Genomic DNA, 71,445 nt, shown 5'->3' on the forward strand with positions numbered 1-71,445 from the left:
AGTTCCCACCTTGACTTCTCTCAGGGATGGGCGGTGACCTGGAGGATGAAATAAAACCTTTCTACCTCCAAGTAGCTTTTGGTCAGAGTGTGGGGGTTTTTTTTGTTTTTTTGTTTTTGTTGTTGTTGTTTTTTTTATCACAGTAACAGATCATAGAACACAAAGCCTCCTGCCCTCACCTCCCTACTCCCAAGCCAAGGTACCCTCAAGCCTCGAGACTCTAGGCCCTCACTAGCTGGTTGTTCTCACGTTTGCTGAGGTTGGCAGATACATAAGCCAGGCTCGCCTGAAGTACTTTTTGGAGTCTAAAAGCCCAACCCTCTTTCCTTGCCATGATAGAAGATTCTGGTACAACAGGGATGCTGAGTGGGGTCTTGGGAGAGCACAGGTCGGGCCTGGGCCCAAGTTCTGAGATGGGAATAGGTAATGTTAGCCAGGGAGAAGGAAAGGGCCGGTTTGATGGCAGACACTGGCCAGGCCAAGTTTCCTGTGGAGAAGGCCCAAAGGCAGATAAGGACCTGGAACAGGACCTAGTCTGAGTGAAATTCAGGATCTCATGGGCTCTAGATGAGGGAGGCTGGAGCCGTGGGTGTTGTGGTGGGATAGGGTGAGGAAGTCAACTGTTAGTAGGCAGTAGATCCAGCTTTCCAAACAGTTTAACCTGCTGGGCATGGTGGTGCACACCTTTAAACCCATCACCAGGGGGCAGAGGCAGCTGGATCTCTGTGGCCAGCCTGGTTTACAGTGATTTCTAGGGTAGCCAGGGGCATATAGATGAGACTCTGTCTCAAACAAAATAAAAAAATTAACAAAAAGTAGCTTAACTGAAGTTACATAATTATGTACCAAACCTGCTCTTACTAAGGAATGCAATTTGGCCAATTGTAGTGAGTTTTGTCTTTCCCGGAAATGACATTCCATTCAGGATGCACCATCCTGGCAGCTACAGATCTTTCCGTAACAGTAGGTTGCTTAGCATTTCCTAGAACTTGATGTGAATGGGAACATTCAGTGAGTTCCCTTTGTGGTCTGACTTCACTCCTCACACTTGAGGCCCCTCTGAGTCTTTGTGGTGTCTAGCCATGGTTGCTTCCCTCGGAGCTGTGTAGCAGTCCATTGTCTCCTTCCAGGGCTCAGCTAGATTCCGGAGGAGGAAGGATGTGAGCTGCAACTCCAAGACAGCTTCAGTTTGGGAGAACGGTTATCATTTGAACTGTTGGTGATTCTCTGGAAACCCTCTTTGCAAGGCTCCTTTTACTTGACTCAACTTGAAGGTCACCTAGTATTCCCCAAGGGACCTTTGTTAAAAAATATTTTGAAGTGGCCCGATTTCATAGCTGACAAGAGCAGACACTAGGCTAACCAAGAAGCTTAAAAGGGAAGGCTGGGGAGATGTTTTGGTGAGTGAAAACACATGTACAAGCCCGAGGATCAGAGTTCAGACACCCAGCATCCATGTAAAGGCTGGGCGGGTATAGGGACCACTGTAACCCTGGAGCTCAGGGGGAAGACACAGGGGATCCCTGGAGCATGTTGGCTAGCTAATACTACACCCAAACAGCACACTCTAGATACAAGGTGGCGAGCAACTGATACAGACATATGTTATCAACTTCTGGCCGCTACATAGACAAGACACAGGTGCACATATACCACCCTCACATGTGTCCTTCCATACATGTAAACACCCCCCCCAACACACACACCATATTCACATGTAAAAAACAGAAGCTGCAAAGGGAAAAGTGGACAATGAATGGGGAATGAATAGGGCATAAGTGCTTTGCAAAGTTCGACCATGGTCTGGGAACCTGGAAAGTCACACAATGTCACAAAGGTCAGGAAAGGCACAGGCTCAGGAAAGGACCCTGGGAGGCCCTTGGATCCCACCTCCAGCTGACCTCCAGGCCCCGAGCACGGAGAAAACCAAGGCTAAGCAGAGCTGGCCACGACTTGCCTGTGTGAGATGGAGCTCTGCTTCCCACAGAGCCCTGCAGCAAAGACCGGGGGACTTTGGTGTCTAACTGAAGTTCACCACCAAGGGAGGGAGCCGGGTCTGGTACACGGAATGTGGGCTGCACAGACGCAGGTTGAGAAGCCACTTGGTGATGAGATGTGGCGGGGATAGAATAGACGACAGGCAGGGGTCTCATTTCAGAGGCATCACACCATGTTACTATCTAAAGGCTCAGCATTAAAAAAAGACAAAATATGGAAAGACATGAGAAAGCATGGCCTACACCTGTAGCAAGCAGCATGGAGCCACACCTGATAATCAGCTCCTAATATTGGCTGGGGCCTGATAACGCAATGATTATCAGCTGCTTGCATATGTGTGAACCTATAGGCAGTGCCCACCTGGCAATCCGGGATTGGCAGCCCATGCCTACTTACGGGCTGGGAGAGGTTTGCCCGGAGAGAGAGGGGAAGAGAGAGGGAAAGAGAGAAAGTAAGAGAGAAAGTGAATAAAGTCCTGGAATAAACTGCAGTGAGAAGAGCTCCGGTGTGTCGCGTGTCATCCTGCGGGACGAGGGTGGCCATGACACACACCCAGGTTGGAAACAGGGACTGATGGGGGCCATCCCAAGCAGAGCTAATTAGACAATGCTCTAAGTAACTAAACGAATCCAGAGAGGGCCGGTGAGGAGGCACAGTGAGCTGAAAGCGCTCACTATACAAACTTGACGACCTGAGTTCGATTTCGTATCCCACAGTAGGAGAGGATTGACTCCTGCAAGCTGTCCTCTGACCTCTATGCGTGCACTGCGGCACACGGACACCCATATTCACGCATGCACATACATAAAGACACAACAAAGTTCTTTTTTTTTTTTTGATTTTTCGAGACAGGGTTTCTCCGTAGCTTTTGGTTCCTGTCCTGGAACTAGCTCTTGTAGACCAGGCTGGCCTCGAACTCACAGAGATCCGCCTGCCTCTGCCTCCCGAGTGCTGGGATTAAAGGCGTGCGCCACCACCGCCCGGCTCACAACAAAGTTCTTTAAGACTGAAAATGTCCAGGTCCAAAGAAATAAGTCAACAGCAGTGTGTGTGTGTGTGCGTGTATATGTGTGAGCACAGATCCAGAGCCAGACATCAGGTATCTTTCCCCATTGCCCCCCACCTTCCTTTTAGAGACAGGGTTTCGCTGAACCAGGAGATCGACTGTGCAGCTAGACTGGCTGGCCAGCAAACCCCAGGGTCCTCGAGTCTCTCCCTTCCCAGTGCTGGGATGATAGGCACAGGTGGCAGAACTCCTGAGCATCCAATCTCGGGCCCCTGTGTTTATAAGGTAAACATGTACTTTACCAACTTAGCCGCCTCCCTGGCCTCTCTAGCAGCCTGTCCAGATGCCCGAGCTCCTCGACACTTTTCTCCTAACTGTTCACCCTTTGAAAGCTGCTTGAACATGGCTGCCAGGTTGAGAGGCAGGCTGGGGAGGCTCCACCAGACTCCTTAACAACTAGCCCAGGCTCGAGGGAGCTAGGGCAGCAGCAACGGAAAAGCGATGGGACCCAGAGGGATGCTGGGGAGTATTTATCAGGCTGGGCATCTGCTGCTGGGAGGGTGGGCTCCCAGAGAATAAAAATGGATAAGGAGCCATTTACTGGGAGAGGACAGACATTGAGAAGGGCGCTGTGTCTTCACATCCTTGGGGATGGCGAAGAGATGACAGCTACGTCTGTGGCTGTGTGACAAGTCCAAGCCCTGGGGACAACAGATTGCCTCTCAGTGAAACGGAGATGACCTTGTCCAACCACGCTCGGTTTCTAGACTCTAAGGCAGAGTTGATAATGGGCACAGGCTTCTCTCTCTCCCCGGGGACTTCCTGGATAGAGGCTGCTGGCCCCTGGAGCACTGCCATGCTCTGGAGTCAGGATCCAGCCTGCGGATGTTAGCTTAGCCTTATCACGGGCAGCCGTGCAAACAGAATGTAGTGCTCTACGCAGGCCCCTGGTAACAGCGCCAGAGGAGGCTGCTGGGCACACCATGTGCTCACCTGCACCTGCAGAGCGAAAAGTCTGCTTTCTCGTGATGCCTCCGTATCACACCGACATGGTGGGTCAGGCCAGGGAAAGAACCCAGCCTGTTGTGAGCGGGAGTGAACTACAGCCGCGAGGGGACCTGAGGCTCCAGGAGGCAGGAGGAGGGCTGTGGCAATCGGGGCTTCCACCTGGGCCACCTCCCTGCTCTGCTGAGTCAAGCCCCTGGTAGGATGAGCACACACAGCATTTAATTAGGGCATATAGCACCACCTATTGGCACTGTCTAGGCTAGGAAGTAGGAAGGTGGGCTGTTCGTCTGGAAATGAGATCTTTGTGACTTCCAGCGCTCCAGAGAAACAAAATGAGTTAGATAATAGATCAACTGATAGGCAGACTATTTATCTGTACACATGTATAGGCAATCTTTTGTCGCGAAAAAGTCCCTCTACAGGGGGGATAGAAACAACGTCTACCCTTTCTTCTAAGGTCCCAATCATAAAGCAAGGTGTGAGTCTGCTGAAGTTCACTCTGTGAGTTTATTGGGCTTCCTCACAGAGCATTGGGGAGGGGCTACGCATAGGAGTGAGGGTGCCTCTCTGACTTGAGGCCACAGCAGAAAGTCTCCACCCAGCAGAGATGCAGCATAGGTGGAGCCCCCTCCCACTGTATCCTCTAGCTGTGCCCTGAGACCATGTGATAAGAAGCAGCTGGGTACTCGGGTGAGGGTCCGTGATCTCCCTACCTCTCTGTGAGGGGAAATAAACAGGCGATTATCTCACCTGGGTGGTTGTTTGAGAGTGGGCACAGCTGAACTCAGGATGACGGCCCAGGTACGCATGCGCGCGCACACACACACACACACACAGGAAATAAGGCGCTAGGACCACAGAATTATCCAGTCAGAGAAGTTCTACCAACACTCATTTGCTTTCTGGAGACCTGAGACTGTGTATGGGGGCTGGGACGGAGGGGGGGTTGATGGGGTGAGGAGGAGGAGGAAAAGGCCGCGTAGTGGAGCAGGTGTGTCTGAGGGCAGGAAGAAAGCCTAAGAAGAGAGAATGGATCACCCCTTCCTTCACCTCGTTCTAATTAGGATCCCAAAGTGCTGAATGGCGCAGGCCCAGGTTAGTGAGTGGTATCGTCTTTACCGGTCCACTGATTTAAAGGCTACAGTAAGAGTATTTCCTGTTGTAATCAATGAAGGTCTCCCATAGCCCAGGCTGGCCTGACCAAAAAACAAGCAAAAAAAAAAAAAAAAAAAAAAAAAAAAAAAAAAAAAAAAAAAGAAGAGGAAGAAGATCCAGCTGTAGGGTATTTTCTTAATTAGTGATTGATGGGCCAGGTCCATTGTGGGTGGTGCCATCCCTAAACTGGTGGTTCTGAGTTCTATGAGTGTAAGTACCTGCAGAAGCCAGATGAGAACATGGGATTCTATGGAACTCAAATTACAAGTGGTTGTAAGATGCCAGTGGGTGTTGGGAACCGAACTTGTGTCCTCAGGAAGAGCAGTGCACATTCGAATGGCTGAGCAGCTTAGCTCCTTTCTCTCTCTCTCTCTCTCTCTCTCTCTCTCTCTCTCTCTCATTTAGTTTTTCAAGACAGGGCTTCTTTGTAGCTTTGGAGCCTGTCCTGGGACTAGCTTTTGTAGATTAAGCTGGCCTCAAACTCACAGAGATCCGCCTGCCCCTGCCTCCCAAGTGCTGGGATTAAAGGCGTGCGCCACCACCGCCCAGCTCCTTGTTCTCTTTTTTTTTTTTTTTTTTTTTTTTTTTTTTTTTTTTTTTTTTTTTTGGTTTTTCGAGGCAGGGTTTCTCTGTGGCTTTGGAGCCTGTCCTGGAATAGCTCTATAGACCAGGCTGGTCTCGAACTCACAGAGATCCACCTGCCTCTGCCTCCCGAGTGCTGGGATTAAAGGCGTGCGCCACCATCGCCCGGCTCCTTGTTCTCTTTTTTGAGATAGGGTCTTGTAACATAGGCTTGACTATCTATGTAGCTGAGGCTGATGGACTCCTGACCCTCCCACTCCCCAAGTGTTGCGATTACAGGCATGTGCCACCACCACAGGACAGAAAGCAGTTTTTCTGGTGGTGGTGGTGTGTGTGTGGGGGGGGGAGTGTCAGAATGGTGCCAATTGCCACTTCACCTTCTTGTTGACTGAGTTTTCTGTCCTGCCTGATTCCCACAGTCATTATGTCCAAAGAAATCACACAGAGGTCTACACTAGTTGTAAACTGATTGGCCCATTAGCTCAGGCTTCTTATTAACTCTTATAACTTATATTAGCCCATTATTCTAGTATATGTTAGCTACATGGCTCAGTACCTTTTTCAGCGAGGCAGTCACATCTTGCTTCTTCTGTGGCAGGGTCACAACTGCAGAGGAATGGGCTTCCTCCTTCCCAGAATTCTGTTTTCATTGACCGGCTTATACTTCCTGCCTGGTTACTGGCCAATCAGTGTTTATTTAAAATATAATTGACAGAATACAGACCATTCTCCCACACCACCTCTGGCTCCTGGATGGGAGGGGTCAGGCTGTAGCTGAACCCTGAGCACCTGTTCCACGCTGATGACCCTCAAGTGTAGCTTTCTGGGGACTCTTGCCTTAGCCCCATAAGGACCAGGTGGCCTTGTAACTGAGTCACCAAAGGGACAGCTGATACATGGTTCTATTAAGATAGCCCTTGGAACAGCGAGGAACATGGCAAGACCTGAGACATTTACGAGCGTGCACTCACTGGAAGACTTCCTTGGCCATGAACTGTGTGGAGCATCACGGTCGTGGATAGGGTACTGTGCAAGTGTGCAGGTGGGAGTTTTAGCGGGATCATTAATCAAGCAAGAAAGGCAAAGCAAACTCAATGTTTATTCCAGGACGAGCCAAGCACTGTCCCTTCTATGATTGAAGATGTGCTGTAGCATGGTTTAGTGCTGGCCTCTGCTCATGGTTGGCTGGGCACTCAACAGTAGCCACAGCCACATCAGCCTTGGAGTGGGGAAGGCTGCTGCTGAGCCACTGTATAACCTCCATTCCAGCCATGGAGTACTTTTTTTAAGGCAGATAGATACCATTGTGGGTGAGAAGGCCATGGTCACTGGGATTGGGGGCCATGGCCACTGGGGATGGAGAAACCATGCCCACTGTGGGTGGGGAGGCCATGGCCACTGGGGATGGAGAAACCATGGCCACTGTGGATGGGGAGGCCATGGCCACTGGGGATGGAGAAGCCATGGCCACTGGGATGGAGAAGCCACGACTACTGTGGGTGGAGAAGCCATGGCCACTGGGGATGGAGAAGCCACGGCCACTGGGGATGGAGAAGCCACGGCCACTGGGGATGCGGAAGCCACAGCCACTGGGGATGGAGAAGCCATGGCCACTGTGGGTGGGGAAGCCATGGCCACTGAGGGTGGAGAAGCCATGGCCTCTGGGGATGGAGAAGCCATGGCCACTGGGGATGGGGAAGCCATGGCCACTGGGGATGGGGAGGCCATGGCCACTGGGGATGGGGAAGCCATGGCCACTGGGGATGGGGAGGCCATGGCCACTGGGGATGGGGAGGCCATGACCACTAGGGATGGAAAGTCACTTTTCTCTAGCTTAGTCAATCTTCACACATGTCCTCATTCCAAAGTCCAGAGTCCCGTGTCCCCAAGGCAATCGCCTTACATTAATATAGACCCCCTGCAGGGCTGTAACCAAATCACAGGATGAGGTTTTCCATCTGATGTCCAGCCAGTGGCTCTGCTGCTGGAGGAGGCATGGCTCCTTCCAGCCCAGACCTAGGAGCTCTGGGTTCACATGGCACCTGAACTAGATCTCTGAATCCCAGAACACATCTTTTCCTTCCATCATCTTGTCCCTTAAAGCCAAACAAACACCATCCTATTTTTTTTTTTTTTTTTTTTTGGCTTTGCAGATCGTCTAGAAGGTCCGTAGTCAGAGCTGCAGCTCTCTGATTAGTTGCATTTAACTAGAAGTGCGCAGAGGTGAGATTTCACACATCCCTATTGACAGTCCATGCCTCCACCAGTGTTCATTACTACACGGATGGTGGAGTCAGAAGTATCTTGTCTCCATTAGACAACCCATTCCAGAAACTTTCCTGCCTTGGAGGAGGACTGGGGGCAGGGTAGTGGTGGGGGAGAGGCATTAAACCTCCAGTCACCTTCTCATAGAGCTTTGATGTTCATTCTGGTAGCTGATGGGATTGTCTTTTCTTTCTTTCTTTCTTTTCTTTCTTTTTTTTTTTTTGTATTTTGGTTCAGAGATTTGAAGGGGTAGTTGCTATAGGAGTTCAGGACCGGGGGTCATGGGCTTAGAGTTTGGATCAGGAGTCATGTGCTTAAGACAGAGGAGACCTGAGCACAATCTGGGATCCCCAGGAGGCAGAGGCTAGGGATCAAAGCCTGGCTGCACTGTTGGTGACCTCAGGTGGGATGCCAATGTCACCAACAGGATGACAATCACACACTCCTTTCCTGGAGCACATGGAGTCACAGAAATGAACAAGGCGCATCCTTCCCCAGCCCCTCTCTCAGGCACCTCTGAGCAAGCCCTGTTCACTAGACTAATCAGAGCTGAGTGAGGAGGGAGCCAACAGCAGCCCTAGGGGCTGGGAGGAAGGGCTCTCACAGGGCAGTTGCCATCAACTCGGCTTTCCACACTGGCCCATTGAGTCATCAGTAAACCCTGCTGTGGGCACAGGCTGGACTTGGGCCTAAGGATGAAGGTGGGAAAATGTGCACAATGGGAAATCTTCCAGGGGAGTTGGAGTCATTGATTGCATCATGTTCATTGAAGGTGTATTTTACACATGGTGGTGCGTGCATGCGATCCCGGGGCTGGGAGGCTAATGGTGGTGCATGCATACGATCCTGGGACTGGGAGGCTGTGGGAGTGCATGCATGCGATCCTGGGGCTGGGAGGGTATGGTAGTGCATGCATGCGATCCCGGGGCTGGGAGGCTGTGGTGGTGCAAGCATGCAGTCCCAGGGCTGGGAGGCTGCTGTGGTGGTGCAGGTATGTGATCCCGGGGCTGGGAGGTTATGGTAGTGCATGCATGCGATCCCGGGGCTGGGAGGCTGTGGTGGTGCATGCATGCGATCCCGGGGCTGGGAGGCTGTGGGGGTGCATGCATACGATCCTGGGGCTGGGAGGCTGTGGGGGTGCATGCATGCGATCCTGGGGCTGGGAGGTTATGGTAGTGCATGCATGCGATCCCGGGGCTGGGAGGCTGTGGTGGTGCATGCATGCGATCCCGGGGCTGGGAGGCTGTGGGGGTGCATGCATACGATCCTGGGGCTGGGAGGCTGTGGGGGTGCATGCATGCAATCCTGGGGCTGGGAGGTTATGGTAGTGCATGCATACGATCCTGGGGCTGGGAGGTTATGGTAGTGCATGCATGCGATCCCGGGGCTGGGAGGCTGTGGTGGTGCATGCATGCAATCCCGGGGCTGGGAGGCTGTGGTGGTGCATGCATGCAATCCCGGGGCTGGGAGGCTGTGGGGGTGCATGCATGCGATCCCGGGGCTGGGAGGCTGTGGGGGTGCATGCATACGATCCTGGGGCTGGGAGGCTGTGGGGGTGCATGCATGCGATCCTGGGGCTGGGAGGTTATGGTAGTGCATGCATGCGATCCCGGGGCTGGGAGGCTGTGGTGGTGCATGCATGCGATCCCGGGGCTGGGAGGCTGTGGGGGTGCATGCATACGATCCTGGGGCTGGGAGGCTGTGGGGGTGCATGCATGCAATCCTGGGGCTGGGAGGTTATGGTAGTGCATGCATACGATCCTGGGGCTGGGAGGTTATGGTAGTGCATGCATGCGATCCTGGGGCTGGGAGGCTGTGGTGGTGCATGCATGCAATCCCGGGGCTGGGAGGCTGTGGGGGTGCATGCATACAATCCCGGGGCTGGGAGGCTGTGGGGGTGCATGCATACGATCCTGGGGCTGGGAGGCTGTGGGGGTGCATGCATGCGATCCTGGGGCTGGGAGGTTATGGTAGTGCATGCATACGATCCTGGGGCTGGGAGGTTATGGTAGTGCATGCATGCGATCCCGGGGCTTGGAGGCTGTGGGGGTGCATGCATACGATCCTGGGGCTGGAAGGCTATGGTGGTGCATGCATGCAGTCCTGGGGCTGGAAGGCTATGGTGGTGCATGCCTATAATCCCTGCACCTGGGAAGCAGAACTCTGAGTCTTGAGCTATGGGCTACATAGCAAGTTCCAGGTTAGTCAGGCAATGGAAAAGGATGGAGTGAAGGAGTCGCATGGAGTAACAGGAGCTGACATCTTGTGAATCAGACATATAAAATTCAATCCCTTTAGTTTAAAACACATTCAATGATACAATTAAAACAAGTAAAATTGATTTCATAAAACAAAATATAAAATAGTGTTATATGACCCGTATCCCGTAGCTTAGAAAACCAGCTATTTTGTTCACATACTTCATTAGAATATTTTTACCTAAGTATACAGCTAACATTCCTACTCATACAAATGACCTATTCTAGTTCCCTGAACCTAAAGAGACCTGCAATTGTATTTCTGTTACAGGATTTGTTATAAAATTACATTGCAAAGTTTCTTCTTAAATATTTAAGTGTGTACAAAACATTCCCCTGCCACAGTAATGTAATTCCATTAGAGCTTTCTAGTTAGTGCACGGTAGCCTCGGTTTGAAGTTCTGAAACACGGTGCTCGCAGAAGTAGGCCCGTTTTGGGGTGCATCGCTGGCTCACGATGACAGCTGTGATCCGCATGAGCACAGCTTTGCTGACACTGCACATGCACCCCATACGGTAGCTGCAGCTGAGTCTTCCATTAGCTCCACTCAGGGTGTAGAAACCCACATGGCGACGGCACTCTCAAGAGCAGGTGGCTCCGCCACTTGAGATGGCTTTTTGCTATGCTAGGGAACACTTGCTTGTGTTTGGGAAAACGCATTCCACCTGCTTGGTCCACGTTATCAAAAATAGCTTACCCTCTTCTCTGGGGAGGGTTTGCAAAGTAGATGTTCCTGCTCGCCTCCACTATCTGTACACAGAACTGTATTTATATATTATATATTTATATCAGACATGTATGTACACATTTACAGGCAGACCTTCAAAAAGATATTGCACTTATATACAACGCAGCTTTAACTGAACTAACTTCACGCTGCCACCACGTAAGTTCTTCATAAGAAAGGTAGTCGGTATGTCCAAGGAAGTCGCAAGGAGGGTTCCAGGAATGCACCCTACTAAGTAAACATCAGAAGAGGAGAGGTGGAGGGAGAGGGCTCAGTCCTTTACTGCTCAGGGCTGGGCCCACTCCCCAAGGCAGCTGGAGTTAGACTGAGGTCAGGCAAGAACACAAGATCCTCAAAGACAAGCTATTGCCTTCCTGACCCTCGGCCACCAGCAGCCCACCGCTATCACAGACAGAGGCAGATCTCCAGAGATTTGGTAAGTAATGTAGCAGACCCCAAGGTTCCCACAGTCTGTTAGAGCTGGTACAAAGTTCTCATGTTTTGCTTTCTAAGCATATGAGAAATTTAAACACAACAATGCATGGATTTCTATCACATGGGAAACATCAACACAGCATGGTATACATAGCATCATCTCCTACGTGAAAAGTTCCTTCCCTGATAGTCAAGATGTTGGTGGGTGCCCGAGCTCCTCAGCTGGCTGAACTGTAAGTTCTGGAACACTCTCACTGAACTCCCACACCTGGGGCTGAGCCCCACACCTTAAATCTCTGTGAGGGTGAGCTTGTACGACCCGCCAGCTTCTTCAATCTGCAGCTGGAAGGTGTCTTCATTGGAGTAGTGTTTCACGATGTTGTCATCCATGTTCACCAGGATCCTGGACAAAGACAGGGCGTCAGTTCCCACTGTCCTATTTGGCCCTGGTGCAAGGCTTGGATTTTCCTGTTAGTTGGGCATCGACTGTGACTTGTGGGGACACTGTCATACCCTCCCATGAGGTGGCTGCCTCCTTCAGGAGACAGAGTGCCCCACAGTGCCTATGGTGGGGGCCAGTGAGGACCATGCAGGGAGGGAACCGAGTTAAGGCTCCCAGTGGTAGAAACACTGGTGGTGTGATGGACAGGAAACGCTGGAGTATTCATGCCCTAAATGGTACCCGATGTGGGTGGCTCTATGTTAGAATCAGTACAACTCAAATCCTGATGGATTACCCTTCCTGGCAAGCCACCCCCAAAGTTTAAACAAAGTAGTTAAGTTTAATCCTTCCTGTTAGAGTCATCCAAAAAATTCCTTAGCATTTGGTTTAGAAATAAGACAAAAAGGTCTTATACTATGTACTCTGCTTATTCATGCTAAAGAGAACTAAAAATCACAGCTTCTGGGGCCAGCAAGATGGCTCAGCAGGTGACAAGGCTGGCAGCCAAGCCTGACGACCTGTGTTCCATCCTCGGTATCCAGGGGTAGGAGAGAACTGACTCCATGAACACACACACACACACACACACAGACACACACAATATACTAAAAATTAATTTCTTGACAAGAAGCATTTTTCTATAGCTGGAAAATACAACCAAGGGTGGGGTGTTCAAGAAGGAAGGGAAAAGGCTTTGGGGTCAGTGAAAACTGGTTTGGGTCACAGCTCCACATTGCCAAACCACACAGGAGAGTGGTGTGAGGTGTGTCCAGTCTCACACCTGGCGGGTGATGGGAAAGGAGGGTCCCGACACCCTTGTCAGCTTCAGCACACACCCCGAGTGTGGAGCCGCTTCAGGGCTGCCAGGCACCGGAAGTGCAAATACAGATTTCTTTAGCCCTTGAAAAGACCAATCTTCAAATTTAATAAGGAAGAGAAAGTGAGGCATAGTTTTCCACACCTACACTCCCTGCACTGGGGAGCCTGGGTCAGGAGGACTGTCATGAGTTCAGGGGTAGCCTGGGCTACAGAGAGTGACTCTGATTCACTCTTCCACTTTCTCCCCCACAAACAAATAAGAGCAGAAAGCCCAGATTTATTTAACACTTGCATTTTCTGGCTGCTTCTGGGCTGTGTGCCGCTGACAGTGTGTTACGTCAGTGCTGAGGACAGCTGTCTTCAGGGGCACACAGAATGCGGCCATTACTCACCCTTTCTTGCATTTCTTAAATATCTTCCCAATCTTGTCATGGGGGACATCATACTTGTCTGAGATCTAAAAGAACAGAGAATAAGAATATTGTCAAAGTTTTTTTTTAAACCACACAATTATACTGTTTTCTGTTTTATCATTTTTTTTTTAAGATTTTACTTATATGTGTACACATTTACCAATTTTGAATTTTTGTATATGAGTGTTTTGTCTGCATGGGTGTCTGTTGTACCACACTATGCCTGGTACCTCTGGATCCTCTAGGATTACAGACAGCTGTGTGCCATCATATGGGTGCTGGGAACTGAACCCACATCCTCTGAAGAGTAGCCAGTGCTCTTTTAATCACTGACCCATCTTTCCATCTGTGTGTGTGTGTGTGTGTGTGTGTGTGTGTGTGTGTGTGTGTGTGTTTTGAGACAAGGTCTTACCATAGCCAAAGCTGTCCTCAAATTTGTAATTCCTCCTGTCCTGCACTACCTCCCCTCCCCCAATACTGGGTTTCTCTGTAGCCCTGGCTGTCCTGGAACTCTGCTGTAGACCAGGCTGGCCTCGAACTCAGAGATCCGCCTGCCTCTGCCTCTGCCTCCTTATTACTGGGATTAAAGGCAGCGTGTGCCACCACAGCCTGGTTGTCAGCCTCCTGTTTTTAAAAGTTGCTTAAACAAAGGGACTATGTCCTGGGGAGAGGAAGCTGGTGATTCCCCTAATTAATTCAGATGTCAACAAGTCAACTGACTGAAAGAACCATTCACAGCTAGTGACCAGGGTTGTCATCCAGAGGCCCTGTGTCAGAGTGGCTTTAGCTCCCTGTGACAGCTCCTTGACTTGTTCTGCCACCTCTGCTCCATCTAGGAGCCAATCAGCTTTACCCACTGAAGCCCGGTGCATGCCGGGCCTACCCTGTGCAGTTCATGCTGCTGGTCTGGCAAATGGCACATATTCATCTTTGAGAGTTGCGGACAAGTCACACAGGTTTAATCAAAAGCCAAAAAAAAAAAAAAAAAAAAAAAAAGCCAACATGGTGGGTATGCCTGTGATCCCAGCACTCAGGAGGCTAATGCAGGAAGGGTCGCACTGAGGGATGCGGGGACTACCGTCACCTCGTTTGATTTATGCACCTTCATTACACTTTCCCTGTGGATCTCTGGCTTATCTCATTGTCCTCTGTCTTCCTGTCTGGGCAGACCACTCTATTTGGCTTATGTCATTTAGTCTGGTGGCTGCAGGGCCTACAGTGCACCTGGATAAAGCTGTGAGTGGTAGCCCATGCCTGAAATCCCAACAATGGGGAGTCGGAGGCCAGACTGGGCTATATAAGTGAGTTCCAGACCAGCCTGGACTCCACAGCAGGACCAAGGTTTTGTGTTTGTTTTAAAAAGACTTTTCAAGTGGGTTCAGCACGCTGCAGCTGTTAAGGGAGCTAAGGGGCATTTCAAATATGCATCACTTTGAGATCAAAATTTCTGTGATTTGCACGGGCTTAGGGTTGGAAAGTGTCAGGAGCCATCACTGGTGCTAGGATACTGGCCAAGACAAACCAGAAAGGGGAGTCAGCATGCAGCCCTCCTCCCATGCTTCTCCTGACATCCCACGGGGACATGAGCTCAGCTCCGGGGGTTGGTAGTCATCACAGGTCACACCTCTACATCCTCCCGGATGTACTCTGGATAAGGTCTACCATGGTTAGCAAAGACAAGGAAGGCACAGAGGGAGGCGAGAGTACCAGGGAAGAGCAGAGAAAGACAGGGTCCTCAATGAGGAGCAGAGAAAGACTGGGGCCCCGATGAGGAGCAGAGAAAGACTGGGGCCCCGATGAGGAGCAGAGAAAGACTGGGGCCCCGATGAGGAGCAGAGAAAGACTGGGGCCCCGATGAGGAGCAGAGAAAGACTGGGGCCCCGATGAGGAGCAGAGAAAGACTGGGGCCCCGATGAGGAGCAGAGAAAGACTGGGGTCCCGATGAGGAGCAGAGAAAGACCGGGTACCCAGTGAGGAGCAGAGATAGACCAGGAGCTGGAGTTTTTGTTTGGGGACATGTTTGTCTCAAATTCTCAATGTTTCTGCCTTAGCTTCTAGAGTTTTAGAAATTACAGATGCTGTATCAAGTCTGACTGAACCACTAGTTTATGGATGATGGTTTGTTTTAAGACTTCACTATTGTCAACTTCTAAGCAGTTTGCTATGTGAATTTTCTCTTCGATCAAGAGTATAAAAGTTAAACTGTCCCCTAGGCCATCACAAATGGAATTCAATACACCTATCAATTCCTGGCTGGTCACAAGGGACAGACAGAGCTGCAGTCAAGCGAGGATGCCCAGGGCGGGTCAGAGGCATGCAGTGCTATACACAAAGGATGGCTGGGAAAAGAGGTCACGGCTCCAGTGCAACAGAGGAATCAGGTTGTCTAACAGAACATTTGACTGGGACTGTGAGGCTCCCTCCATTTCTACAGAGGGACTGAGCTGTGCGTCCTACTTACCGCCTCCATCAAGCCCTTCAGAGACGGGGTCTTGAGCATCAGGGCGTCGAAGACTTCTTCAGCCTCCTTTCGGACATAGAGCAGCACTGGGTAGGACAGGGGAGAAAAGCAGTTAATTCACATGAGTGAAACTCATGACAACGGATCACAGGTGCTAGTTAGGATAGCCAGACACAGCCCCAGGAGGGAGAGCAACACATGCCACCTCAGTGTGAGCCCCAGGACCCAACGGCAGTTTCCCCTGAACTCTCGGGGGAGGTGGCGGTCTGAAGGGTGGACATGCAGGGGGTGAGACCATGAGCTGACTGCTAAGAATCCTCATCACCACGAGGACCCAACACACCTCTCTTCGGTTCTTCTGTCCGGGTCAGCTTAGCTGGTGGAGGAACTAGAAAGTCATCTTCGGTTCCAAATGGCCCCCTTTTCAAGACAGACCTGTGGGGGAGCCAAAGCACTTTTAGGTCACCTGCTTCAACTCCGCTGGTCTGCGTGAGCAGGAGGGAGGTTCTTTACAGCTGCTGTACTTTACACTCAAACTCTTTCCATTCATTATGGGGTCCAAGCCAGACGACAACCTGGGCAGGGCTCGTCAGGCCTAGGCCATCCAAGTGACATACTAGGAGGGCTCCACGGCTGGGCATCCCTTCCACTAACTCAGCACTGAGCGCGGGAAGGCAGAGCCATGCTCGCTGTGACACAATACACACTAGACAGGCCATGGCTGCCTTCGTTCAGCTGTAAGGAATTGTGGGTTTTATGTCTCGGGTCAGGGGGACTCTGAAAGTTGTGTCAGGTGGACAGTTGTGGCCAAAAGGTGTGTGGTCTATGCTGCAGGAAATTCCAGGCCCACAGGTAGGATAGTCTAGCAGAAGGCTTGTGACCACAGTGTAGCTTCTAAAGGCTTCCATGGAAATATCAGGGGAGAGTGGACAAGGAGCCTGAGAGGGAAGTGCAGGGGTCTGAGCCACTGCTGGCAAAGGCATGTGTTCTGGGAAGGGTCTGTGGGGTGAATGAAGAGACAGATGACCAGAAATAAGGACAGCACAGGCCTGAAAGGATCAGTCCATCTCAGCTCCTTAGTTGCAACATGTACTTGGTGAAGGTGCCCGCAGGAGGCCATGTCTGAGACACCATGAGTGGAACCATGGCACGGGCTTAGAGGCGACAAATGCAGGCTGGGAGAGGGTCAGAGTGGAGGGAAAGCAAAAACAGGACCCAGAAAATCAGGTACAGGGGCTTGGACCTGAGATCACAACACTCAGAAACATGAGGTGGGAACTGCTTCTGAGCCGGATGCCAGGCTGGGCCACACAGTGAGTCCTAGGCCAGCCTGGGTCAGGGTACAGCCCCGTCTCAAAAAACAAACCCAAAACCGAGATGCAGGGAGAGAGGGCTAAGGAAGCCACCAAGAGCTGGGTGTTCATCTCTATGCACTCCTGTGTGAGTAGGAAAGGGAATGCCCAAAGCAGACTTCACTATGTCTTCAAAGTTCAGTCCCAAAGCCATCTTAAGGACAAGCCAGGCTGGGGTCTGTGTAGGCTGTGGCTATTCTAATAGCAGGGGACTTCTGGGCACGGAGCCCACAGAGATGAGCAGGCTACCTACAGAGAGGAGCATCAAGACTTCAGAGGGACATCTGGGGCCCCAGTCCTGGATTCTACACACTGCCTCCTTTATGGGAAATCTGCATTTCTTGGACAAGAGACTGGTTCTGTAGGCTAGACAAGGAAGACACCAGCACTGAATACAAGTCAAAAGGACCAGGGGCGGCACCAAGGGATAGGAGCCTCATGTCAACAGCGGCAGTGGTGAATTCCTGTGAGTGGACGGGATGGTTTACAGCTTAAAGTGAGAAACAGAGCCCTGTACCGACAAAGATCAGTGAGCAGGCTGAAGTTTGGAGGTGAAAGAGGGATATATGGGGTACAGCGTACTGTCTCCGTAGCACATGAGAAAAGGAAAGACATCTAAGAAGAGGCTTAGTCATACAGGCACTGTGGGCACAGGGATGAGATAAAGTGAGGGAGGACCCAGGGGAGGAGGACACATCTGGGGTGCACGGAGAGGCCTCACTGCAGATGTCCCCCAAGTTAAAGACACACCACACGAAGGCTCTGAACTGGATCTAGCCTTGCATGACCGTGTTACTGCACAATCAGTGTGACCTGAATGAGCCTGCGACAGAGCCAGCAGTGTTCCCATCCACACCGTGAATACAAGCGAGGTCCTCGTTAGCAGGAGACACACCTGATACTCAGGAACAGTGGGGCTCTGGGTCAGCTCTCTATTCTTTGACGCCCTGGCCTGGGACTCACTGTACAGCCCAGGATGGCCGCAAATCACATCTTCCTGCCTCAGTCTTGGCAGTGCTAGGATGGCAGGTGGGTGTCACCACGCCTGGCTGAGAAACTATGCTTAAGTAGCTCAGAGGAAAAGCAAGTTCTTTGTATTGTGTCTCTACATTTTCGGTGAGTTTGAATGAGTTTGAGTGAAACAAAATGTAAACCTTACCCTTCACCTTCCAGCTCTTCCGGGGGCATGGAAAGAACCTAAGGCCAAAGACACAGACTCAGATCACTTTCCAAACTTGTGCAGATGCTTCAAACCACACGTAAATCAGTCCCAAATGGAAATGATTTTGAATGCGACCAGCCAAACACCAAACCCTTCTAAAAGACACAATCCTGGAGCCGTATTTTTCAACACCCAGAGTTTTTAGAGCTCTCTCTGACTTTGCTGACCCAGGGGGCTGGTCTTTGTGACAGAGGCTGGCTGATGTAAACATTTAGATGCCGCTACTCGGTCAGTCACTCACTGTGTGTGGCTCCTTCTGCAACAGAATGCAGAGTGGGAACAGCCGATGGGGGACGACACAGACTGAAAAAGTCGGAAATATTCACTGGCACCAGCCCCTTCACAGAAAAACCTGGCAGCCTCCAGTTCGCTCTGAGCAATCTCACTAGAACTGGAGGATTGGCCAACACCTCTGACCACTCATTAGTCCCTTAGAAATCTGTCTACTAAGTGCACGGCAGGGTCTCCTTTGTGAATTTACCCGACCTCAGTATAAAAAGGAAAGGTACACTCTCCCGAAATGCCTGTCCCACGAGGCAGGGTGTGGCTGGATTTTAAATTTAGCATGGGTAGCTAAGATATGGCTGTAGAGCACGTGGCACATGTCAATGACACCCAGTAACGGGAACTATAAGAAGGGGCCTCCAGACACAGGTGTCACCCAAGCCAAACTTACAAGGCCACAGACTCAAACCCCAAATGTGAGGCCACTCTTGACACCTTTAAATGAGCTACAACAGGAAAGAATACGCATGGACCTGGGGTGAAAGGTCAGCACTGCATCTCTGGGTCAGCATCATTCACCATTCGGTTGTAACTGGTACCATGTCACCTGACTGAAAGTTCCAGAGAGCTCACTAACTGGTCAAGGGGCCATTGCGATCTGACTGTGAAAACCGCCAGGGGGCGCAGCCTCTCTAGGCAGACTGGTACCTACGTGGCTGCCGCGCTGCAGGTTAGTGAAGTGTACATCCGGGATGAAGAGGACAGGCTGGGTATCCAGATCCAGGAAGGGCTTGAACACCGTGATGTCCGTCCGTTTGTGTGAGGGAAGCAGCTGTACTTTAACGTCAGAAACTGGGGAGCAAAACCCACAAGTCACCAAGAGATGATGGTTATGGCTGCCTTTGTGCTGGCGCACGTCTGTAATCCCAGCACTCGGGAGGCAGAGGCTGCTCCCTCTCTATGACTTGGAGGCCAGCCTGATCTATGATCTACAGCATCCGAAAAGGCCTGAGCCCACCCAAGACATGGCCTGCAGTTCTGTAAGCCCCTGCCCTCCTCCACAGCTGCTGGGGAAGGCCTTGGTGCTGGTGCTCGCCATGCCAGTCTCTCCCCATCCAGCCCGCACTCTTCAGGGTCTGGGCTGTGGCTGGCAGGACACAGCTGCAGCCAGGCATTCTCTGGGAACTCCAGGCAGCGCACTTACCTTTTCTCTTGCTTTGCTTTCGTTCTTCATCCCTGATTTTCCGTTCAGCTCCCTGTAGACAGAGGAGACAAGAGTGCAGATCAGGGCCTCTGGGAACTACTAGGATCTCTGGAAGTGAGTGCCAGCATCGGGTTTGCCACGCCTGCTTCCTCTTACAAGCCCACTCCTCTCACTGATGTACATAATAGGCACGTATGCAAATGTCATACGGAAACCCCTTTCTACAATTAACATATGGGGACACTTTTACAGCTTCTTCATATCATTTCTAGCTACATGAAATTACCCATGGGGAACATTTTAGACACAAATAAAGCAGAATTCTTCTTGATAACAGATGTAACGAGGTAAAGGCGAACCTGAGAGAACCTGCTATCACATCACACTGCCTGCTGGGGTGTGGGTACCTTTCCCCCATTTCATAGGAAAGGACCATGAAAGAAAAAGGATAAAACTTGGCCCTGTGAATATTCTGTGTGGCTAATGTCATCACAGAGAGCAGTGGCTCTGACCAAAGACATGGTACCCATGAGCAGCAGACACAATCAGGTATCAATCACAAGAAACAAAGCCGTCACTAGTGGTCTTTGTGCTGTGCCCTGTATTTGTGCCATGCATATCCACTGCAGCATCATGCAACTGAACCCACACAAATATTCACAAGAACTTTACTAGTAAAAAGCATGACCATTCGACACATTACAATGAAACATGCACTCGTTCTTCTTTGTCTAGTGCTAATGTCTCTGGATTGTGCAGATGGATGGCCTTACAGTTGCCCAGCGAGGTAGGAACTGTTGGTTTATGTTTCTGTTAAATATCCTCCCTGACAGGAAGCAGGAAGTGAAGGGCCTCTCGCTGATCTTTGGCATCATTACACGATAAGGATCAGGTTTGAAAGCGGAGCACAAAACCTTCTGCTTGCTCTAAAAGGTGCCAACACCTTGTACATGGATGGCGTACACGGTAGATGTGCAGCCTACGTGGAAGAACGGCTATATGTGGGGCCAGGGAGACGTCTCGGCAGGTAAAATGCTTGCAGTACAACGGTAAGGACTAGAATTCAATCCCCAACACCCATGCAGACTGCGGGTGGGCACCGCAGCCCTGCCTGCTATCCCAGAGAGCAAGAGACAGAGATCTTACAACCCTGGAGTATGCTGGCTAGCAGGAGCTGCCAAACTGGCGATTTGGGTTCAAATGAGAGATCCTGCCTCAATACAGACCACGGAAAGTGTTCAAGGGAGACCCAATACATCAAGTTCTGGCCTCCTCAGGCACAGACTCCCTGATAGAGAAGCAGGCCCTAGTCAATCCTGGATAGTGCTGCATGTCTCCCAGTGCCTCCTAAGAGCCCTACAGTAACCTCGTCAGACGAGAAGCTCCACATCCACCCCAAAGGTGGTCTCACAGACAGGCTGCTGCCAAGAGAAAGACTCACACTCTATTCTGAAATGACAGAACTCATCAGCTTCCAGGTACACGGGTTCAAAGAGGTTACTCCAAACATAGCCCAGACAGAGAAACATCCCCCGACATGCACACAGGGTAAACTACTGTCTGTTCCCACCAAGTGGACTGGAAAGAACTTCCCCCTCACAGGGCCCTGAGTAATACCCAAGAAAACCCTGCTCAGTAGAGCAGAATAATGAGCCTGACACCTATCAGATCATAAGATGACATCTGAACAAATCTGTTTCCAAGAGACTTAATGAGGTCTCAGGCAAACTTGAAGAAGAGTCCTAGGAATAAAACTACCCAGCCCCAGCAAGGCCAAATGCACAAGGCCAGAAACCCAGCAAGACAGCCAGGTTTGCACCCAAACAGAAAGGAAATCAAATCATGGAAGTGGACCCAGACATGGATACCAGGCACAGACATTAAGTCGGTAATGTCATTTTATCCTATATGTTCAAAAGCTATCAATAAACTAAGCCTGGACTGAGGGGTGGCTCAGTGGGACAGTGACTGCCTAGTGTGCACAAGACCCCATGTTTGCTGCCCAGGACCACAACAGAAACTGCCCAAAACAACCACCACCAACAACAACATCACTACCAACAACAAAACCAAGCCCACCGCTTGTTAAGTAGAGTCATGACCTAAAATGGGTTCAACTTAAACTTTCTGAGATGAAAATATCACCGATGGAGCTCAGTCATCGGTTCAGCCCTGGCAAAGGATCAGCGAACCTAGCACACAATGATGGGAACTCTCTGGAAAGAAGTAAGAAAAACCAAACGACAACAGGCCATTAGTGAAACTCAAAGTACTTCACGGATGTAACTGGAGAACCTGAGTGGAAGGAGCAGGCGTGTCTGAAGATACAACGGCCTGACATGTTCTAAACCCAACGAAAGTGTAAACACACAGATGCTTAGCAGACTCAAGGACATGGAGCCTCATCAGACTCAGGTGCCCACCAGTGGTGGAAAAGAAGAATCTCCCTAAGGTCACAGACAGGAAGATTTTTTTTTTTTTGGTTTTTCAAGACAGGGTTTCTCTGTGGTTTTGGAGCCTGTCCTGGAACTAGCTCTGTAGACCAGGCTGGTCTCGAACTCACAGAGATCCGCCTGCCTCTGCCTCCCGAGTGCTGGGATTAAAGGCATGCACCACCACCGCCCGGCCAGACAGGAAGATCTTACACACAAAATGCAATGTGTAATGGGATGGCTGCAGCTACATCAGCAGTGCTGGCTGCAAGTCTGTACAGCACCTGTGAAGTGACAGACGGACCTTACAGACAGACAGACCAGAGACCCAGCACAAGAGCTGAGCACGAAATAAGCACTTCTCACACAGAAGCGCTGAAGGGCTCACTCCAGTTCAGATGCAGAAAGATGTCAAAGGAAGTCCTGGGACGGTATGGGGACCACCTGACCGCCAGCTCTTAGGACTCTCCTCATAACCCTCCGGGAATGTGCTCGGACACAGCAGGGCTTGTCCCAAAACGTTAGCTTCAAGAACCTGCTGCCTGTTTGGGCGAAGATGACTACAGCTGCCGAGGAGACTGACTTCTGCAGGAGTGTCAGGGAGATGGTGGCACCGGCTAATTAAACAGTGTGTCAGAAACCAAAATGACGGGCCAATGGGATGAGAGAAAAAGCAGCGACCCAAGTTCCGTTGGTTAGAAATCCAAACTTTGCCCACATTTCCTCTGAAAACGTGTTGAATGGCGGTTACTCCCAAAAGATGAGAAACTCATTTATCAAACCAGCTAAGCAACTCTAACAAGAGACGACACAACTTCCTTAGGAAGGAAATACACTGCTGATACACCGAAGGACACCCAAAGCGCCTTAGTTCTAGTTTTTCACTAGACAGAGACCAGATTCATAAGTGAGAGCTTGAGAGCCAGCAGAAGGCAATCACAAGCCAGCAAACAAGTGGGGCAGGGTCACAGCGGACGGAGTAAGGGCTGCAGGGGGCAGTAGAGAGTCAGGCAGCTCTGCTAAGCAGAGGCCTTATGAAGAAACCAGTACCTTCATGGTACTCAAAAATGAACCCATGAATTCCCAAGAATGCCCAGGGAAATTATTAGTCAGGAAAGACTGAACATAAATATCAGATGTGAAAAGAAAAAGGTTTGAATAAAACTGCAATTTCTCTAGTTTTATAAAAATAACACAAATACCCTGATAGCCCCTCCTAAGGGTTTTTGCTTTGTCTTTGTTTGAGACTGTGTGTGTGTATGTGTGTATGTGTGTACATGCTCCATGTACCCCAGGCTGGACCTCTGTCTCCCAATTCTCTTGGCCTCTCAGGTGCTGGTGCCACACATCTGGATCGTGCTGTTTTCTCCGGGCTATGGAGGAATGTGGTCAGGTGGGAAGAGCCTGACCTAGGTTACAAGTCCTCGTGCCCACCAGCTGTGACTCACTGCTTCCAGTGCATCCCACGGAAGCACCTGTGTCCATTATCTCCACACCTGATGCCGGGGCTGGGCAGGAGATTACACGGCAAAGGAGAGGGGAGGCTGGAAGATGAGAAATGATCCTAGGTCAGCTGTGGAAGCCCGAAGTGCTCACGAGGGATCAGAGAGCAGAACAATCAGAGAGAGGCATAATGAAGATACAGAGGGGGTCTGAGCGATCCCGTGTGAGCCACTGCAGGCTTGAGACAGACATGGTCGCAAGTAGGTGGAAAAGGCGTGGAGACAGACTGGAGCTAGTCTAGAAAGGAATGCAGACCTGCTCACACCTTGAGTCAGCTCAAGAGGGAGCTACCAACAGATAATAACAATGTTGCTTTAAGCCGCTGAATTTGTCATCATTTGTTACAGGTAAAGACCCTGCTTTGCAGATGTGCCCAATCTGGCAGGCTCTGGGAGACAGCTCTGAAGGTGAAGGTCCCAGGCGCCCTCCAGTGGTCAGATGCCTGCCAGAGTCTGACTTGACACAGGTGTTTCCCTAAGTAGCTGCAGGAAGTGGCTGCAGAAATCTTGGGCATGGCCTGCCTAACGGCCTCCAGGGAAGCGAGTCAGTAAAGGAGTTAGGCCAGGACCGGGGCACAACGACAAAGCTTCACATGATATCATCTTCCCCTTCCTTCTACACTTTAGCTTCTTTGCCTGGTTAAGGCTAGCGGCTCTGCGGAAGGAAGCCTGGGAAGGATGGGTGCATCCGCTCTTCCCCAAGCCCGCCGCTCGCTCACCTTGTCACAGAAGACCTTTATCTGGCAGTAGGCCCGGTGTACTGGCTTGTTGCTGCGGTTGTTATAGCTGTAGGTGTCAATTTGGATATTAAGGGGCAAGCCCTTCACGCCTTTCTGGGAAGAGAAATCGGTGCTTAAGCAGTTCACGGAGATGAACACCTGTGAAGGAAGAGAAGCCTCCGTGAGTGGCAGCTCCGGCAGCCAGTCCAGCCCGGCCTATGCAAATGATGGACACTCAAGACGCTTGTGATTCTTTTTTTTTCCTTTCCCCGCATTACAGTTTATCATCATGAGTGGAAGTCAGCACAGCAACTCCCGGCAGAAACTGAGGCAGAGACCAAGGAAAAACAGTGCTTACTACCTTGCTTTCTATGGCTTGCTCAAACTGCGCTCTCTGACTACCCAGGGTCACCTATCTAGGGGTGGCACTACTTGCCAGTGAGCTGGCGCTCTCAGGAACCTTAGAGGCGGCGGAGGATGCATCTCCAGAGCAGTCTGAGCACAGGTGTGAGAGGAAGGGGGGTGCATAGAAGCTGTTTATTCCCAGGATGGCTCTAGGATAGGCAGACAGTGTGGCCCTCATGGCTAAGGCCATCTGCCAGGGACACTGCACTGTGTATTTTGGCTGCTGGGGGACAGTTGTGCATCCTCTTTGGAACCACCTGTACCTTTGCTGTCACCTCAGGATGATCCGCAGCAGGCTATGCCCTAGAGTATCAGGACTGAACAAAAGCTGGCTTTTCCCAATCTGTAGTTTGATTTTAAAATTTACTTGCAGCTGGGCGGCGGTGGTGCAGACCTTTAATCCCAGCACTTGGGAGGCAGAGGCAGGCAGTTCTCTGAGAGTTTGAGGCCAGCCTGGTCTTCAGAGTCAGTTCCAGGACAGGCTCCAAAGCTACACAGAGAAACCCTGTCTCGAAAAACAAGCAAACAACACTCACTTGCGTCCCAGCCCACGCGCATATTCGTTTCTTTTTCTTGTGGGTGTTTGGTAACAGAACCACATTGGGTCAAGTCCTCAGAGAATAGTTCAAAATCCCAATGATGTCCAACAGTCTTTTTAGGCAGCCTTCCATAATTTAAATATAATTTGGATTCACCACGGGCCTGGGTAGATACTACCATTGGCAAGGTTTTCCATGGGTTTTAATTCTTATGCTGCCTCCTGAGCAGACACAAACACTGCTATGTTCTTCACTGAAGAAGGCCCCACAGAATGTGGTTAAGACATACAGAAACTCTGAAGACATTATTATGGGCTGGGGGAGCCTTTGGACATGGGAGAAAATAACTCTGTAGGCCACTGGAGGACATGTCCCCTCCAGGCCGTCACAAGGCACTGGGGAGAGGGGCAGATGGCACCAAGGTCACACCTGCCCCTTCGTTACCTTTCACCAGCTTCTGAAATGCCACTGACCCACATGGACAGTTTTTACAGGCTGTGTCACTAAGCCCAATAGGGTCAGCTCCACGGAAGAGCTGGCATGTCCTTGAGTCACACATCAATTGGCAGAGAAGCTTCCCAGCCCATATGCCCTCTTTCAAGGAGGAAGTCAGAGAGTGGCACACCTAGGCTCGCCTCCCTTTTGGTCACCCCATGTTCATTTTCTCAAAGTTAAAGCAAATGGAGACACTCAGTGCAGTACAGGAAACTTACTCGACAAAGCTGGTGGAGCTCTGCACAGTTAGTGAGCATGCTCTGTTCCCCCTTTCATGGCTCTACATAGCTAGTGAGTATGCTCTGTTCCCTTTTCATGGTTCTACATAGCTAGTGAGCATGTTCCGTTCCCCTTCTATGGTTCTACATAGCTAGTGAGCATGCTCCGTTCCCCTTCTATGGTTCTACACAGCTAGTGAGCATGCTCCGTTCCCCTTCTATGGTTCTACATAGCTAGTGAGCATGCTCTGTTCCCCTTCTATGGTTCTACACAGCTAGTGAGCATGCTCCGTTCCCCTTCTATGGTTCTACACAGCTAGTGAGCATGCTCTGTTCCCCTTCTATGGTTCTACACAGCTAGTGAGCATGCTCCGTTCCCCTTCTATGGTTCTACATAGCTAGTGAGCATGCTCTGTTCCCCTTCTATGGTTCTACACAGCTAGTGAGCATGCTCCGTTCCCCTTCTATGGTTCTACACAGCTAGTGAGCATGCTCTGTTCCCCTTCTATGGTTCTACATAGCTAGTGAGCATGCTCTGTTCCCCTTCTATGGTTCTACATAGCTAGTGAGCATGCTCTGTTCCCCTTCTATGGTTCTACACAGCTAGTGAGCATGCTCCGTTCCCCTTCTATGGTTCTACATAGCTAGTGAGCATGCTCTGTTCCCCCTTTCATGGATCTGGGTTTGAATCTGTCTGAGGTCAAATGCTTTTTATTTCCCTAGAATCATAGGAGTGTTTTTTTGTTATTGTTTTGTTTTTAAATGGGCAATCTCAGAGATGCAAAAGACCCTTATGCCACACAACCAGGATTTCTTCCAGTGCCTAGGCCCCAACAGTCAAGAACAGCTGTCCAGCTCAGCTAAGACACAGGCAGGGATGGCCTTGGGTTGTAAATGGGTATGTGACAGGGACTGTGTGCTACTCGGGCATTGGATGGAAGAGAAGAGGATAGAAAGAGAAGCTGGAGAGAAAGAGAATCAGAGCCACAGTAACAAGGAGCCAGTTCCAAGCAGGGTTCAAAGTGGGCTAGAAGGTTATTCTACTCTGCCTATGTGGGAAAAGACCGAACACCCTAAAAAGACTGGGGACATACACAATTACAAGATCTGAAGATAACCCCTTATCTGTTCCTTCACCAGCGTTCCCCAGACCTTTCTCACTGTCCCTGGGCACTGACAGTCCCACCTCATGCTGGCCCTGGCAGCCTCCTTACTGATTTGGTAGGGTCCACCCGCAGCTCTCCTCTGCCTGTCCGGCCAGGCTCAGTTAGACAACCTACAGAGCTATCCCTGTGCCCAGAAGAGGGCGCTGTCCTCCCGTGTTTGAAGGCCCGGGAGCTGTTAAGGCTGTTCTACCATGGTGAAGCAACCTCCTTTTCCACAGGACCTAATCCCACAGACATTATCCTTTCGTGGGAGATCTCGATGGAGGGTGCTCAGATGTCTCCCTCTCTCCAGACTGTTCACACTCTGGCAATATGGTATCTTGCTTCTAAAAGTTTTCTAATGATTTCCAGTAAACAAAATTACTCAATTTTAAAAAAGCAAAAACAACTTGTGTGTGTGTGTGTGTGTGTGTGTGTGCGCGCACACCAGACAACAGCCCTAGGTTTCATCTTTTAAACACCATCTACCACCTTTGAGACAGGCCTCTCATTGGCTGAAGCTCAGCAATGAGGCTAGGATGGTCAGGGGATCCCAGCCATCACCCTCTTCTGTTTCCCCAGCACAGGGGTGACAAAGGCGGAGCAGCACGCTGCCACACCCAGCAGGAGACCAGACTCAGGCCTGCGCACTTGCAAGACAAGCTCTTTACTGACTGAGTCACTTTCCCAGCCCTACTTTCTTTGTGTTTAAAGACTAGATGCGCAAGTGGGAAGTGGCTCGTGGGATTTATGAACTGCTTTACCAAAAAAATCCGTGCTTTGACTTGATGACTTCTCCTACATATTTAAAACACTTATATGAAATGGGATATAGGAGGCATATATGGAACAGGGTCGGTGAGATGACTCAGCAGGGAAAGAAAGACACTTGCCACCACCTTCCGACCTGGGGTCAGCACACAGAATCCTCATGGTGAAAGGAAAGAACTGGCACCCAGACCTGACCCCTACATGCATGCTGTGATACATGCACATACATGTGCGCACGCGCGTGCGCACACACACACACACACACACACAAATAAATGTGAGGAAAAAAAGAAATCTGAAAGGGAAAAATAAAATTAATAAGAAAAAAGGGTGACAAAAGAAGGCGTCATTGTAAACAATAAAAGTTACTAAACCACTGTACATTTCAGCTCCCAGCCAAATGGAAAAATCTAAACTTCTGTCACCCTGGGCCATGTGGCACAATTCCTAACTCAGAAATGGCTGCCTGGGAAAACTCACTCTATTTCCCTAATTCCAGGAAGCTTCTGACTCAAAGGGCCATTCCCATGACAAGAGGATTTCACAGCAATGCAACCCAAACCCGGTCTCCCTGCTTCCCAGCTTCAAGCCTCTATTCAAATTAGCCAGATCCCAGGATCAGGCTGAAGGCAGAGCCTCTGGGAAGCAGCTCCCAGTCTTGCTTCCATGTTCTTTCTCAGACGCATCTGCTTCCTATTTATGAACATTCTTTTCAACTTAGGCTTCAAAAGTTATCACAAAGGGCTGACGCATCCTAACGCTTCCTTCCTCAGATAAAACAGCCATACCAGTAGGCTTACTACGCCTCACACAGTAGCATCATGGAAGAATATGCCAGGCCATCATGGACATCCTGGGCCAGACCAAGTGATACCCACGCTGGTTTAGGCATTCACCAAAGGTCAGAAAAAAAAAGCAATACCTCCGCCCCCCATGTTTTCACTGGGGGAGGGGTAAAGTGCTCAAAAGAGGTAGATTTGATCTGAAAAATCAAAGCAACTAAATTTGACCCCACTCTGTCCTTAACTAGCGCTGTAACCCTGGTCCCTGCTGTCACGTGACCAGCCAAGGCACGGAATCTCCAGGTCACTTTCAACTCCAGACCCTTGTGATGTTCTGTCTACGGTGGATAAGAAGGATGAGCCCCAAATCTGTCATTACACTGCAGATAAAATGACTGAGTCAAACAGAGGAGTCTGGGGACACACACTCATGAAGACCTGTGTTTGGTCCAGCACCCACCTAAAACCTGGACATGGCAGCTATAATCCCAGCGCTGCGGAGACAGAGACAGGAGGATCACTGGGGTCTGTGCTTTTAGCCAGTCTAGAGAGTTGGTGAGTTCTGAATTCAGTGAGAGACTGTCTCAAAATATAAGGTGGAGAGTGACTGACGGAGACAGCCCACTACCAACCTCTGGTTTCCACATACATGTGCGCATGCGCGCGCACACACACACACACACACACACACACACACACAAATGAAAGTACATTTGCCGATATCAACTTTCTATAAGCACTGTTACATTAAAGGTGCCATGTAACTTCATTCCATTTGGCCTGGGAACTTGGTAGACACATAGGTCTCTTGTCTCCTCCCTCCTCCGACAAGCACTCTAGGGGAGCCACTGCACCCAAAAACCCCAGGGAGCCCATCTCTCAAACACTGTTCCATAAAACAGCCATGCTGGAATCCTTCACATCCCGAAGCCCATTAGGGTAGGTCACATGGCTGAGTATTTGGAACACCTCTGCTTGGGTGGGTCTGACACCAGAACCGCCCTCTGGTGCTACCGGGTAGTCACAAGATCGACCAGGATCACACCACCCTGTGAAGGGGATGGTCTCCTACACACTGGCATACTTCAAACCATCAAAGGCCTCCTTCGGCTCCGAAACTCTGAGACTATGAAACCGCCTCATCCATGATGTATCTGAAGGCGTGTTTTACAGAGGTACACGCCTATCAGGCACATTCGCTATCCACAGAGCCTGTATTCTCTATGGTCATACGCCAATCCTCAGCTACCCAAAGTCGGGAAGAACTTTTCTCAGAACGAACACCTCTGTATGAAGCAATGTGCCCAGGCTGAGATTCTAGCAGTGACTCTGAACTGCATGCCATGTGTGACCCCTGGGATCACACCACAGATGCCTCTGTTCCTGGCATCAGAGACATGTGTATACTCAATGCATATGTTTTTATTATTATTATTATCATTATCATCATTTTCTTGGTTTTTTTTTTTTTTTAAGACAGGGTTTCTCTGCATAGCTCTGGCTGTCCTGGAACTTATTCTATAGACTAGGCTGGGCTAGACCTCAGAGATCCACCTGCCTCTGCCTCCTCATCCTGGGATTAAAGGCATGCACCACTACGCCCGGCTTATGTGTTTTAATAAAAGACAAAGCAGAAGGAGTGTTTCCATAGTCCAACATTTCCATTGTCTACAAAGCCATCCAACCCAGGCTTGACGACGTTTCACTGAGTTCTAGAGCCACACTGGCTGGCTATACTCGGGGCTGAGGGGGAGCTGAAGAAGATCAACCTCCAGGTTTCTCTGCACTTAGGGAAGTAGTAAGACACCCAAACACATAAAGTAATTTAAAGAGCGATTGATTGATTGATTCCAGAATAAAAGCAAAGCAAGGCAATCAAGTCTGTATAAGATAAACACTGCTCCATTCTTCCCGGCAGGTGATCAAATCACCTTGATAGCATCACAGGGTAAACTCCAGTTTTTCAGAGAAGTCATAGGAGTAAAAGAGGGAGACAGATGGGTACATACTCAACTTCCCCTCCATGAAACACACGTGAATGCATGAGTGTACAGATACAAGCACGCACACACACATGCACCCCTTCCAATTCTATAGCTAACATCTGCAAAAAGGCTGCCCGACACACACATTCCCTTCTTCAGAGAGCTGGGAAGGTCTCTACTGTGGAAGGAGCCTTCAAGGCTGACTTTTGTTTTTACACTTCCTTGTTGTTTATTTTGAGGAAAATGTGATGTTATTCAACCAATCAAAACAGTAATCTCAAAAGATCACAACTAAAGCTCCTACCCAAAATCGTTACAAGGGAAATAAAACCTAAAAAACAAACAAACAAAACCAAACCCCTAATCACAAAATCCAACTACTGAACAGGCCAAAGATGTTCTGCAAGATTCTTTTTAAACGTCCAGCCCATTTTTCTAGGACAGTTCCTCATTCCTGGTTGAGAATTCATACACTCAGAATATTTAAAAAGATTTCCATTGGTTTTGCAAAATGCAGCTTGAAATGAGGGATGTACGTTAGCCGAGGATTGACCTATCAGGAGTTTTGTCCATATGCTCTTCCACACCTCAAACTGCTGTGCAAGGACTCTCCCAGAAGCATCACGGCAACCCCTCCCATGTCCACCCTCCAAGGAAGAAGAGGGCAGAAGAGACACAAGGAGGCAGGACGTGCGCTCAGAAATGACTGCCCAGGAGCCACTTCCCAGTGGGCAAAGCAGAGGAGACTAAAAGTAAAGTCCCTAAGCCTCTGATTCATCCAGTTCGCTAGGGGCTTTTCTTCCTAACTGCGAGCTGAGTGCAATCCCGGCAAAACCCACGGGCTGTGAAGAGACTAGCCTGGCATGTAAGTTAGCAAGTGCATTAATCTGTAGGGAGAAACCTGGGAACTCTGAACCAGATATCAAATTCATGGAAAAGGGCACCTCCACAAAACACCTGGAATTCAAGGCTGGCCGCGGCTCACAGGTGTAGCGCTTGCCTGGCACCTGGGCCCCTGGCCTTCGAAAACCAAAACATTTGGACTCCATCAGCCAAACGTTATGAAACTCCCGTGGAGTTGAGCCAGATCCTGCATGGCAGTATTGATTAATGTGGGGTTCACTACCCCTTGGTGTTTCCCATGAATAACAAAAAGGCTGGCTTTACTGCACCACGGTGACGGTGGTGACGGCCACTCCATGTTTCTGTACAAGTACAAGGAGTATGACCACTGACTGGCACCGCTTTGACTTTTATCCCACTGAGAGATTCAGGTAGAAGGTTGCATGCTGTGGTACACTTCTGCTGTGGGGGTGAAAACACTCTCTTCTGGCTTTTATGACGCAGTGTGCTCTAACGGTAGTAAGGACGTCACAGAGTGGGTGACCCAGTCAACAATAGGAATCACACCTTGGCAATTGGACTGACTTTCTTCTTTTTCCTTTTTTCTTTTTTTTGTTTTTTCGAGACAGGGTCTCTCTGTGTAACAGTCCTAGCTGTCCTAGAACTAGCTCTTGTAGACCAGGCTGGTCTCGAACTCACAGAGATCCACTGCCTCCACTTCCTGAGTGCTGGGATTAAAGGTGTGCGCCACCACCCGGCCAGTCTAGGTTTCTTAAGGGACGAAGATTTTGTTTCAGGGGCCCAATTCTCAAACAGAGAAATAGTAGAACACACTGCCAGAACTGGCTCTTGGTGAGACCTGAGGGGGACAGAAGGGACCGTGACAGCAAGCGTGCCTGCAAACACCAAGCATTCTCTGTGGCAGGCAGGGATGTGGGCCAGAGGCAGGAACATAAAGAGCTGTCTCTTGCCAGGTCTGAGGGCACACACCTTTTACATGGGCTCTGGGGATGGAACACAGGCCTTCACACCTGCATAGCAAACGCGCTACCCACTGTGCTGGTGAGACCAACTTAGACATGCCTGGGAATAATAAGCCTCAATAAGGAGTTGCCTCCACCAGAGAGGCCCGTGAGCATGCCCGGGAGGCCATTTCTTAAGTACTAGTCACTGCAGGAGGGTTGTCTCAGGGTTTCTATTGCTGTGGAGAGACACCATGACCACAGCAACTCCTATAAAGAAAATATTTCTTTGGAGTGGCTCGCTTACAGTTTCAGAACTTGAGTCCATTATCATCATTGTGGGGAGCATGGCAGTGTGCCGGCAGAGGTGGTGCTGGAGCGGAGAGCGTTACATCTTGCAGGCAATAAGAAGTCACTGACTCACGCTGAGTGAAGTCTGAGGAAAGAGAACTCAGAGTCCGCCCCACAGAGACACACTTCCTCCAACAAGGCCACACCTCTCAACAGTGTCACTCCCTTTGGGGGTCATTTCCTTTCAAAGCACCAGGAGCCCTAGCCCACCATAGGTGGTGCCATCCCTAGGCAGGTGAGCCTAGAAGCCAGGGGGAAAGCCAGAGGCCACTGCTCCTCCACAGTCTCTGTGTTAGTTCCCACCCCTAGGTTCCTGCCCTTATTTCTCTCAATGATAGAATGGAACCTACAGGTGAAATAAACCCTTTCCTTCCCACGCTGCACTTGTTCATGGTGCTTCTCGACAGCGCGGACTGGGTCACCCAGTGCATCATCTTTTCAGCCCCAGCTTTCACTTGCTACTGGAGCTGGCTGGTTTTATGTCAACCTGATAAGCGCGAGAGTCATCCGGAAGGAGGGAACCTCAACTGAGAAAATGCCTCTCCACCATCAGGCTATAGGCGTTTTCTTAATTAGTGATCGGGAAAGGGCCCAGCCCATGGTGGCTGTAAGAAAGCAGACTCAGCAAGCCATGAGGAGTAAACCAGCACCTTCTGTGGCCTCTGCATCAGTTCCTGTCTCCAGGTTCCTGCCTTGCTTGAGTTCCTGTTCTGACTTCCTTCAGTGATGGACTGTGATGTTGAAATAGAAGACTAGTAAACCCTCTCCTCCCCACATTGCTCCTGACCACGGTGTTTCACCACAGTGCAGAAACCATAAGATGGGGATTACGTCACCGACCATCTGCGGCTTTACAGCGCAATTAGACAGGGAGGACTACGGCTAGCTTAGTCTCCAATGTGACTAAGTGTGGGCTCTGGAGCTGCAGAGCCCAAGTCCACCACTGCTTCTCCCGTCCCTGGGCCATGCTAAGTCCTCACATGGCGGCTCCTCTTCAGATCAGGCTGCCTCAGGTGCTTCTTTCCCACCTACATTCACAGCAGCTGCCCAGAAAGGCAAAGAGAACAGTCCATCTCAAACAGGCTTGGCCAAAATATTCAGCAGCCTATGGCTCCCTGGCTGAAAACGCGCCTTCCCTGAACTCCCGAGAACACGGAGCTTGCCTCACTCATGACAGACCCGAGAGCAGCCCTGGCTATACCAATGATGAGCATCATAGTTCGGAGGATCCTCAGGTCAGGCTGCCTGCTCCAATCATGCCTGGCCCCTCCCAGAGCTGCACAGGTGATTGGCTGCCTGGCTGATCAGGCAGGGATGCCAGCATTTTGCAAAGTGGCCTCTCAAGCCAGTTTTTCTGCCCTAGTGGCAAAGCACTGATTTCTGTGTGTAGAACTCCCTGGAAGGAAGTTAGTAATGAGTCACACTAGTCCAGAGAAGTTCAAGGGTGAACCAGTGACACTGTACTCCTATACAGCAGACTGACTTCCGGGGAAGGACTTGTTACTTGTGCATTAAGACACAGTTAAAAAGTTCTAACTGCCCAATACACATCACAAGAAAAGCTCCGATGGAGGCGAAAGGAAAAAGCAGGTGGGTTCAACTGGGGCAGATGCTTTGGTCAGGTTACCATGGTAACTGAGGACAATTTGACATTCTCCATATGCACTGATCCTCGATGTCCGCGCTTCTCTCTCACGCCACACTTCCCATGGTCTCTGGCTCTCAGAGTCTTTTCACTAGAGACAGACAGGGCCAAGCTGTGAGGTTCAGGGTTAGAGGACACTGATGGAGAAGGATAGAGACATCAGCCCTAGTAGGACCCAGCTCTCAGGACCCCAGAGCCAATCAATGCCTTCCCTGGCCCCTCATGGAGAGGCACCAATGGAACACTGGAGAAGCGGGAAAGCGGGGGAACATGAACACCCAGACAGAAAATGGAGTGGAAGGTCACCTTGATCATGAGGCATGAAGTTAAAGGTCTCTTGTGTTTCAAACCAAACTGCTCCTTGCTGCCAAACTTCCTACTTGTTGCAGATAAGTCACAGGACTTAGCTGATGCCCACATGGCTCCAGGAGACACAGAGACAGCCATCTTGGATACAGTCCCAGTGGCCTCTGGGAATCCAACTCAATTTTTTTTTTTTCAATATCAAAACTCAACTTAGTCAAACACATAAAATATCTATAAGGTCCTTTCTAGAATGTAATCTATATTCTAAAAGAAAGTGGAAACTATAGGGTAAGTTCAAACTTAATTATCCAAATCAGTGTAAAGATGCAAGCAGCTCCTCCTGGGGAGAAACTGCCCGACAGTCGAAATGAAAATATTGGTCACATTCCTGCCTCGCTTCCAACAGCACTAGACAGGGAAATCACTCTTTCTTTAGTACAGTTCAGTGAGGCTAAAGACTTGGATCGAAGCTGATAGGGTAGGCAAGATTTTAAACTATACATCACGACCCAGTTCTTGGCCGAGATATAATTAAAAGGGAACATTTATTGGCCTTTACACAGCCCTCCCCTCCCCCACCCTGAGCAGAACAAACAAACAAACCCGCCTCTCTCTCGGTTCTGGGCCGCCTCCACCCCCAGGCTGCGCGGTCCACGTGCAGTTAATGAGTGTGTGGAGCTGAGGCGGTATCGAGACTGAGTCACCCACCGAGCAGCATCCAGTTCCACTACTGATGGGCCAGATAACCCGGTGCGTCACACCTGCTCCCTGCTCTGACGGGAGGTGACTGCGCTGTCCTAACCATGCTACGACGACAAGGACACTGTCACCACCAACTGCTGCCCAGCTCAGAGGGCTTCAAGGGCAGTTGAACACTTGGGTTGCTTCTCAGACTATCAAATGACCATCAAGAGAAAAGAGAAAATGGGCAGGAAGGGGTGGGGCGGGCAGGGACGTGGGAGGGGAAAAAGTACTGACTAGCAGTCTTCCCACGGCCAGGAGGGGCGTTCCCTGAAGGGGAAACAAGCTCCGAGTCAGCAAGGCTGTTGCCTCAGCCCGCTTCCCACAACGCCCACACAGTGTCTCGGTTTCTGTGCCATGCAGAGAGCCAGGGGAAAAGTCACCGAGATAAAAGAGAGGCACGGAGGAGAAAACATTTAGAGGGACCTGCCTGCTCCCCTTTTCTCTGTTATGTTCCTAGGCAAGACCCGCTGAACCTAAGGACACTTGGCAGGTGCAGTGATCTGGCACTTGTTGTCCCAAATAAGCAGAGTGTGTGCTCTGAGACCTGCAGAACCGTATGGGGGCGTGACTCAAGGCAAACACAGGCCGCATTCCATCCCCGCAGCACAGAACAGAACAGGTGAGCGAGCCCATGGGTCACAAAGGGGACCCGGCAGGCAAGCTGACTGCTGACCAAAAGAGTTTGCACTAAAGAAAATGGGCTAAGGGTGGAGAGTCTGTGGATTAAGGCGGAGAGGCCAAGGGGCCTGTGGGAAGGCTGCTACTCATAAGACCCCTCACTCCAAGGCTCCATCAGTACAGAGCCCTAACTGTTCTGCTTTGGGTTAAAAGCAGCAAACCTACAAAAAAAATTAAAACTAAGACAAAACATAGGAGTGGCAGACCTGACTGAAAAGACAGAGAAAGCCACAGATGGGATTTCCAGGAAGAAACACGAGACGGCAGGTTAGGTTGACAAGTTGTCAAATGAGAAGTCTCTACAGAAGAAGCTCATTGTTTCCCAAGAGTGGCAGAGTGGAGGAAGGGTAAAAATTCGCTCCACCTCCCCTGAGAAAAAGAAAACACGCAACTCAAGCAACAACACAAACGGTGTCTAAATAGACAGGGGTGCCTGAAACTTGTTCCACAGGATAAAAGTTTCACTACCAAACGGAGGCTTTCTTCAGCTGCCAAGTGTCTCCACGGCAGTCAGAGACACCTTCGGCCAGCCCTCACCCTCAGGCACACACTGAATAAATGCTCATATTGTTATCCGTGGGTTCTAAAGCCCTGCCATGACTCGGAGTGTTTCAGTTTACAGTTAGACGGAACTTCTCCCTTAGACACCGCAGAGCACTCACACTCTGAAATAACGTGGCCGCAAAGCCCCAACCCCAGCTTTTAAAGAAAGACGTCTCAAAGGTAAATTGTTCCTGCGATGGCACCCAGGGCAGCGGCCTCAAGGAAATAAATGATCTTGGCATTTTAAATACAGATTGGCTCTCAGACGCCTCACTCTCTGCAGGCATGCGGCTCTCTCTTTGGCACATGTTTTTAAATTTTTACTTTAATGAGTGTTTTAGCTTTACTTATTTACTTAGTGTGTGTTCTGGTCTGTCAACACTCTCTCTTATTCCCTGGAGACAGGGTCTTTCTCAGAACCCAAACCCTGGCAACTCTCCTGTCTCTGCCGTCCACAACAGTGTTACAGGTGTGCACAGCCACCCCCTCTAGCAATCCTCCTTAAGATGGGCGTAGCCACACAAGGCTTTCGCCATGGTCTTGAATTCAGGCCCTAGAGCCACCTCCTCAACCCCAACTATGTGTTTTCAACTACATAGGAGAAAATCTTCGTCGTCAAATAAACGCCACGCAGGTAGCTGCTACTCTGAGTGTTCCTGGAGGTGGGAGGCGAGGTGTCTGTGTAGAGACAGCCATGGTCTGCCTGCCTAGACTCTGAAAGTCACTTCTTTGCTGAAATTTTAAGAATTTATTATTTAGTATTGTTATGTGGGAGACAGGGTGTCAAAGGAGAAATATGGGGGTGTGTCATCTCCTTCCACCATGTAAATCCAGGTGGTTGAGCTCAGATGGCTAGGCTCTGTAGCAAGTCATCTGCCCGCGAAGCCGCCATGCTGGCCCACGTCCTTCCCGTTAAGAGTAACAGTGCTTCCTGATGGGGCTCCACTTAGGCAGCCCAGCAAGCGGACTCTTTAGCTGTGAGTCCCCGGCCCATCATTTCTCTGCAGTTACAAGGATGACGTGTGACTCATTTCTTTCTCCCCTCCTGCCCTCCCATTCACACTGGAGATTTAAAGTTGTGAAACAAACCAAACCTGTCCCAGCTTAATGCACCCAAACATGGCACCGCCTTATTTTAATATCACCCGATGGATGCTTCACTAGAATGGAATCCCTTTAAATGCAAGCAATGTGTTCAGTCCAAGCACATTAAAAAAAAAAAAAACACTCTCACAATGAATTCCAAACATTATGCTTAGACAAAACAACAATCTCAGAAGCAGTGCATTACACACACATGCAAAACATCCCAAGTTCAAGTGACTGGGTGGCCACACCCCTTTTACAGCCTCTGGCCTGGATAGTCCCTCCCCAGGAACTCCACCGGCTCTTGTGGAGACCAGGAGACAAAAGGAAAGATGTCACTCCACCCAACACAAGAACCTTCCCAGTAAAGCTCAAGGTAGGCGTCAAGTCATTGTAATCCTCTCTCTTCTGTAACATGGCCTTTCCATGACAAACACCTGTGCTCCAGAACAACCACCCAGAGTCCCGGGAGCCCCTTCTCAGAGTAGCCGATTACAGCAAACATTGAGGCCTACAGTCGGACCCCACAGCTTTCCTAGGGACAGGCTGCTGTGCTGCTGGAAACCTTAGGCAGCTCGTGCCCCTGCCCTCTCCCTCAGCCTAGGCCCTGCGTGGGAGGAAGCTAACTGGAAAGAGTTGAACCGTGTGTCAACTGAGCTGTCACACCCACAGTTGGGTCAGTCCCATGGGTGATACACTGAGACTAGGCAGCCCCTTCTGGAGGTCTGATGACATGTCACAGAGTACCAGGGGCCTTGCAGGTGCGTGGTGTAGGAAGACCCAGGGCCCAGGCAGCCTCAAGCCGCGGCAGGCACAACACGCAAAGCATACCAGGCTCTGTGCAAGCATTCCCTGCTATCAGCCCACCCCCTACACACAGGGGCCTGGCCCACGATTCACAGGAACTAGCTCTTTGGTATGGGTAGTTTCTGAGCAGGACACATGAATGCAGCCATGACACACTCTACAGCGTAGGCCGGCCATTTAGACTAGCACTAGAGAAACGTACTGGCTAGATTTTGTCCATCACATCCTTAAACCGTTTGCGTCCCAGCAAACAACAAAGAGATCTGAAGCTACGCTCTGAACCGCTGCCATCTTCCTCTTTGCCATTCTGTCTGGTTGGTTGTGACCAGAGCCACTTCCAGGCTGCCGCTAGATGACCTTCCGTGGTGCTGCTGTCCAGGGCCAGTTGCTTTTCGGTTTATAATTTCCATTCCTCTGCAGCTGACTAGCATCCAAAGTAAACTTATTTCTCAGCAGTGAAAGTGTTCTCTAGATTAATTTCTATTAGTGAGTCTGCAATGCTTGTCCTATCAGCGACAAGAGCTTTAGACAATAATACCCAGCCTGGAGGACTTGCTATCCACTTCGGGATCTAGTATTGCTCCTCAGGTGCCTGGCTTCACCAAGCTGCAGCAAGATCCTGAGAGTGCTAAGCTCTGCTGCATGGCACTGGATAGAGTGTGAGCATGGCAAGGCACCCTAGCACAGCACAGCCCGCGAGTGACGGCACAGCCCGAGTGACGGCACAGCCCACGAGTGACGGCACAGCCCCTGAGTGTCAGTACAGCCCCTGAGTGTCAGTACAGCCCCTGAGTAACAGCACAGCACCTGAGTGTCGACACAGCCTCTGAGTGACGGCACAGCCCACGAGTGACGGCACAGCCCCTGAGTGACGGCACAGCCCACGAGTGACGGCACAGCCGGTGAGAGCACAGCCCCTGAATGACAGCACAGCCCACGGGTGTCAGCACAGCCCCTGAGTGTGGACACAGCCTCTGAGTGACGGCACAGCCCCTGAATGACAGCATAGCCCACGGGTGTCAGCACAGCCCCTGAATGACAGCATAGCCCACGGGTGTCAGCACAGCCCCTGACTGTCAGCACAGCCCACAAGTGACGGCACAGCCCCTGAATGACAGCACAGCCCACGGGTGTCAGCACAGCCCCTGAATGACAGCACAGCCCACGGGTATCAGCACAGCCCCTGACTGTCAGCACAGCCCACTTGTCAGCACAGCCCCTGACTGTCAGCACAGCCCCTGAGTGACAGTTAAGTACAGTACTTAGTTCTCCCTCTCACTTCTCACTATTTCTTATCTCTTGGCTTCTCCCTCCCTATCACTAATCTCAGTGCTGCAGTAAACACTTAAGGTTTATGACCCAAGCCAGATAAAAGCAGACTCCAGGAGCTCAGCAGATCCACAGTTCTTCCCTCTTGCTCTAACTAATGCAGAACAGAGACCCCGACTGAAACTTCTGTCTCCAAACTTCAAGTGTAAAGTAAACGCACACATTTTCCCTCGACATGGTGATGTTATATTTATACTTCAGGTAGTAAGCTACTTCCCTAAAGTCCATTTAATGCTTGACCTGTGTAAGCTATGGTCGTAGGGGTACAGTCTGGGACCCCAGACCTGGAGTTAGGAGTCTGAGGAGAGCCTTGCTAGTCTAAGCGCCAGGCACTAGCTGGATGAAGTCTGGCTCCTGTAGGGCAGAAGGAGCCTGCTGGCCCAGGGGGAATGTTCAAGCAGCTGAGTGCGCCCACTCTGTTGTATGCCTGCTCCTCATCTCCTCTTCTTCTTCTCTGGGTGAGAGAGCCCTCTGCCTTTCCCACAAATCCTACACTTCAGCACCTCGCCAATCTTTGAAGGTCCAAATGCAGATGCTGCCGCTTCCTGCTGAACTATGTTCAGGAGCCCAGCTTGGCTACACGGAGTTAGAGAAGAAATCAGAACGGCTGCCTAGAGAAAGGTCAAGGGCTGAACTGTAACCTGTCTATAGACTTCTAAGTCTTTAAAAACACAAAGGCATCTGGCTGCCAAAGAAGTCTATCACTAAGCGGCACTGACTGGCCTTGGACTTGCTCTGTAAACCCTGGTAGATTTGCCTGTCTCAGCCTCCTGAGTACTGCTATAAAAGGCGTGTGCCACCACACCCAGACATTCCTAGTTTTCAAACTTCACATTCTAAGTCTGCTTTAAAAACAAATGGCTTCTCCCTTAAGGCTTCTGTGGCACCAGCAGGTTCCTGCTTACATCCATGAGCTGCGTGCGCACAGGCGCACTGAGTGGAGCCCAGCCAGACTGGAGCTGTGTCTTCCCCAGCAGTGCGTGAGTCGAGACGTTCAGGATTTACCTGTTTGTTCTCAAAACAGTGACATCAAATGAAGAGGCAGAAGCCCACGAATAGGCAGGACTCAGAGAAAGCTACTGGGTCAGAATTCTGGATTTACTCATGCTGGCATGCCGGAGAGTGTATATTACCATTAGAAGTCAGAGTAAAGCAATGCCATACATCTCCCACCAGCCTGGATGTCTGCGTGGGAGAATCGGGAATTAACATATACTGGGCTGGAGCATAGCTCGCTGGAAGAGCGCTTGCCTAGCAAGCATGAAGCCCTGGGTTTATTCCTCAGCACTACTAAGAAAACAATGAGTTAATTAAAAGAGGAACATACCTCAGTGAGAACAAGAAAGGGAGCCATTTAAGAAGGTAGATACTTCCATAAAATAAGTAAGTAAACAAAGCATCCCAGCTCTACAGGATTCTGCACGCACACTACTCACTTTAGCTACCTCAAGGCATTAATTACTTTAAGTATGAAAACAGAAGCACAGACTTGGCTGGGGAGAGCAAAGAATCGACTTGCTGGATTCCAGCATACGCTTGAAACTGATGTCTGGTATCAGCTTCAAAAGGGAGCAGCCTCATTAAGAAATGGCACACCACCATGTCCCGGGAGTAGGAGAGGACTGTGCGCAGACTCTGAGTGGGTAAGAGGAGGAAGCCAGCTCTGACTCCACGTTAGTGCATTAGCCGGGCTAAGACTCCCCAGGAGCACTTCTCTCTGGTGCAGGCCCCTGTCAGCCTGAAGCACAAGGCCTGCTGGCCCTGTTTTCTCAGTCTTCCTTGAGTGACACATCAAAAAAAAAAAAACCAGAGCTCCCTGCCCATACGCAGGTCCTTCCAGCCCAGATCTCCAAGGCCCTGACAAGTGCTTATTAATGCCAGCCACACCCAACAGACAGCAGAACTGGCCTCAGCAGCCTTTTGCTTTTTCAAAGGTAGTAAAGCTGCAAAAAACAAACAAACGAACAAACAAACAAACAAACAAGCACAAACAAAAAACAAAATCAAACTCCCTTGAGCTAGGGACTGACAGGTCAATGCAGTCAGAAAAGAGAACTCAGTCCAGTATTTCTTTGCTGCTGCTCCACAGGTTCCCTGTGTGAAGCAGGAAGAACTCAAGAGCCTGAGACCAGAAGCACCCAGAGGGCAGGGCCAACTCCCTTACCGGGCTTCTTAGAAACCACACACTAAGTCCTATTGTAGTTTTAAATTCAAAATAACTGAGATAAACATACAGGAAGTGGTGGGCTTGCTTCCCCCAGCAGCCCCTCTAAAACTGAACCCAGTACCCAGCTCTGGATGAAGCAGCCAGCTGACATTTGGATATTGTGGTGGGAGCTGGCCGGAGAGCAGTCACAGCCCCAAGAGTTTCTATTTTTTTTTAAATATTTATTTATTATGTATACAATATTCTGTCTGTGTGGCCAGAAGAGGGCACCAGACCTCATTACAGATGGTTGTGAGCCACCATGTGGTTGCTGGGAATTGAACTCAGGACCTTTGGAAGAGCAGGCAATGCTCTTAACCACTGAGCCATCTCTCCAGACCCCGAGTTTCTATTTTTTTTTTTTTGTTTTGTTTTGTTTTTAAGACAGGGTTTCTCTGTAGCTTTGGAGCCAGTCCTGGAACTAGCTCTTGTAGATCAGGCTGACCTCGAACTCACAGAGACCTGCCTGCCTCTGCCTCCCGAGTGCTGGGATGAAAGGCGTGTGCCACCACCACCGCCCAGCACCCCCAGAGTTCCTTGCAGACCATCTCATACAGTGGAAGGATGTCCTTTGCCTTAGATACAACCACCATGGCACAGCGGGACAGTAGAATTAGCTTCACGTGACTCCCAAGAACCTCATTATTTGATTCCTTTTTTCTTTCTTCCTTCTTTTTTTTCTTCGTCTCGAGATAAGGTCTCGTTATGTAGTTCTGGTTCTGGCCTGGAACTCACTATGTAGACCAGGCTGTCTTGGAACTCACAGAAATCCATTTGCCTCTGGTTCCTATGTGCTGGAGTAAAGGCGTGAGCCACTATACCCAGCCACATGATTTGATTTTTAAAAGAAACTTTAAATAACAGAAGCCGAAGCCCTGGTGACTCTAAGCTTCTAATGTCATATCTTGTTGCATGAATTAAAAAAAAATTGTTTTGAGGGGGAGCAGGCATGAGATGCTGGGGATCAAGCCAGAGTCTCAGGCATGCTTTATAAGGGCTACGCTCTCAATAAGGACTAAGATTCTTGCTGAATAAATAGAAGAATAGAAAGGAGAGGGTGAAACATGGAAGAAAGGTGACCAGACTGTGCATGGGAACCCTGGAAGAAAAGCATTACTAATCTTGCAACAAAAGCATGCGATGGCCGGGCGGTGGTGGCGCACGCCTTTAATCCCAGCACTCGGGAGGCAGAGGCAGGCGGATCTCTGTGAGTTCGAGACCAGCCTGGTCTAGAAGAGCTAGTTCCAGGACAGGCTCCAAAACCACAGAGAAATCCTGTCTCGAAAAACCAAAAAAAAAGAAAGAAAAACAAAAAAAAACAAAACAAAAAAAAAAAAGCATGCGATGGACCTTGCCCCAACACCTGTCCAAGAGTTTCTGGGGCTCAGTCAGATTTTTAAAGGAACCAGATACCAGAACTCTATATTTTTTTATTTTTGTTTTTCCAAGACAGGGTTTCCCCGTGTAGCCCTGGCTTTCCTGGAACTCACACTGTAGACCAAGTTGACCTCAAATTCAGAGATCAGACTGCCTCTGCCTCCCAAGTACTAAGATTAAAGTTGTGCACCACCACTACCAGGCAAAACTCTAATAATTTAATGAAGCAAATGGAGAGAGTGCCATGGGAAGGGAGACACAGCTTAAGAAAATATGCTTCCTTGTCCCTAAGAATCCCCTGAAAAACCCCAGAAAATCGCCCAAGGGACCGTCTGAATCAGAGGCGACTGTGCACTGTAAAAGCATGAGGCAGAAGAATCGTTCGGCTGTGTTTGGTACAATGGGAAATGGACACCGCTGGTAACTTGGATTTACTCTTTCTGCAGGAACCCCACCTGGCTGACGGGATGCTGTTGTACTGATCCCTATGTCACTGTGGATGGAGGGCAGGGTGTGTGCCACTCTGCAAATGAGGAAGTGAGGCCGAGTGAGGGCCAGACAAGAGGCACCTGCGGATGACAGCTCCACACACCGGAGCCTGTGCTGAGGCACGGCGAGAGAAACGGCTTTGGAGGAGGGTGGGGACTGGAAGGACAGTTTCATAACCACAGCTACAACACAGAGCAGAGCAGCTGTGAAATCGTGACGCTCCACCCCCTTTCCACACAGCCGGAGGGGACGTGCCCTGGACATTACGAAATACCTTCGCTTCATCGCTGATGTCCCAGGTGAAGGAGATGGCGTTGTAAGCGATCTCTTCGATGTTGCTAATGGTGTTGAAGCTTTCTTTGTAGTCGGCTACATGAAGCAGTGGACGAGAAAAAAGAAAGTCATGGCTGTTAGTGTCAACGTGAGATTAGAGCAGGCCAAGAAATGCTCAGTTTTCGGCATTAGCCTCTGGACAATTTAAATAAGCATTTTGTTGGGTTGAAAGAAATGCCGAAATAAAGGAGGAAAAAATAATTCCAGGACTCTGTTTTTTTTTTTTTTAAAAATAGAGATAAGCTTAGATATAGTTATTTCCATATCATTGGGTCAAAATTAGGAAGTTTAAGTCTAAAAAGCTTAAGCAATGGTCTTAAGGCCCCAAAACTGATCTACAGAACCAAGGTTAGAACTCAGTTCTTCTAAGCTGGGTGTGGAGGCACATGCCTATCATCCTAGAAACTAGGAGGTGAAACAGGAAGATTTTGGTGTGAATTCAAGGGCAGTTTGGGATGTGCAATGAGTTTAAGACCAGCATGAACTAGACTGAAAGACCTTGTCCCAGCGAAGAGAGAACTCAGCTCTTCTGATTCTTTCTTTTTTAATTATTTATTTATTTTTCATGTCATTCTTTTTTTTGTTAGCATGTATATTTGTATGAGGGTGTTGAATACCCTGGAACTGGAGTTACAGGCAGTTGTGAGCTGTCATGTGGGTGCTGGGAATTGAACCCGGGTCCTCTGGAAGAGCAGCAAGTGCTTTTAACCACTGAGCCATGTCCCCAGCCCCAGCTCTTCTGGGCCTTACAGAAAAGAGAGCTCAAGAACTCCAGAAGATAAGGAAACAGGAGCATTGTGTGAGACTGGAATCGGGAAGGGGACAAATGCTTTGTAGGGCCATACCCTGGGTATCTACCACTGGGTTATCACAGACCAACGAGATCAGCAACCTAGCTCAGGACATAGCTGGATAAGTGATTTCCTTTTGCACATTTGGAAATCTTATCATTATCTCTATATAAACCCCAGCAACTTCTAAAGAAGGCATCACTGCTCCCCAAATGTGCAGACAGAGTGGGGGGCTATCGCTCGGCGGCTGGGTGCTTGTCTAGCATGTGTACAGTCCCGGGTTTCATGCCCAGCACAGCAGAGAAGGGGACATACAGAAAGAGAGGCTGAAAGAAGACACTGTGTTAGCTGACTAAAGTACCTGGTTCCAGTCACATGGCAAACCATTGCCTGGGCACAGGCCCCAAGCAGGAAGTAAGGACGGAGTCCTAATTCCAGGAGGCACAGGACACTGCCTGGAACACATCTGTGGCTGGCATCAAAATTCAAATGCTTTCGGCAGGAAGTTCATCACTGCCAAAAATAACTGGACTTGGCAGGTGGGGTACTCGAGCCTCCGAGAGCGAAGGTGGGTTTCTGGTCACTCACCGATGTCAATGCACCTCTGCTTGGCCGTGTGCTGCCGGGAGTGCCAATACTTCCAGTGTCTTAGCTGGTCTTCCCTGCTTTTGTCTTCAGCAAAAACCACCATGATCACGCTCTAGGAATGAGAATGTAGCACAGCGTAAGGTCAGCAAGGGGTGAGCAGCTTCAGGGAAAGTCACTGTTATGAGAGCTGACAGTTAGGGCTGAACACAACACTGTGGAGGACTAGAGAGGCCCAGTGGTTAAGAGTACTTGCTCTCCCACAGGACCTGAGTTCCCAGCACTCACATCGGGCCTCTTACATCAGCCCTGTAACTCCAGTTTCAAGGGAGCTGAGGCCTCTAAGGGCATCTCTAACATACACAAACACTCACAGAGACATAAGAATTAAAGTAATAGTTGCCGGGCGATGGTGGCGCACGCCTTTAATCCCAGCACTCGGGAGGCAGAGGCAGGTGGATCTCTGTGAGTTCGAGACCAGCCTGGTCTACAGAGCTAGTTCCAGGACAGGCTCCAAAGCCACAGAGAAACCCTGTCTTGAAAAACCAAAAAAAAAAAAAAAAAAAAAAAAAAGAATTAAAGTAAAAATAATCCTTAAAAAACAAACAAACAAACAAACCAGCCCACAAGCCCTGGCCCCTTCAGGCCTGGAAGTATTAGGGTTTTCGGGAGAACAGAATCAGGTACAGAACTTACTCGAACTTTGCTGATCGGGTGGTGGATCCCTTCACTGCTGCTCACTTCCTTCAAGGTGACAGGATAGAACTGCCCTTTGTTCAGGTATGTCATAGTGCTGTCCCCTTGCTTCTGCCGAAGTGACTTGGAAGCTTCGAGGGTATACTCAAAGTTGTTCCTACAGAACAAAGAAGCAACAGGTTTCTGGGCCAGTCTCTTGGAAGCTTCTGGTACACCATAATCCTGAAGTATGTGCGTGCGTGCGTGCGTGCGTGGACGGAAGAGCACCAGCAAACATGCAGCTGACTATGCCATGTTAAAAGCAGCACTTGTCCCCTTTTATTGATAAATAGAATCCTAAACACAAGTGTTCAGTGACCAAAAACCCTCACACAGTGGGCTACGAAACACCGATTAGATGTTCTATGATGTAATGTCAACAACTAGACATCTGGATGCTTGTGCTACAAATGACATCAGGAACTGGACAGGTGGAGGCAGGAACCTCCTGGGGCTTGCTGCCAATCTGGTCTTTATGGAGCAGAGGTTGCAAACGGGCTGGGAGCACAGCACTCGGTCATGTGTCTGCCAGCACTCTCTGTAGCTTCCACCTGCACCCAGACAGGTACTCCATGATTGCCTACGTCTCCTGTTACTTTACACAACCGCTCAGAACCTTCCTAGGCTGATGGTCAGTCAATTACACCTATACTTTTAAATAAAGTTTTATTAGAACGTAGCGACGCCACCAGTTTATGCCTTATCTGAAGACCCCCTTTCCATTACACAGCTAAGCTGGCTAGTCACAAAACTAGAGAGGTTGTCCAGCTCACAGCGCCTAAAACTACCTAACTCATCACAGGGAAAGCTTAGAAGTTCTATCCCAAACCATAATGTCTGTGAGCTTATGACCCTTGTACCCTGGGATATACTTATAAAGGAAGTATAAATCCCGCAGATCCAGAAAACCAAGGGCCTTACATTCATTTATGTATTTATTTAGTATGTGTGTGGAGATTCCCTACTTCCATCTTGTGGCTCCTGGGATTGAACTGGAATCATCAGGCTTGGCAGAAAGCACCTTTACCCACTGAGCCACCTCACTGGCCTTGGTTTTTTTTTCTTTTTTTTTTTTAACTGCAAAATATGATGCAGTTAGACACATAAAATAAAAAGGAAATTCTAAACTTTAAAAACAATCTTGAGGTGTTTGTATACTTCTCATGAACCTAGAAAATGCTCCTGTTTCCAGAGTAGGGTGTAAGTTTGCTAAGCTAAAAACAAGCTGCCAGGTTGGAAAAGTTACACTTGTTTATTTTATCATTAATAAGAATAATAAGTCCTTTGTCAACTTATTCATCCCTAAACTGTCATCTCTCTGCACACTTTAGGGAACAGACAGCCAGTGATTTACCTTCATCCCTATCTCCTTCAGAGTCTAGCCCACGTCACCACAGAAGGAAGCCAGGGAAGGGAAAGCACCAACACCAGGAATCAAGGAAGCCGAAAAACCAGAGGCCCGCAGGGCATCATTGCGGGAAAAGCTCCCGACCCAAGGTAAGGCCACAGTTGGCGGAGTCAGAGGAAGGCAAAAGCACGCCAGAGCCACCTCAGATTTGTCAGGATCAACGCACCAAAAAGAGAAGTGATCACAGAGACTGAAAGTCCAAAAGTCAGGTAAGAAGGCAACTGTTACCCAGAAACATTGTCAAACACATAGTCCTCTGAGTTCATGCCCGGCATCCGGAGACTGAGGTCCGAGGGGAAGAAAACCTGAAATATCAACGCAGTGAGGCACGACCATTTAACTGTTATCACCGTTACTAACGACGAAGGTCTGGTATGGATGAGGTGTGTGTGTAAGGTCACCCACAACTCTTTTGAGGCGTGTTTCAAAATAAGAGTTTTGAATCTATAGAAAAATTTAAATTAATGAAAGTTATAAAAAGTATAAAAATATACTAATAAAGTTATAAAAATATAAGTCTGGTGGTGGTGGCTTGCACCTTTAATCCCAGCACAGGGGAGGCAGAGGCAGGCAGGTCTCTGAGTTCGAGGCCAGCCTGGTCTACAGAGTGAGTTCCAGAACAGCCAAGGCTACACAGAGAAACCCTGTTTTGAAAAACCAATAAATAAATATTAAAAAGTAACCATCTAATTTTATATACCATTCATGAGAATGATCACGGACAGACAGATAGACACACAGTGCCTTCGATCCACTCTGTCCCTTTCCTTATCTCTCCCACACAACACGTGTTTGGAGTCTAGAATCTGCAGCCAAAACACAAGGGCCAAGAGTCAAGTTTGCACCGGTGCTGTGCAAGCCTACTACCCTTTCCTGGAAAGTGTCCGTTTCTACCCCTAGAAGACCCTCCAGGGCAGTAAGACCTGCCTTCAACACCCTGAGTGCCAATGTACCCCCAAGTGACGTCCGCATGCCTTCAAGTCTCAAGCTCTGGATTAGGCGGCGAAATAAGCGGCGCCCGGTGGAGACACGAAATAAGCGGCGCCATGCTAGGCAAGCTTCAGGAGCTCGCCTGGGTCTAGGACGTGAGCTGAAGAAAGCTATGAGAACGCAGTTGTGGTCAGAGGGAGATTACGCACAGGCTTCCTCTCTCTCTCTTTCTCTCTAGCAAATCTCTTAGCAGAAACCATAATTGTTAACTCAGCTGTTGGTAAGATTACCCATGTGCCCTTGATAATAATTTTTGGATTTGTAGGTTTAGCTTACAAATTATACCTACGGGCCTTTCTCTTAAAAAAAAAAATCTTTTTATTCCTGATCCACTCACTCTGGGCTAAGTTTCAAGCTTACATAACCAGGAAAAGGTGGAACCCAATACTTAGACAAACACGCTGCTGTCTTAGGAAGATGTTTTTGTCTTTTGTACCTCCTGAACGCCCTCCTTGAAGGTCTCTGAGAAGGTGGAATCTGGAGTTCTCCGCTGAGCATTGGGCGGCTGAGCGCCAGAGCTGAATTGGTCAGTGTTGAGGCTCCGGTCAAAAACCACCACACGCTCAGCGGGCTCAGGATGATACACCGTCGGGGGGATTCCCACAGTAAAGCCGTGCGGCTGGATTTCTGTCTTGATGGAGTGGGTAGGCATGGTTGCTATGGAGACAGTGACTGTCGTATCGGGAGCTGTCAGGTGGCCTCTCTTATCAGTGCCCAGCTGGTTGCCATGGGGGAGGACAATGTTGAAGGGCACGTTCTTCAGCACTTGCACCCTGTTTTCTCCAGCAGAAAGGAGGGGCTGCTCCGCCACATTTGGCATGTTGTTTCTTCAAGAAAGGAGAAAGGACATTGTATGTTCAACCTTGGTGCTGATGTGGGGCTTGGAGGATTTGGGAGGAACAGGTGATGGGGCTCCAACCAGGGATTCATGCACGCGGAGCACATGCTACATATATGACTCAGTGCTCTGATGGTCTGGGCTCCTCACAGCAGCAATACCCTAGACAGAAGCCGACTCAGCGGGAAATGGAGGAAGGACCCATTCCTGGTGAAGACCTCACAGCTTCAAGCAAAACCCAAAGCAGCTGCTTGTGGTGGTGCATGCTGGTAGGATTTGCTGAAGGAGGCAGAGGCAGGAGGATCACAAGTTCGAGGCCAGCCTGGGCTACACATAGGGGCTGGAGAGATGCTCAGTGGTTAAGAGATCTGGGTGTCCTTCCAGAGAACCTGGGTTCAACTCCTAGTACCCATGGTGCAGCTCACAACAGTCTGTAACTGCAGTTCTGGGGGATCTGACACCTTAACACTAACTCACATAAAATAAATTTAAATAAATTAAAAAAAAAAAACCAAAGCGAAAGCACAATTGCTCTGACAGGGCTCGGAGTGCTGCTCCAGTACAAGCTATTCTCGGTAATTCTAATGTGGATCCTCATATTTTATTATAAAACCTGACACTGTGAGTTCATAGACTCCAGAGTGAGGCCACCTGGGTTCAAACTGTGTGCCAACTAGAGCAAGCTATTTTGTCTCTCGGGCTCCATTCTTATCTGTGAAAAGAAAAAACAATTTGTCCTAGGCTTGTGTCTCTGTTGCTGAGATAGAACACTATGACCAAAAGCAACTTGGGGAGGAAAGACTTGCAGGTCACAGCTCATCATCAAGGGACCCCATGGCAGAAGCCCAAGGGGACCAGGGAAGAACACTGCTTACTGGCTTGTCCCACTTGTTCAGCTACCTTTCTATATAGCCCAGGACTACCTGCCTAGGGACGGCCCTGCCCACAGTGGGCTGGGCCCTTCGACATCAGTCAGCAACGGAGAAAATGCCCCTTTGATGTGCCCATGGGCCAATCTGCTGGAAGCAATTCCTCAGCTGAGATTTCCTGTGCCCGGGTAGGTCTGACTGGACAAACAAACCGATACAACAGTGGGCATCCGTCCTCTCACATGGGTGCTGGGGGTTGAATCCAGGGGACCACACCTGCACACAGACACTCCAGACACTCACAAGTAAGTGCTGCTTCACTTTCTAATACTGATGCTAACTGGCTTCCCAGAGGACAACTCATTAGCATACTTAACAATAGATATTTAATATAAAATTAACTGTGATTTACTATATAGGTAATATGAATAGTTTTAAAAATAATGATTTTTGAGTATGTGTGTATACACCTGTATGTGTAAACATGTATATGTGTGTGTGAGAGAGAGAGACATATATATATGGCAGCCTGCTGAGATCAGAAGTCAACTCTATGGCGTGTTTCTCCCTCTACCTTTCTCACCTGGTTCCGAGGATGAACGTTACAGTTGTTGAGGCTGGCAATGAATACACACCGGCTTCTACCATTTTATTGTGCTCAAAAAGATTCATAATAAATAGTAAAATGAATCTATAAGTATGTTGCTCTCCAAGAAATCGTGAAATTTTAGATCGCAATATGGAAAACATTTATGAAACAAATCACGTGTCATAAATGTGCACTTCCAAAAATGATCTGCAAGCGGAACCACAATCATGGTAAAGAAACAGTTACCAGGCGTGTGAACTATGAGCTGTTTCTCAGTCCTTAAATCAGGTTCTGTCTCCTTCCCCTGAGGATGGGATCTGGCTACCACAGCCTAGGCTGGCCTTGAACTCCTGCTTCAGGCTCCCGAGGATTACAGGTGTATGCTACCATGCCCGGCTGTTTTATTTTTTATTACTAATAAAACAAGAATCCATTAAGAGCTGGTTTTAGAGCCAACAAGATGGCTTAGTGGGTAACGGTGCTTGCTACTAAGTCTGACGACTTGAGTTCGCTACTACAGAGTAGCAGGAGGGGACTTTTCTTAAGCTATCCTGTCAGGCATGCACCGCAGTGTGCATCAACATGTCCATGCACACAGACAAGATAAATAAATGTAAAATGTGTCTTTTAAAATGTTTCCTGGCCATAAGATTGAGTTGTAATTAATTTACCGAAGTTTTAACCTAAAATGCCTTCAAGAGGAGTATGGACATTAATTCCCTAAGTTTTACTGGGGCAACTATTCCAGAGTCATTGCTATGTACCTTTTCTTTCCTTTTTTCTTTTTTTTGCTTTGTTTTTTTCTTTATGCAGATGTGGCAATTGAACCCAGGACCTTGTCCATGCTAGGCAAGTGTTCCATCACTCAGCTGCATCCCAAGGGTTGCTTTGTCTGACACGGGCTTGCACAAGAGTCCAGGCTAGCTGGGGCTCCGGAGCCTCCTGTTTCCGCCTCCCAGGTCCTGGGTTACGGGCACGTGCCACCACACCCAGGTGATTTTTAGACTCTGCTCCCCTTTAGAGGGTCAAGCATGTCACGCTTTACTAAAAACATCCCTCTGGAGGAGAAGAGCTTGATGCTGGCTTTCTAGGCAAGGGAATGCTGCCTGCAACAGGCTCTAACTCTGAGACGGCAGTTACTCTCCACAGTCTCTCCCACCAGGCCCTTCTGGTTTTACTTGGCGGGGCCTGCCCACCTCTTCACGTGTGCACACCTGTGTGCACTGGCCACCGCACTTACCTTTTGCTGTGCTCTGGTTCCGGGTGCTCCCCCTCTGGCTTTGCTGCGGATGACCTGCGCTCTCTGGGAACCTAAAGCATTAACACCAAGGAAAGGGATTCAGTCCGTATCCAGGGGAGAAGCCCTCACCTGAAGGAGCAGCCTTTATCTCATCTCCTGATGGGCTGCTGAGCACCAATCTGCTCCGATGGCGCTAACAGCCTAGTCACCACCAGAGATGGCGAGCAAGGGCGAACAGACTCTGTCTGTCATGGAGTAAGGGTTTCTTTCTCCTTTATTTAAGAAATTTTAAGTATGTGCTTTATATGTATGAATGTTTTTCCTGTGCCTACATCCGTGTACCAAATGAGTGAATGGTGCCCATGGTCAGAAGAGGGCGCCGGATGCCCTGGAACTAGAGTCATGGACAGCTGTGAGACACGGTGTGGGTGCTGGGAACTGAACCCAGGTCCTCTGCAAGAGCAGCCAGTGCTATTTGAACACTGAGCCTTCTCTTCGGCCCCATTCTACTCCTTCTATAGTTCTTTTTCTTTGCTCCAAAATCAAAAGGCAGACAAAAGACACTGGACACACTGTGACACCGACCCACCAGAGACATGGACCAAACGGGTGCACAAATGTTGCTGAGATATGTGCGGACGAGGTATCTACGGTGCAAGAATTCTTCCATATCTCGCCACTAACAACAAAATAAAGGGGCTTGGGAGAATGGCTCAGTGGTTAAGAGTGCTCATTGCCCTAGCATAGGAGTCTGGATTCCAGCACTCACATCAGTCAGTTCACAGCCACCCCTAACTCCAGCTTCGGGGGACCCCTCTCCCTCTTCTGGCCTCCCTGGGCACCTGCATTCATTTGCAGATACTCTCCCGTACATCCCCGTACATTACATGTAACACGAAACTAAGTATTGTTGGATTTAGTAGCGATCTGTTCTGAAGGCATTGCTAGTTATTAAGTGATAAAACAGAGGGTGATCACATCCAAGACGCTCAAAGGGCCATCCCTGAGCATCTGCCATGGGTCAAGCCAGGGAGACAGCAGACACAGCACAATTCAGCACCAGAGAGGACAGTCTGTGGCAGGAACTGGGCTGGAACCCTAAATGAATCCCGGGCCTGAGGGTCAAAGTGACACACAGGCTGTCCAGTGTGACACAGGTCGTCAGTGAGTGGCAGCTGAATTACTAGGACTCTGTGAGGTAGAAACTCACACACAATACACGACAGTTAAGGCTAACTCAACTGTCTGGAGACAGACAAGATAAACGTGTTCTCATTTTAGAACGGGGCCCCAGAATTGAAAATGTGTGCATTTTCCCCAACCAATCCTAAGACTTTGTGGGAGCAGTTACAGAAATGGCGAATGCCCTGGGGAGAGCTGGGTCAGCCGGCAGCCCCTTGTCATGGCAGGGGAGAGCCGGGTCGGCCGGCAGCCCCTTTTCATGGCACCCGGAACCAAGTTTGTTAAAATGCTCGAACTGGCGGGGGACCTGGCTACTACCTCGTTTACAGCAGCGTCTCCTTCAGCTAGGGCCAGAGCAGCCGTATAAGAATCACCCTTTGATTCTATGATCGCAGATGCTCAGCTTTGAACCACAGAAATCCCGAGTGCTCATTAAACTATTTATAAGCCACTACAGAAGCACTCATCCCGACATTCGGCAAAGGACTGTTTTACAGGCTGCTGAATCAGGTGCGTCTGGGAGCGTCATGCCCGGCCGTCCAGAGCCTGCGACCCACCTTATAGTAGTCATAGAGCAGGCCCAGCGCAGCTGCGCTGTCTTCATCCCCATTGATGCTCATCATGGCCTTGGTTGCTGCAGTGAGAGGGTTTTCCAGGAAAGACTTCCAGGCCTCATCCTCACTGGTATAGGAGCGCCGCTGCGGATAAAGGGCCTCGTTCTGAAGGACCAGCACTGGCCTTTTGCTTCAGAGGAAGAAAGTCAAAGTTAAATCCACACTTCCCACAGCAAGACAACTTACAAGCCATTAAAAAAAATAAAACCAACAAAAACCAAAACTGAACAAACAGTTCTTTGACAGTTCTATAAAATAGGAACACGGCCCCGTGCCAGGAGGTGATTACAGGTGGGGGCAGCTCAGTGGCAGGACAACTGCCTAGCATGAGCAAGGCACTGGGTTCCACCTCCTACGTTATAATGAATTAAATACCCACACCATTTGAAGACCTGCCTGAAGAGAACTCAATAAAGTAAATGAAATGGTGTCCATGCTCCTCTTAAAGGCATTTTTGAAATAAATAAAAACATTCAGAAAATTCAGGTTTGCAAATTTTAATTTACAAAATGCTTCCTCAAAAGGCATGCTTTAAATTGCCTTGTGGCCTGTGAGCTAGACCAATGACCCCAATAAGTCAAATGAAGACACGTTCAGAAGGCAGGGCACACCCGAGGACCACCGCCAGAGACCCTGAGAGGATGCAATTTGCCCAAACCCACAAATACCCCCAAGAAGACACGGCTATGCACATATCCTACAGCAGGAAGGTATGGAAAGGCATAGATACATCTCAAACACACTCAGGCTGGTGCCCTCTTCCTAAGCCCACACAGGGCTCATCGTGCTGTCCCACGTGACTTCCGAGAAACAGGGACGGGAAGAAAGGACCGAGAGCAAGAGGGACATTTCCCTTAATCCTTCAGGGTGTATGGGAAAGTTAGAAGACTCTACTGTTACTAGAAGAAGGAGCCTGGAATGTAGCCAAAGGGGACTATAAATCAATAAAGAAGCATAATTTTCTGGCATGGGAGTGAACTGCTTATCTTAGAGATAAATACAACCTCCGACAAATGAAGCCATCAAATGAAAATCAGCCTTCTTAAAAAAAATAGTAAACAAATCCGATTTAAAAGTCTTTACATGGGCCCCCGGTAAGATGGCGTGGGCAGTAGAGGCACTCACTCATAAGTCTGAAGGCTTGAAGTTCTATCCCTGGGAAGTGTGGAAGGAGAGAACAGATTCCTCCTGCAAGTTGTCCTCTGATTTTCAAACACACATACACACACGCACACCAAACAAATTAATCAATTAAGAATCTTCCTTTGCTGATGACATGGTTTGGCTGGTGAAGGAACACAAGTTACATCTCCAAGACCCACATGGTTGAAGGAGAGAGGGAACTTGCCAAAACCTGTCCTCTGACCTGTGTGTGTGTGTGTGTGTAGCACACACACAAACCTATACAATAACATAAATAAAGCGTGGAAAAGAAAATCTTTCCTAGGCTTTAGGATTTGACAGCACAGCCTAGGGGTTGAACATGTGATCTCTCTCCTCAGAGTCCAGGGCTTCCTGGGATTAATCCCCAGTGCTCCCCTGCCCCACAATAAATAAAATCTTTATTAGTTTTTCACATCAGGCAAGGACTATGTCATGTTAACAGTGCAGTTTGTGGGAAAATTAAGGAAAATCAATGGTGACTTTAGCAACGCTTTATAGGAGATTTAATTTAAATGATTCAAGCAAACATTACCGATTCCAAAAACTGGAAATGTCAACAGTCTCAACAACTGCTCGCTCAGCTGGTACTATTTAGTAAGTCAACAGAAAGGGAAAAGTGGAGCATTGACTTTAGCGAGGCGAAGCAGCCCTTTGTGTGTGTGTGAAGGGAAAAGAATGGAGGTGTCTGGAACGTCCCTGAATGATGGCTGTCCTGACAAGCAGAATTCGAGGCTCGGCTCTCATTGCAACACACGAGTGAAATATGGAAATGGCCTAGAGGTGACCCCATCTTTTCTAAAAGTGAGTGTAGAAAGTCTGATTATCTTTTCAAGTAATCAGCAAAGGTTAGGGCTTGGCAGTCACCCAATCCTTCAACAACAGATATAGATTTAGGAAGAACAAAAAAAATGACAGGAAAAAAAGAAAAAAGGAAAGGAAGAAAGAAAGAAAGAGGAAAGAAAGGAAGAAAGGAGGAAAAGGAGAACATCTTTGAAAAGGGGAGGGAAAACTCCGTCTGCCCTCAGCAGGCAGAGCTGATTTGGAGCCCATGGCCTTTAACTCGTGCCATGAAGGCAATTCTAAGGGCGCACATCTGGAGACAGGTTTATTAAAAATAGAAAAGACGTATATCCATAAATCAAGTTCTAACCAAAGAAAGATAAACCCACAACTTGGTGTTCTCCAAGCCTTTGGGTCCTGAGTCCAGTGGTGGTACGGTACCCTGCTGAGATTCTCTGGTGTACGGCTGAGCTATTATTAATAGTCTAATAGCTACTTCCAGAAGATTCTGACAGCAGTTGGCTCGTTCAACAGTTGTAATGCTAGTTTTTCAAGCTTTCCATCTTCTCCCATCCCATCCTACACTGATACAAGCATCAAAAAATAAATATTTTCCAAGAGGCTTTATGTCTGCAATCACCCTGAAGGCATTTTATATTTCCAAAGTATGCCTAAGGCCAAGAGGTTAGCGCCGGGACTTTTGCCTCCTCAGTAAGTAGAGAAATAAACAGAAGAACAATTGCAGCCCACTTCTTCATGACCAGCAAGCTGCTGTTCCAGCCCTGAAGGTTCATGAGTGTTTTCAAATAAGACTCAGATCTTCAAGAGAGCCGAACACTAACTGAACTGCATTTTTTTACGAGACAAGATTAATCTGTTGCTGACTGCCACACTGAGCTAACTTCCTTCGGAAAACAGGCACGAGAAAAACACAGAGTCATCAAGCAACCACGAAGCCAATTCTCTGCTCCAGATTTACTGAGCTGAAATAGACGGGCTCTGTCTTTCAGGACATCTTTATATTTATAGAAAAGTAGCAAGTAAAATCGAGCACTATCCGTGCGCCCTTAGTCCTGCCAACGTCCGATCACATTTACACCACCACTGTACATTTCTCGCTCGTTTCTTAAACCCCACACTCCAAAAGGCAATCCCGATTCGAAAGAAGTCTCTAGTTTATCACCCTGCTTGCAGTTTCTTCCTCTGGATACTCCCGAACAGCAGAAATAGTCTTCTGTAATTACCATCGGTGATGCAAGGGCCCGAGAACACCCACAGCCGTTTTCTCACACAGCAGCCGCAGCGAAGAGAACGCGCGGGCAGCGGACACTTCAACCTTCCCCTAGATCTCTCGCTCCCGCAGCTTGGCAGGTGACAGCAGGCTGCCCAGGGTCCACCCGTCCCCACAGAGCCATGGGCGTGGGGTTCGGGAGACCTCGGACGGCGGGGCCGAGGGCCGGGTGTCCCCCAGCTCGCCCCGCCCCGCCCGGCCTCGAGGTCCCCGGAGCCCGCGCCGTGGCGGCGGCAGGTGCGGTGGCCCCCGGGCCCTGGCCGGACTCGAGCCCGCGCCTCACTCACTTGTCGTACTCCTGTGTCATCGCGCTCGCTCGCCGCAGCCGGGCCGCAGAACTGGACTTTCGGGTTGGGACAGTACACCCGATCCGGGGGGAGGAGGAGGCGGCGGCGGGCGGCGCGCGGCGGCAGGCGGTGGGTCCGGAGCGGCGGCCCCGACGGGTTGGGTTCGCTTTTCTCGCTCTGAGCCGGCTCGGCGCGGGCTGCGCGCACTGGGCGCTAGGCTCGGCCTCCCATTGGCTGGCGGCGCGCCGGTCAGGGGCGGGGCTTAGGCAACTGGGGGGCGGAGATCGCCATGTGATTGGTGAGATGGCTGGTGGGGGCGGAGTCTGAGGTCCGGGCGGGAGGGCGGGGGCCACGCGGTGCGCGGCGGCGCTGGAGAGCTTGCGCGCCGCTGGCCCCGGTGGCGCCGGTCCGTAGTGGCGCCGGCGCCGCGAGGCTTCGGCGCGCACCCGCGTGGGCGCGTCTCACCTTCCAGCTCTCGCTCGCGGTCACTTCCCCGGCCCCATGGCCTTTCCCTGGGAAATATCTTGGAAAGGGTTCTGTCTTTGCTGCTGTGCAGGTTTGGAGTTTTCCTGCTGGTCCATTTCTTAGTGTCCACTGTATGTGGGCCGTACGTCTGCACGGCCTCTTAATAGCCCATTTCCCCCAGACAGCGGTCCCTATTTATTGGGCGCCTATCTCGTGTCAGTGGCACGGGGCTAAATAAGCCTTCTTCCCAAGCTCCAGACCCCACATCTCTACTTGCCTCTTTATCCACTCGGACCTCCATTTGGGCTTCAGCATCCTCACCTCCTAGCTGCCTGTGTGCTCTCTCTGGCCAGCTTCTGGTTAGTTTCCACCCTCTTCCTCCTATACTCTCTTTTCCCTGATGGAAATTTTTCCCCCCTCCGGGTCTGCTTCTTTAACCTCAGCCTGAGGCCTACTACAGTCCAGACACCGAGGATAGGGCAGAGACGGAGCTCACAATTTCCCCTGCTTCCTAGAGCATCCTAGTTTGGGAGTCATGGTGATTCCTTTGGTGTACCGAGAGGTGGCATGCTTTGCAGGCAGGTGGGGAGAGTAAGGTGGATGGGGGCTTAAAGATGACGGTAGTGAGGTGTGGCATCTAAGGTACTCAGTATGGGTGGAGGCACAGCCATGGATGGGGTAGCCCGGGCATCAGCGTGTCCACTGAAGGGCTGGGAGAGCCGAGACCAGAGTAACTGGGCACGGACAGCAACTGTAGAGTTTCCCAGGCTTCTGTGAGGTCTTAAAGGAGGAAACTTTGCCGAGGGCTTGGGGTATGGCGTAGACAGACCTCATTCGTGTTTTAAAATAATCTGGCCATTGGATGGTGGAGAACCATTAGGAGACAATTTCAAAACTACTAGGAAAAGATAAACAGTAGCCAGAAGCGTGGCCTGGGGTGATGGGGCCGTAAGAAGTGTATGAATTCTAGACGCAATTGTTAGCAGAACTGACAGGATTTTCTGAGAATGGAAGAGCAGGTTAAAGAGTTTCATGGATAGATGGTGTGTGTGCACTCCCAGGCCTCAGGAAGCCAAGCCAGGGAAGCTCTCCAGTTTCAGGCCAGTTCCAAAGTAAAACTCACCCCGGACAAAAAAGGAGGAAGAGTTAAGAGTGACCAGAAGTTTTGCAGCCGAGCAACTGGATAGTATGACTTTATCTCCTGAGATGAATGACTGTTGTCCCCTGAGGTGGTGGGGGGCAGCAAACACATACATTTAGGGATGGGCAAGGGTCCTGTTTGAGATGTGTTGGTTTAAAGTCCAATTGTCATATATAGATGATAGATACACAGATAGTGGACTGGAGTCCAGGAGGAAAATCTGGACCGAAATTTGACCTCTGGGCATGGTCACCCTGACGGTGGAATTCAAAGGCCTTGAAACGGCTGACCCTCCAAGGCAGGGAGGAGGAAATAGGATGCTATAGACCCTGGGTCCCGGAGCCTCTGACAGCAAAGGTGTGGAGAGAAAAAAGCCAGTAGAGGAGACAGGGCAGACACAGGCTGAGTGTGGGGACCAGTGAAAGATGCTGGATCAAGAAGACCAAGAAGTAAGGTGTGCTCTTGCTAAGGACTGAGCATATAAGGCCACCTGTTCCTTTTTCCTGTATTAACCACCCTCTCTTCTCCACCGTGCCTTCTCACTTCTCCAAGGCGTTAGTGCTCCTGTCGGTAACCTTAGCTGTTTCCAGTCTCTGTGCCCAGCCCTGGTGCGACACTGGGGCCCTACCACCTGTTCTCTCTTTACGTGATAGTTCTATATTTAAGAAAATTACGCGCGCGCACGCGCACACACACACACACACACACACAGAGAGAGAGAGAGAGAGAGAGAGAGAGAGAGAGAGAGAGAGTCTTCATACTCTTGCCAGAGTGTCCCTTCATAAAGCTTATGTTGCTTCCAATAAAGCCCACCCTTCCCAAGTCCGCTGCTACCCTGGAAGTTAGCACACTCCACCCACTTCACTCACAGACTCAGGAGTACTTCCGTTTCCCTACCCAGACTTCCTGAGCCTCGGCCCAGTGAGCCAGCCATCCTGTGTGACCCACAGTGCCTCCAGCAGACTTCCAACATTTCCCATGCTCCATTTTCCATGTGCAAGATTGTTAGGCGAGCTTTTCCAGAGAGGGCATTGTTCTGTTGCCGTGTGGCCCCCAGCACTGGCATGTACGTGGAAATGTCCTGGAGATGGTTATCAAATGGCACAGTTCTCTGTAGGCATCCAAGGCCCCACAGTCTGGTCTCTTCTGGCCTACCTATGGGACTGGCAGATTGGCTCTCGATAGAGAGAACACTGAGGTGAATTGGTCCATTGGATCCACTGTCTAACACATGGTAGGTGCCAGACAAACAGGAACAGTAAAGACATGTTAAGTCATAAAGTCAGAAACAGAGCAGTGTCTAGTCCCACTGGGATTAGATCATATAGATGTAGTGATAAATATATATGGTCTTAGGTGTGAGGGTACAAAGCTGTAATCCCAGCAGTCAGGAGGTAGAGGCAGTCACCCTCATCTATATATTGAGTTCGAGGCCAGACTCATGATTGTAACATGAGACCCAGCTATAAAACAAAAAAACTGAAAAACTTAGTCTTATCAGTAAACTTCAAGATAAGATTATTCCATTTCTTTCTAATACATTCTGAATTTCAAGTCCACATCTGTGGGCTGTTAGCATTATGTCTTTTTGTTTGTTTGTTTTTCGAGACAGGGTTTCTCTGTGGCTTTGGAGCCTGTCCTGGAACTAGCTCTGTAGACCAGGCTGGTCTCGAACTCCCAGAGATCCGCCTGCCTCTGCCTCCCGAGTGCTGGGATTAAAGGCGTGCGCCACCATCGCCCGGCTATGTCTTTATTTTTACTTAATTTTTTACACTTATTTATTTAGTGTGTGGAAATGAAAGGCCATAGCATGCCCATGGTAATGAAAGGCCAGCTTGTGGGAGATGGTTCTCTCCTCCCATCACGTAGGTTCCAGGGATTGAACTCAGGTCATCAGACTTGATGACAAGCTCCCATACCCACTGAACCATCCCAAAGGCCCTTAATTATACTTCAATGTTATTTTTAATTATAAAAATAATAACTACTCATGGTTCAAGATAAAGAAACTAGTGAGCAAGGGAAGGAAGACATTTAAGCAATGCAGGAGAGCTGGAGTCCAAATGGGCTCCTCCGTCCCCATCCCTACTCTCCTGAGAGAACTAACCACTTTTAACTGTTTCTCTGTGTTTCCAGATTTTTCTATGTGAATGAAAGCATATAAGGTTCTTACAGGGACGAGTTCCTGCTTCTCACAATTTCCACAACTTTCTTCATCCATTCTTCTGTTGAAGGGCATCTAGGTTGTTTCCAGGTTCTGGCTATTACAAACAATGCTGCCATGAACATAGTTGAGCATATACTTTTGTTGTATGATAGGGCCTCTCTTGGGTATATTCCCAAGAGTGGTATTGCTGGATCCAGGGGTAGGTTGATCCCGAATTTCCTGAGAAACCGAAACACTGCTTTCCAAAGTGGTTGCACAAGTTTGCATTCCCACCAGCAATGGGTGAGTGTACCCCTTTCTCCACAACCTCTCCAGCAACGGCTATCATTGGAAGAATGGATGAAGAAAGTATGGAATATATACATATTAGAGTATTACTCAGATTACTCAGCAGTAAAAAACAAGGACTTCTTGAATTTTGCATACAAATGGATGGAAATAGAAAACACTATCCTGAGTGAGGTAAGCCAGACCCAAAAAGAGGAACATGGGATGTACTCACTCATATTTGGTTTCTAGCCATAAATAAAGGACATTGAGCTTATAATTCATGTTCCTAGAGAAGCTAAATAAGGTGAATCCAAAGACAAACACATAGGCATCCTCATGAATATTAACCTTCATCAGGCGATGAAAGGAGACAGAGACAGAGACCCCCATGGGAGCACCGGACAGAAATCTCATGGTCCCAATCAGGAGCAGAAGGAGACGGAGCACGAGCAAGGAACTCAGGACTGCGAGGGGTGCACCCACACACTGAGACAATGGGGGTGTTCTATCGGGAACTCACCAAGGCCAGCTGGCCTAGGTCTAAAAAAGCATGGGATAAATCCGGACTAGCTGAACATAGCGGACAATGAGGAATACTGAGAACTCAAGAACAATTGCAGTGGGTTTTTGATCCTACTGCATGTACTGGCTTTGTGGGAGCCTAGGCAGTTTGGATGCTCACCTTACGAGACCTGGATAGAGGTGGGTGGTCCTTGGGCTTCCCACAGGTCAGGGAACCCTGATTGCTCTTCGAGCAGATGAGGGAGGGGGACTTGATCAGGGGAGGGGGAGGGAAATGGGAAGCGGTTGTGGGGAGGAGGCAGAAATCCTTAATAAATAAATAAATAAAAATAAAATAAAATAAAAAAATTTCCACAACTTTTGTGTCAGAGCACTGGAATTGATTTCTCTGAGTGGGTGTGTGTTCGAGACTGGTGGTCAGCAATAAATTTTCCCTTACCCTTCAGAATCACGGCCATTCACGATAAACATCCTCCCAAGTATGTTTCTGCTCAGTAGGCCAGGTATAGTCAGAGGGTAGATTCCAAGAATTGGAGTTGGTGGGGGAAGCATATGCACACTTGGAATTCTCAAATTAACATTTTTACTATTGTACATGTGTGCGCATGGGGAGGGGCTGTTTGTGTGGCATGGTGTATGTACGTCAGAGGACAGCATGATGGAGTCAGTTCTTTCCTTCCACCTTTACGTGAGCTCCAGGGATGAAACTCAGGTTCACAGGCCTGTGCGTCAGGTGCCTCGTCCACTGATCTAGCTCTCACCAGCGCACAGGGAGAATGTGTTAGATTTTTTTTTTTTTTTTGGTTTTTCGAGACAGGGTTTCTCTGTGGTTTTGGAGCCTGTCCTGGAACTAGCTCTTGTAGACCAGGCTGGTCTCACGCCTTTAATCCCAGCACTCGGGAGGCAGAGGCAGGCGGATCTCTGTGTTAGATTTTTTACGGATATTTTTCCAATTAGCCACTCAAACTGGCCAAAGCCATGATGGTGCCAACACCAAACATTGTCAGAGAGCGCTATGAAAAAAAATACTATCTTACTGCTCTAAACTGCATTTTTTTAAAGTTATGAGTGGGGCTTATATTTTTGGAGGGGCTTCTTAAACTTAAGAATGGGAGCCGAGTGGTGAGAGCACATGCTTTTAATCCCAGTACTCCAAAGGCAGAGGCAGGCGGATCTCTGGCCTCTTGGAGGCCAGCGTGGTCTATAGAACAAGTTCCAGGACAGACTCCAAAGCTACACAGAGAAACCCTGTCTCAAATAACCAAACCAAAAGAATGGGGTAGTATTGTTGGTTTCTGCCTTGTTCTTCTGAGATAGAATCTGATTATATGGCCCCAACTGATCTCTAACTTCTGGGCTTAAACAATTCTTCTCCCTTAGGCTTCTGAGCAGCTGTGTCCAGGCATGTAGCGATGCACCCAGCTGCAGTCTTATTTTCTTTGTTACTGTCACTTTAACTTGGAGGGATGTGCTTGTTGTTTTTCAGACAGTCTCACTACCTATCTCTTGCTAACCTCCAACTCATGATTCTCCTGTCATAGGCTCCCAAGAGCTAGGGTTACGGAAGTGTCACACCATGCCTAGTCGATGGCACTGTTTTAAAAAGAAGGTTGTATCCTAAGTGATGGGTATCAGAGTAGGGGACCCATTGCATCTCCCTCCCTGTGGTAGCCATGGACTCTGGAAAAAGTGTGTCAAGGTTGCTCTTGCTGGCTAGTGAGGTGTTCCTAACATACTTACTTCTCTTTGGGCCCCAGTAAAACAAACATGGAGAGAGAGAGAGAGAGAGAGAGAGAGAGAGAGAGAGAGAGCGCATGCGTGTGTTTTGGGCATCCCGCTCTTATGTCCCAGGGCTCTAAGAACAGTTTCTGTGATCAAAATTACCCTGGACATTGCAGTTCTTTCCCAACCTGGCCCCCAACAAGTTTCCTAATTGACACCCCAGTTAAAAGCTTCCAACACACTCTATCGCTCTGCCCCCGTTACAGTGTCTGGTGCTGTGGTTCACACATGCTGAATTTTAGCCCTTTTCCCTGGCTGGGTTTAAACCAACCTGCTGTGCCACTACAATTGCTCCCAGGGGCTCTGATCATTGTCCCTTCCTAGACTGCACCTCTCAGGCTGCTCTGCCTTCTCACTAGTGTCTGTCCCACGTGACTGTTCGAGATCAGGATTCAAGTTCTAGGTCAGCATCACAGTTTTACCCCAGGTGGCTATGTCCCTAATAGTCCTGCATTTCCATTTGGAAAGCAGTAGTGAGTGTTGTGGCGTTAACTGGAATGGTGTGTTTCCAGAATTTCCCACAGGGGTGTGTGAGAGAGTGCATGACATGAAAGCAGAGGGGACACTGGGGGAATGATGTGAGCTAGTGAGAGGGGACAGTAGAGGAGGAGCAGGAATCGAAGTAAGGTCGAATGACACATATGCATGAAAATGTCATAATGAAACCCATTACCATGTGTGCTAGCTTTAAAAATTAAAGACACAACTAAACCTAAACACCAGCCCCCCCCCCAACACACACAAAATGAGCCGGGAGGTGGTGGCACACAACTTTAATTGTGGCACCCAGAAGACAGAGGCAGAGGCAGGTGGAGCTCTGTGAATTCGAGGCCAGGCTGGTCTACAAAAGCTAGTTCCAAGACAGGTTCCAAAACTACACAAAGAGGTTTTTTTCTGTCTTCCTCTTGAAGAGGCTGTTTTGTCTCTTCCCACTTCTCCCCTTCCCCTCTTCTGTTTCTCTCTCTCTCTCTCTGCCTCTCTCTCCTCTTCTCCCCATTCCCCTCCATAACCCACTAAATAAATATCCAACCTCAAAAAAAAAACTACACAGAGAAATCTTCTGGAAAAAAAAAACACATTTCCCGGCTTATGGACATTTAAAGATGTCTTCTTTCTTCTCTGAAGATCTTGAGGTTGGTAGAGGTCGCTCATGGTAGAACGTGCTCAGAAAGTGCCAGGACTGACATTCAGTCCCTGATAGTCCATCCTCCATCCCAACAACAAACATATTCTAAGAGCAGGAACCTACGCTATCGTCCCGAGGCACACCACCTCATTGCCTCACAGCAGCCATTTGTGCACTAGCTGCTTCCTCCTGGGATTTGAGTCCTGATGACAGGCTGGTAAAGGAAAGGACATCTCAAGTGGCTCAATGATAATGGCAGAGTCTCTGCGCCAGATCTCCAACCGCCCCACCCTTTGCCAGCCTGAGATGAAAGACTTTCCACTCTGGAGAACAGGGTGTGGGAGGCAAGGAAGGCTGACTGTCCCCACTGCCTCCAGCCTTGAGATGTCGGAAGCTGTTTAACCTCTGAGTCCACCGTGGGCAATCAGATTATTATCACTCTTATTAGTAAAGCCTTTCGCTAGTTTTTGAAGAAAAATGTCACAAATTGGGAATAATGGGACATACCTGTAATCCCATCACTTCCAAAGGCTGAGGCAGGAGGCTTAAGAAGTCAGCACTAGTCGGCTGTACAGTAAGACCCTCTCAAAGGAAAAGAAAAGCGCAATGCCCCATACAGTTCCCGGCATATAACAAGAGTTTAACGAATGTTAAACTTACAACCTCCTCACTTTTCCATTATCCTAGCATAAGCTGTTTTATCCTCTAGGATAAAAACTTTACCTCTTATTTAAAAAGAAAAAAACCCCACAAATGTCAGGCATATTAGCATCAGTGGTCATTGCTATTCAGGAGGGGAATGACATTGGCCTTCCTCAGGGAGTATCGAGTGTCCAGCATGATCAGGCACCCCCCCCCCCCAGCTTCTGATCCTTAAAGTCCTTTGAGGTAGTCTGAGGTCATCTCTCATAGATGGAGAAGCTGCTGTAGAGAGAGTTCCAGGGTCTCAAAGCCAGTAAGTGTGATGTGAACTCCGACATCTTGAACCCCATACTTTCTAACAAGTTTTGATGTTTCTATCTGAGATTCCAAAATTAACCCATGACCCCATTGTAGAGCAGTCTGGACACACTGAACATGGCAGAGCTGTGGCCAGCACTTTCTAGTGACAGTATCTGGCTTTGGAGATGGCGTTTGGTGGTTGCCTGAGCAGAGTCTCAAATATCGAACTCCACCGACTCTCAGGATTGGGTCCGTTTTATCATCCATCCACTCCACTTTCAAATGTGACAATTGCCATGAACACGCTTGCTGAAGGTTGGTCCCCCTCCCCCCATCCTGTCTGCCAACCGCCAGGTCTACTAACGCCGGGTGAGTTTTGTCAGGTACCTGGGACTTGGTCCAGACTCCAGTCACCAAGAAGTCATCTGTGCGCCTGTTTGTGAATGGAGGCAGCAGAGGCTCAGTGGGATGGGGCGTCACCAGCTTGCTGGCAACTGGGAGAATCAGGATACCGGGCATTCTTTTCCTGTGGCTTCACTGTCAATTGATCGTTCCAGCAAGGGCTCGGCAGTTGCGACATAGCTACCAGAAAGCCCTTGGCTTAGGAGCGTAGGCCTTAACCTCCAGAAAGCCCTCTCACCTATGACTAACAGGGCATAGGCGTAGCCATCAGATTTGCTGCCACTTGAAGAAAACACCCAGGTGGGGTCTGAGAAGCTAAGCCTTGCTTTCTGGCTCACACGGCCACATTTGCTCCTGGAAGTAGCAGTCCTAGTGGGAACTAGTGGTCATCTCTTTGATACAAAGTATTTATTTTATTTAAATTTATTTAAATTTGTGGGAGCATCACATACATCGTAGTGAAAGGGGAGACAACCTTGCTTTGTAGCTGGAGAGCAAGCAAGGGTTGAATCACTTGCTCAGAGTTCACAGTTCACTGATCCGGATCTTACGTGATTTCCCTGCTGACAACTTCCTTTTCTTGAAAAAAAAATCACATATTTTTGCCCTCAATTTTTATGTCCTTTCTCAACCACAAAACCACCAAGTCCAGTGTCTGGGATGTCGAGTAACTTCTGTAGTGCTAATTGGAATAAAGAACTACAGGCTGAAGAAAGGGGTAATCGAGGGCATTTTACAATAAGCATCAGCAAGGAAAAGCAGGAGCCAGTCAGGGGAAATTCGTGACGGCTCTCCAGGGCAGGCTTGGTCTCGGTCTGCACAAGCGTGAGCATTTGTAGTGCTGCTGCTTTGGATCAGGGAGCTCGCCCAGCAACACTCAGCTTAGATACCCTTCAATCCTAGATTTAAAAAACATTCTAAATTACTTTATCATTTTATGTATACTGAAGTTTTGCATGTATGTCTGTGCGCCGCCAGTGTGCTTGGTGCCAACAGAGGCTAGAGGAGGGAGGTGGAGCCCCTAGAACTGGAGTTACATATAGTAGTGAGCTGCCACATGGGCGCTAGGAATTAACCCAGGTCCTCTGGAAGAGCATCTCTCCAATCCCTCCTTTAACCCAATCTTACGAGTTCCTCCAGGAAGCATATGACTTCATCTTTACCCTGCTCTGAGCTATGGTGGGGTTGGCCAATGGTGGGGGGCTTCTCTGCAGCCTGAAAACAACAGAGGGCCAGTGAATGTGAGTGTGTGTGCGCGCGCGCACACCAGTGAGAGAGTATGCATGCATGCCTGTTTCTGAGTATGGAACCCAGGGTCTTACACATCATCTCTGCCACTTTGTAGCATCCCCAGCCAAGTGAGTGGGTGTGTGGTAAGCCGAGAAACTCACAGACAGCGCAAGGAAAACTCAGACAGGATAGCCAGCACTGTGACACCAGCTACTCAGAGGCCTGGTTTCAAGGCCAGCTTGGGCAAGGTAGGAAACTCTTTTTGAGACAGGAAGAAAAAAGAGCTAGAGCTGCAGCTCAGTGCTAGAGCTCTGCCTAGGACGGATCCTGACCTGAATCACCAGCCAAGATGGGAGACTGCGACCCTGCAGTTCTGGGGAGATGCATGGTCAACAGAGAGAACCACAGTGCGTCCATTTGTACTTAGTTGTGTGGTGTGTCGTAGGTGCCCGTCTTTGAATGCCGCCTACACTCTTAGGAATTCTAGTTCTTGATGAGGACATGCTGAGCTGACCTACCTGGCTTGTGGCACTGGACCTATGTGTGCACAGCCAAACCCACCGCCACTCTCCAGTTGCTCTGCCTAGGGAACCATAACTGCACAAATGTCATTCATTCACTGACCGTGGTGTGTGCACTGGGCACAAGGAACTCTCCTTGGGGAGCTGAGCTGGGCTGGCAGAGGCTGGCTGGAGACGACATCTAAGTAGTGTTCTCAGGGAGCAAAAGCTCTGAGAAGAGAGAGGACATCCCTGACAGCAACACCAGCCCTGGCAAGAGCCTGGAGGAACGAGATGTCATGGCTTGTCTGAGCTGAGGAAGCATGCAAGGCAGGAGATAGGAAGGAGTACAGGAGCCATGGTCCAGTGACGAGCCACTGGGCCTCTAGACAGCAAGGAGCCATCAGAGGATTTGGAGCCCCAGAGTGCTAGTAAATCTATTTTTGGAAAATTACTGGCCGAGGAATGATAAATGCCGGGAGAGAAGGGAGGTTTTGCAATCCCCCTGGAAGAGAGGGGAGCATGTATCTGAGCTGGGCAGTGACACCGTGGGGCTGTGTCAGGCTGGATGGAGACTAGTGCCGCGGGCAGGGAGGGCTAGAGATTTGTTGCTGGTGTGAGTGGGAGGCAGGGGACATTTCTGAGGGAGATGAGGTTTGGGGTGAGGGTGGGGGCAGCTCTGAGGATTCTTTAGATTGGGGCAATGTTTTCATCCACACCAGGTAGCCGTGTGAGTGGATACAGCTGCCACACTGTGGAGCCAGGATGCCTGGGATCAGATCTTGACTCTCTGGCTCTGTTTGACCCTGAACAATCAATGAACTCGGTGTTTCAACATTTACACTCGTAAAATAGTGGGGTGCCACATCATGGTAGTTAAGAGGCTGATCATAAAATAATGGGGAGCCATGTCATGGTAGGTAAGAGGCTGAGCAGCTCTCAGGAGCAGGGCCTTGGAACACTAGGAAGGAGACAGCTATTTGACAGCCATGAAAGTAATGCCCAGTTCCCCTCTCTAAGAACTCAGAGTAATTCAGAACCAATACTCAGAACACTATTAAACAATGCAAAGTGCGCTGCAGTGACTGCTGGAGTGAGGAGCAGTTAGCGATGTTCCCCTTAGTCATTACATAGCTGGAGCATCTACCAACAGCAGGATTCTCTAAGGAGCCGTAAGAGATGAGCCTGGACAAGAGGACCCAGGCAGGCTAACTGTGTTAAATGTGCCAAGTAGGACACTGGAGGTGCCGAGTGATGGAGAGACAGGAGTAATCAGGCACCAAGGAAAGGCCAGGGAGCAAAGCAAGGGAAGAGGGTACACGAAGCACCAGGGAGAAGGTGCCCAGTGGCAGGTCCTGCTAAGGGACATGTGCGGGCGGTGGGCATCCTGTCCACTCTGCCCTGCAGGGTGACTCTGGGATGCTCCTTATCTGTGCCCCTTCTGATGCAGGACTAGACTGTGCAAAGCATGTCAGCTAGACATAGGGACAGCTAAAACTAAGTCACAAGAGGAAAACCGAGCCAGCTTTAGAGAAGAGGAGTTGGCTGCGGTGAGCATGGAGGGAGAGGACAGAGCAGTCCAACACGCAGGGGTCTTTCCAGAAAGACTTTCCTTCTGGTGGGAATTTCTAAGAGAAAACTGAGAACATCTTCCATCCTCCCACTGATTTAGCCTTGGGGTTAGTTTTCTTCCCATGACCTCCCTCCCTCCTTCCCTGATATTTAGACAGGCCAGCCAGTGAGCCTAGGGGACCCACCCGTCTAGGTTCCAATCCAGCACCACACTTACAGCTGAGTGCTGCCGAGCTAGGGTTTTCTACCTGGATGCCGGGGATCCGAACTCAGGTCCTCATGGCTAGTGCAGTAGGCACTTCCACCACAAAGCCACACCCCCAGCCCCATCCTTTCCGCTTCAGGTAATACGGACCACTTAATGCACCTCCTGTGAACAGCAGTGGTGACAAAGGCAACCATATACAAGTGGCAGTATGGCTTTAGGAGGCCTTGGGGAGCTCACGAGCCCCACTTCCCTGCAGAGATTCATAAGGCATGCACTGGTTGTTCCAAAAGGAAATCACTCACCCCAGAAGAGCAAAAGGCCAAGTGAGCCAAAACACAGGGCTCTTCATTTACTGAGTCCTCTTGGTCATGTGTGTTAGCAGATCAACCTGGCACACTAAGGCGGCAAACAACTGGACACACACAAGAGCTCCTTGAGTGTATTTTGTGAGAGACTAAACCGTGTGAATTTACTCAGCTCTCAAGAACTCAGAGGCATTTTAAGTTAGAAACAATAAAACCTCACCAGCTCCACACTTGGTACAGACCTCCACTCTTCACTGTCTGCAGCATTCAAGTACCTCAGGTAACTTGTACTGCAGCTGTGCCTGGAAACTCAGTCTTCTGGAAGACGGGGTGTGCCACCCTTCCCAGTGTTTTTCTGTGTGAACACCCGAGTCACAGATGTGCCACGAATGGTGCTGGGGTGTGAGGATAAGAATTAGAGGCATTGTACAGGCGAACTCACCATGCTGGCTGCCAGGTGTCGGGGCTCTCCCCCTTCATTCCAGAGTTGAGTGGTTCCTCTTTTAAGGGTCAATGGCAGGCAGGCTTTCTACATGCCCCTACCACCACCACACTTCTAGGGGATGAAGCACTTCACCCACTTGAAACCAACACTGCAGCCCCACAGTGATGCCCACTGCTCCTGTGTATGGGATCCAGAGCTGCACGGGGGCACTCTTGCCAAGTCTCAAACTACCAAAGAACACACATATTTTAGTGTGTGTGTGTGTGTGGGGGGGGGTTACTAAGAATAGGCAGCAGTGTGTCGGTATTCTGCAGAGGAGGTGTCCAAGCTGGACCAGTGCACATGCTCGTGGTTGTGTACTAAAAAATGGTAACGGGGTCAAAATTGACTGGTAAGACTAATGCAGGAGAGCTGGGATGTTTTTGTTGCATCGTAGGCTGTATCAGTTTTGAAAACGTTTACATTTCTGAGACTGCCATGTGCTGCTCTGGACTGTGGTCCCTGTGCCTAAGAGTCAGTGCACCTGGCTGCCAGGTGAGGCAGGTCAGGGCTTCCCCTGCACGTGCCATGTGGCCATCTTGGACAGTTTTTTTTTGTTTTTTTTTTTTTTTAAATATTTAATTATTTATTAAGCATACAATGTACTGCTGGTATGGAAGGCAGCAGGTCTCATTATAGATGGTTGTGAGCCACCATGTGGTTGCTGGGAATTGAACTCAGGACCTCTGGAAGAGTAGCCA

The 71,445-nt window shown here is 49.4% G+C and overlaps 1 protein-coding gene across 1 annotated transcript; it reads right to left on the reverse strand.

The window, feature by feature from the left end:
* Window positions 1-10,785: 10,785 nt before the first annotated feature.
* Window positions 10,786-57,297, reverse strand: Grhl1 (grainyhead like transcription factor 1). The gene is made up of 16 exons (XM_041630160.1): window positions 57,161-57,297; window positions 54,050-54,236; window positions 52,311-52,381; window positions 49,211-49,601; window positions 48,013-48,089; window positions 46,338-46,494; window positions 45,645-45,756; window positions 44,207-44,301; window positions 24,227-24,385; window positions 19,574-19,625; window positions 19,082-19,221; window positions 18,082-18,119; window positions 15,914-16,005; window positions 15,571-15,656; window positions 13,089-13,153; window positions 10,786-11,838 (listed from the first exon to the last, which is right to left on the reverse strand). The coding sequence occupies exons 1-16, from the start codon at window positions 57,295-57,297 to the stop codon at window positions 11,724-11,726; spliced, it is 1,974 nt and encodes a 657-aa protein (XP_041486094.1). The 3' UTR covers window positions 10,786-11,723.
* Window positions 57,298-71,445: the final 14,148 nt, after the last annotated feature.

Source organism: Microtus oregoni, unplaced genomic scaffold (genome assembly GCF_018167655.1).
Source record: "Microtus oregoni isolate MIOR12 unplaced genomic scaffold, Mior012 000034F_ref0000314, whole genome shotgun sequence".
In the NCBI taxonomy this organism is placed as follows: domain Eukaryota; kingdom Metazoa; phylum Chordata; class Mammalia; order Rodentia; family Cricetidae; genus Microtus; species Microtus oregoni.

What these genes read in the sequence shown, in the direction of transcription:
- Grhl1 (XM_041630160.1), bottom strand. Translation starts at nt 57,297, where the DNA reads ATGGTAATTACAGAAGACTATTTCTGCTGTTCGGGAGTATCCAGAGGA. An exon ending in AAAGCAAAGCAAGAGAAAAG is followed by an intron (nt 19,222 to 19,573) that starts GTAAGTGCGCTG and finishes TTTGCTCCCCAG; the next exon opens with TTTCTGACGTTAAAGTACAG. An exon ending in TTTAAGAAATGCAAGAAAGG is followed by an intron (nt 11,839 to 13,088) that starts GTGAGTAATGGC and finishes GTCTTTGTCCAG; the next exon opens with GATCCTGGTGAACATGGATG.